Source organism: Salvelinus fontinalis, chromosome 11, assembly GCF_029448725.1.
Source record: "Salvelinus fontinalis isolate EN_2023a chromosome 11, ASM2944872v1, whole genome shotgun sequence".
NCBI classification, from domain to species: domain Eukaryota; kingdom Metazoa; phylum Chordata; class Actinopteri; order Salmoniformes; family Salmonidae; genus Salvelinus; species Salvelinus fontinalis.
Window position 1 is genome coordinate 54,105,557 of NC_074675.1, and position 71,863 is coordinate 54,177,419.

The 71,863-nt window shown below is 42.5% G+C and overlaps 5 protein-coding genes across 6 annotated transcripts in view; 2 read left to right on the forward strand and 3 right to left on the reverse strand.

Annotated features, from left to right (window-relative positions):
• Positions 1–19,410: 19,410 nt before the first annotated feature.
• Positions 19,411–32,445, reverse strand: LOC129865941 (caspase activity and apoptosis inhibitor 1). The gene is made up of 6 exons (XM_055939035.1): positions 32,194–32,445; positions 26,539–26,730; positions 26,021–26,105; positions 25,717–25,774; positions 25,215–25,279; positions 19,411–20,056 (listed from the first exon to the last, which is right to left on the reverse strand). The coding sequence occupies exons 1-6, from the start codon at positions 32,296–32,298 to the stop codon at positions 19,557–19,559; spliced, it is 1,005 nt and encodes a 334-aa protein (XP_055795010.1). The 5' UTR covers positions 32,299–32,445; the 3' UTR covers positions 19,411–19,556.
• A 254-nt stretch (positions 32,446–32,699) lies between these two features.
• Positions 32,700–36,959, forward strand: LOC129865938 (zinc finger protein 37-like). 2 transcript variants are annotated; one of them, XM_055939033.1, is made up of 3 exons: positions 32,700–34,397; positions 34,549–34,881; positions 35,122–36,959. In XM_055939033.1, exons 1-3 carry the CDS (start codon positions 33,812–33,814, stop codon positions 35,706–35,708), a joined length of 1,506 nt encoding a protein of 501 aa, XP_055795008.1. In that variant the 5' UTR covers positions 32,700–33,811; the 3' UTR covers positions 35,709–36,959. The 2 variants fall into 2 exon arrangements, with proteins under 2 accessions (XP_055795008.1, XP_055795007.1); XM_055939032.1 differs by having other exon boundaries at positions 32,889–34,397; positions 34,546–34,881.
• A 66-nt stretch (positions 36,960–37,025) lies between these two features.
• Positions 37,026–42,579, forward strand: LOC129865940 (protein C-ets-1-like). Its single transcript, XM_055939034.1, has 8 exons — positions 37,026–37,109; positions 37,330–37,443; positions 37,629–37,832; positions 37,936–38,010; positions 38,113–38,307; positions 40,064–40,288; positions 40,636–40,754; positions 40,897–42,579. The coding sequence occupies exons 1-8, from the start codon at positions 37,091–37,093 to the stop codon at positions 41,113–41,115; spliced, it is 1,170 nt and encodes a 389-aa protein (XP_055795009.1). The 5' UTR covers positions 37,026–37,090; the 3' UTR covers positions 41,116–42,579.
• A 4,738-nt stretch (positions 42,580–47,317) lies between these two features.
• Positions 47,318–48,782, reverse strand: LOC129865942 (bolA-like protein 2). The gene is made up of 3 exons (XM_055939036.1): positions 48,587–48,782; positions 47,703–47,800; positions 47,318–47,579 (listed from the first exon to the last, which is right to left on the reverse strand). Exons 1-3 carry the CDS (start codon positions 48,647–48,649, stop codon positions 47,480–47,482), a joined length of 261 nt encoding a protein of 86 aa, XP_055795011.1. The 5' UTR covers positions 48,650–48,782; the 3' UTR covers positions 47,318–47,479.
• A 20,656-nt stretch (positions 48,783–69,438) lies between these two features.
• Positions 69,439–71,863, reverse strand: part of cd68 (CD68 molecule) — a 7,837-nt gene continuing 5,412 nt past the window's right edge. The window contains exon 6 of the mRNA XM_055939037.1: positions 69,439–71,785. Within this exon, the coding sequence (XP_055795012.1) occupies positions 71,643–71,785 (143 nt within the window). The 3' untranslated portion in view covers positions 69,439–71,642. The remainder of the gene's footprint in view (positions 71,786–71,863) is intronic.

Consider the following 71,863-nt stretch of genomic DNA (forward strand, 5'->3'; position numbering starts at 1 on the left):
GGTCATCTATCCTGGCTTATGTCTCTCTATATCCGTCAGGAAACATTTTTTGCTTTATTGGCTTGCCAGCCAACGCGCTGGAATATCAATGGATGTTTGATGGCATTATGCAGCATTTGTATGCTAGGCCCTTTACTTGGGGAAAACTCGGGTAGGGCACAGAGGGAATATGTAAGTCAGATGTCAAAGGATGGGAGGGGGGGGGGGATTTCTTAAAATGCTGGTATTAAGCTGGAGTGGCATGTCAAATTTCCACATTGAGGCTTTTTAGGATTTCGGCAATATTGCTGCAAAGACCACTAACTCTGTGTCTGCAAGTGTATCTGAGGTGTGTTAGTTTTGCACACTTCCAAACCAACCACTGTTTGCAAACCAACCACTGATTGCAAACCAACCACTGTTTGCAAACCAACCACTGTTTGCAAACCAACCACTGATTGCAAACCAACCACTGATTGCAAACCAACCACTGATTGCAAACCAACCACTGATTGCAAACCAACCACTGATTGCAAACCAACCACTGATTGCAAACCAACCACTGATTGCAAACCAACCACTGATTTCAAACCAACCACTGATTGCAAACCATCCACTGATTGCAAACCAACCACTGATTGCAAACCAACCACTGATTGCAAACCAACCACTGATTGGAAACTATCCTAAGTAGGCCTATTTCAACTCTTCTCCTTTCTTGGTTCACCAAAAAGTAGCAAATTAGCAACCATGCTATTTTGATAGATGTATTCCCATAATTGTGTAATTCAAATGTCAGCCAAATTACCCAAATATATTACTTTTCTTTTTCATGAAATTCAACATTGATTTATAATCGATGACATAGCCTTCAGAGCAGGAACCTGTAAAAACTAGTAATCATGATTATAAAGGATTTCAACAGCAATTTACTCCATTAAAAATAAGGGCAATTTAATTCAAACAAATTCGAAAAAGATGTCTGGTAATAACATATCTCCTTTGCTTTGATAAAAATATTTGCAGCCTTAACTTGATGAAAATGAAATGTGCACGATGAATCATTGCTCAGGGAAATCAATTTATTTAGTCACTCAAGAGGTGCTAAGTTATTTATTGCTTGTCAGCATGTGCTGTTGGTTCAATTTAATTCCAAGCAAGAACAAAAAGGGAAAAAAGCCACGTAAAGGACTGGAAGAAACATGATGCTGATGTGCACACAAAGAGCTGAGCACTCGTATAGAAGAAGTGTCTCCTTATTTGAATATACAGTGTCTCTCTTCGGAGTCGTCGGAAAGATATGAACACCCGATTATATATGTATAGATTCGACATCAGCAAAGGGGACCTCAACATACAAAATGGCTGGAAAGAGGTATTTTTACAAGAATGGTTTAAGCTATTTAAACATTTTATGGAATAACAAATACACACTGTAGACTAGAGTCCTGCGCTGTAGACTAGAATCCTGTGCTGTAGACTAGAGTCCTGTCCCCTGTGGAGAATCTTGAGTAAACTTTTTTTCTCTCTTTCACTTCAGAACTTTTTTTGATTGATGGATCACAATGGGCACGCCGCCATTTTGGATGTTGAGCTGAGAGATTGATGTGACATTTGACTCGCTAACATATTGAGGGGGAGAAAAAAAAGAATCGCTGGCATCAAAGTATAAACACTTTGGAAGAAATATAGGACCCCTCTGCCATTTAACCAATTTTCATTTTAATCAAATGTCTTACTTAGTTAGATAGCACACTTTGTTTTGTGAATTAGACTTTATGATGGGATCCAGGCAATGTAGAGAAATGTGAAAAGTTGCATTTTGACACTTAATATACAATATTTATATATATTTATAAACTGGGTATTTCGAGCCCTGAATGCTGATTGGCTAACAGCCATGGTATATCAGACCGTATACCACAGGTATGACAAAACATTCATTTTTACTGCTCTAATTACGTTGATAACCAGTTTATAATAGCAGAAGGCACCTCGGGGGTTTGTGATATATGGCCAATATACCACGGCTAAGGTCTGTATTCAGGCACTCCATGTTGCGTCGTGCTAAGAACAGCCCGTAGCGGTGGTATATTGGCCATATACCACACCTCCCCGGGCCTTATTGCTTATGTATGTATGTATGTATATACACACACATATACATGTGTATATGTGTGTGTATGTATATGTGTGTACACACATATATATATATATATATATATATATATACAGTGGGGAGAACAAGTATTTGATTCACTGACGATTTTGCAGGTTTTCCTACTTACAAAGCATGTAGAGGTCTGTCATTTTTATCATAGGTACACTTATATACCTTTAATAAAAATTACAGACCTCTACATGCTTTGTAAGTAGGAAAACCTGCAAAATCGGCAGTGTATTAAATACTTGTTCTCCCCACTGTATATACACTGCTCAAAAAAATAAAGGGAACACTTAAACAACACAATGTAACTCCAAGTCAATCACACTTCTGTGAAATCAAACTGTCCACTTAGGAAGCAACACTGATTGACAATAAATTGCAAATGCTGTTGTGCAAATGGAATAGACAAAAGGTGGAAATTATAGGCAATTAGCAAGACACCCCCCAAAACAGGAGTGATTCTGCTGGTGGTGACCACAGACCACTTCTCAGTTCCTATGCTTCCTGGCTGATGTTTTGGTCACTTTTGAATGCTGGCGGTGCTCTCACTCTAGTGGTAGCATGAGACGGAGTCTACAACCCACACAAGTGGCTCAGGTAGTGCAGTTCATCCAGGATGGCACATCAATGCGAGCTGTGGCAAAAAGTTTTGCTGTGTCTGTCAGCGTAGTGTCCAGAGCATGGAGGCGCTACCAGGAGACAGGTCAGTACATCAGGAGACGTGGAGAAGGCCGTAGGAGGGCAACAATCCAGCAGCAGGACCGCTACCTCGGCCTTTGTGCAAGGAGGTGCACTGCCAGTGCCCTGCAAAATGACCTCCAGCAGGCCACAAATGTGCATGTGTCAGCATATGGTCTCACAAGGGGTCTGAGGATCTCATCTCAGTACCTATTGGCAGTCAGGCTACCTCTGGCGAGCACATGGAGGGCTGTGCGGCCCCACAAAGAAATGCCACCCCACACCATGACTGACCCATCGCCAAACCGGTCATGCTGGAGGATGTTGCAGGCAGCAGAATGTTCTCCACGGCGTCTCAAGACTCTGTCACGTCTGTCACATGTGTTCATGTGCTCAGTGTGAACCTGCTTTCATCTGTGAAGAGCACAGGGCGGCAGTGGCGAATTTGCCAATCTTGGTGTTCTCTGGCAAATGCCAAACGTCCTTCACGGTGTTGGGCTGTAAGCACAACCCCCACCTGTGGACGTCGGGCCCTCATACCACCATCATGGAGTCTGTTTCTGACCGTTTGAGCAGACACATGCACATTTGTGGCCTGCTGGAGGTCATTTTGCAGGGCACTGGCAGTGCACCTCCTTGCACAAAGGCCGAGGTAGCGGTCCTGCTGCTGGGTTGTTGCCCTCCTACGGCCTCCTCCATGTCTCCTGATGTACTGGCCTGTCTCCTGGTAGCGCCTCCATGCTCTGGACACTACGCTGACAGACACAGCAAACCTTTTTGCCACAGCTCGCATTGATGTGCCATCCTGGATGAACTGCACTACCTGAGCCACTTGTGTGGGTTGTAGACTCCGTCTCATGCTACCACTAGAGTGAGAGCACCGCCAGCATTCAGAAGTGACCAAAACATCAGCCAGAAAGCATAGGAAATGAGAAGTGGTCTGTGGTCACCACCTGCAGAACCATTCCTTTTTGGGGGGTGTCTTGCTAATTGCCTATAATTTCCACCTTTTGTCTATTCCATTTGCACAACAGCATGTGAAATTTATTGTCAATCAGTGTTGCTTCCTAAGTGGACAGTTTGATTTCACAGAAGTGTGATTGACTTGGAGTTACATTGTGTTGTTTAAGTGTTCCCTTTATTTTTTTGAGCAGTGTATATATATATACACACATACATACACAGCCTACATGGGAAAGGGATTCAAAACATGTCTGCTGTCATGAAACAATACAGAACCACCGCTTACGTAAAACATGTTTATGTGAGATGACACAACAACTTTGATGTATGCAAATTGGTCTGGACCACAGAGTACAATCATTTACCAGTCACAGTTGATGTATCCTTCTGGCTGTCGTCCCCATGGCAGGCTATAGGGGGGGAAAACTATTCAAATACTTTGTTTCTATTTTCAAAACCGTTGCAACATCCTGTTACAGGGTCCAGTCCAACTGTACCTGGTCTCCTCCCATCCATACCTCTTGACTTGCACCTGTCTATTTCCCTTCATGAGTTTAAAAAAAATTGCCTTAGTAAGAAAGCCCCCCCTACCATCATGACATGTATGACTGTAGTAAGAAAGCCCCCCTACTCTCATGACATGTATGACTGTAGTAAGAAAGCCCCCCCCCTACCATCATGACATGTATGAGTGTAGTAAGAAAGCCCCCCTACTCTCATGACATGCATGACTGTAGTAAGAAAGCCCCCCCTACCATCATGACATGTATGACTGTAGTAAGAAAGCCCCCCCCCCTACCATCATGACATGTATGAGTGTAGTAAGAAAGCCCCCCTTACCATCATGACATGTATGAGTGTAGTAAGAAAGCCCGCCCCAACCATCATGACATGTATGACTGTAGTAAGAAAGCCCCCCCCCCTAACATCATGACATGTATGACTGTAGTAAGAAAGCCCCCCCTACCATCATGACATGTATGACTGTAGTAAGAAAGCCCCCCCCTACCATCATGACATGTATGACTGTAGTAAGAAAGCCCGCCCCCCTACCATCATGACATGTATGACTGTAGTAAGAAAGCCCCCCCTACCATCATGACATGTATGACTGTAGTAAGAAAGCCCGCCCCTACCATCATGACATGTATGACTGTAGTAAGAAAGCCCCCCCCCTACCATCATGACATGTATGACTGTAGTAAGAAAGCCCCCCCTACCATCATGACATGTATGACTGTAGTAAGACAGCCCCCCCTACAATCATGACATGTATGACTGTAGTAAGAAAGCCCCCCCCCCCCCCCCTACCATCATGACATGCATGACTGTAGATCATAGAACTGGACTCTCATGATATGTGTGACTGTAGTAAGAAAGCCCCCCTACCATCATGACATGTATGACTGTAGTAAGAAAGCCCGCCCCTACCATCATGACATGTATGACTGTAGTAAGAAAGCCCCCCTAACGGTCATGACATGTATGACTGTAGTAAGAAAGCCCCCCCTACCATCATGACATGACTGTAGTAAGAAAGCCCCCCCTGCCATCATGACATGTATGACTGTAGTAAGAAAGCCCGCCCCTACCATCATGACATGTATGACTGTAGTAAGAAAGCCCCCCTACTCTCATGACATTTATGACTGTAGTAAGAAAGCCCCCCCTACCATCATGACATGTATGACTGTAGTAAGAAACCCCCCCCCCCCTACCATCATGACATGTATGACTGTAGTAAGAAAGCCCCCCCCTACCATCATGACATGTATGACTGTAGGAAGAAAGCCCCCCCTACCATCATGACATGTATGACTGTAGTAAGAAAGCCCCCCCTACCATCATGACATGTATGACTGTAGTAAGAAAGCCCCCCTACCATCATGACATGCATGACTGTAGTAAGAAAGCCCCCCCTACCATCATGACATGTATGACTGTCGTAAGAAAGCCCCCCCCTACCTTCATGACATGTGTGACTGTAGTAAGAAAGCCCCCCTACCATCATGACATGTATGACTGTAGTAAGAAAGCCCCCCCCTACCATCATGACATGTATGACTGTAGTAAGAAAGCCCCCCCTACCATCATGACATGACTGTAGTAAGAAAGCCCCCCCTGCCATCATGACATGACTGTAGTAAGAAAGCCCCCCCTGCCATCATGACATGTATGACTGTAGTAAGAAAGCCCCCCCCTACCATCATGACATGTATGACTGTAGTAAGAAAGCCCCCCCTACCATCATGACATGTATGACTGTAGTAAGAAAGCCCCCCCTGCCATCATGACATGACTGTAGTAAGAAAGCCTCCCCTGCCATCATGACATGTATGACTGTAGTAAGAAAGCCCCCCCCTACCATCATGACATGTATGACTGTAGTAAGAAAGCCCCCCCTGCCATCATGACATGCATGACTGTCGTAAGAAAGCCCCCCCCCTACCTTCATGACATGTGTGACTGTAGTAAGAAAGCCCCCCTACCATCATGACATGTATGACTGTAGTAAGAAAGCCCCCCCTACCATCATGACATGTATGACTGTAGTAAGAAAGCCCCCCCCCTACCATCATGACATGACTGTAGTAAGAAAGCCCCCCCCCTACCATCATGCCATGTATGACTGTGGTAAGAAAGCCCCCCTACCTTCATGACATGTATGACTGTAGTAAGAAAGCCCCCCTACCATCATGGCATGTATGACTGTAGTAAGAAAGGCCCCCTACCATCATGACATGACTGTAGTAAGAAAGCCCCCCTACCATCATGACATGTATGACTGTAGTAAGAAAGCCCCCCCCCCCCTACCATCATGACATGTATGACTGTAGCAAGAAAGCCCCCCCCCCCACCACCATCATGCCATGTATGACTGTAGTAAGAAAGCCCCCCTACCATCATGACATGTATGACTGTAGTAAGAAAGCCCCCCCCCCTACCTTCATGACATGTATGACTGTAGTAAGAAAGCCCCCCCCCTACCTTCATGACATGTATGACTGTAGTAAGAAAGCCCGCCCCTACCATCATGACATGTATGACTGTAGTAAGAAAGCCCCCCCCTACCTTCATGACATGCATGACTGTAGTAAGAAAGCCCCCCCCTACCTTCATGACATGTATGACTGTAGTAAGAAAGCCCCCCCCTACCATCATGCCATGTATGACTGTAGTAAGAAAGCCCCCCCCTACCATCATGCCATGTATGACTGTAGTAAGAAAGCCCCCCCCCCTAACATCATGCCATGTATGACTGTAGTAAGAAAGCCCCCCTACCATCATGACATGTATGACTGTAGTAAGAAAGCCCCCCCTACCTTCATGACATGTATGACTGTAGTAAGAAAGCCCCCCTACCATCATTACATGTATGACTGTAGTAAGAAAGCCCCCCCCCCTACCACCATGACATGTATGACTGTAGTAAGAAAGCCCCCCCTACCTTCATGACATGTATGACTGTAGTAAGAAAGCCCCCCTACCATCATTACATGTATGACTGTAGTAAGAAAGCCCCCCCCCCTACCACCATGACATGTATGACTGTAGTAAGAAAGCCCCCCCTACCATCATGACATGTATGACTGTAGATCATAGAACTGGATGGGTTTTAGCGTACGGTGTGCATCTCAAAAGTAGTGCACTATATTAGACAATACTAGGGTGCCGTTTCAGACGTCGCTGTGATGTACACTCCACCTTGGTTGGAGTCATTAGCATAGCGCTCACACCTATTCACTCTTTCTAGGTCTACACAGTGATAGTCAGAGCAGTTTATCAGCTCATCCCAGATAATAATTCACATCCTAACGCAGTTAAAATGACACCGGTTTTGAAATAAAACAGTAATCGATCATAGCCACTATGAACACTTCAGTCTTTATATATATTTTTTAAAAGCGGACATTTCCCCCATTGAAATCAGAAATGAATTACGAGAGATACCCGTTGATAAGCGTTGGTGTGGAGAATAGCGATCTGCATTTAGAAAATAAAATAAATATTTTAAATGCAAATACCCAAGAGGCACTGCAATGTTTATTCTGTATTTCATTTGTTCCCGTGAGGGGGGGGGGGGCTGTTTTGGGTCTAAATCTGCATGTAATTGAGCCCCCTAACCTTACAGTTTACCAGAACAAAGCGGCTTCAGACTAAATTACAGCAAAGCGCAAATAACATGTAAAGTGAGAGCATGCTATGTACTCTATTTCCCCGTCGAAGAGGAAAAAGCAGTAGAAATTAATTCAAAAGCTGTTTTAATTGATCAAATGGGTACCTACTTTACTTGATTTCTGTCATTAATGAAACCATGGCCAATTATCTGATTTAAAGTCCATTGTGGGTGGGGTTTTTTTTCTTCCATCTTTGCTTATGGGTGTGCAGGCCAAGTTCAACAACAGTGCAGACCTTTACCAATGGTTAACATATACGCAGGGTGACTTATAGTGACTCCTAGGGTTACTGTGAATATAAAATCAACAGATAAACCCCTGTCTTCACACGGATTGCAGTTATTAAAAGGTTTTGACTTACTCCTCCTGTACATGGACATAGGACCTGAAGATAGATAGCACAGTGCATCGTACTTTATAGAGCTGGACACTGGACAGCAGCATCTACCTACAAGTCCAATACACTGCATGACCAAAAAGTATCGTCCCAACATCTCACTTCAAAATGACGGGCGTTAATATGGAGTTGGTCCGTCTTTTTGCTGCTATAACAGCCTCCTCTCTTCTGAGAAGGGTTTCCACTAGATGTTGGAACATTGCTGCAGATATTGTCATGTTGAAACAGGAAAGGTCCTTCCCCAAACTTTTGCAGCAAATTTGGAAGCACAGAATCGTCTTGAATGTCATTGTATGCTGTAGACTTAAGATGTCCGTTCACTGGAACTAAGGGGCGTAGCCCGAACCATGAAACATTATTCCTCCTCCACCTAACTTTACAGTTGCCACTATGCATTGGGGTAGGTAGCCTTCTCCTGGGATCCACTAAAACCATATTCATCAATCGTACAGCCAGATGGTGAAGCGTGATTCATCACTCCAGAGAACGCATTTCCACTGCTCCAGAGTCCAATCTTTACACCACTCCAGCTGACACTTGGTATTGCGCGTGGTGATCTTAAGCTTGTGTGCCGCTGCTCGGCCACGGAATCCCACTTCATGAAGCTCCCGACAAACAGTTCTTGTGCTGAGGTTGCTTCCAGAGGCAGTTTGGAACTCGGTAGTGAGTGTTGCAACCGAGGACAGACAATTTTTACATGCTATGTGCTTCAGCACTTGGCGGTAATGTTCTGTGAGCTTGTGTGGCCTACCATTTCGCGGCTGAGACGTTGTTGCTCCTAGACGTTTCCACTTTACAATAACAGCACTTACAATTGACCGGGGCAGCTCAAGCAGGGCAAGAATTTTGACAAACTGACTTGTAGGAATATGACGTTGCCAAGTTGAAAGTCACTGAGTAAGGCCATTCTACTGCCAATGTTCATCTATGGAGATTGCATAGTGTGTGCTCAATTTTTATACACCTGTCAGCAACTGATGTGGCTGAAATAGCTGAATCCACTCATTTGAAGGGGTGTCCACATACACTATATATACAAAAGTATCTATATTCTAGTCCACTACACTAATGTTAAGAGTTGACGTCATAAGAAGAATGGCCAAATCGTTAATATGTTGTCCTATAAGCCCTGTTTTCCCTGTACCCTGTAGTATCGTCCGGTTCCAATTCGCCCCCTTCCCTTTAGTCCTAACCCTTCCATGTTTGCCCATTTGAAGGGTCTGGATAGGTATAAGCAGCGTAGGGGTTGAGTTTTCACCGTGCAGATCTGAAAACAACGGAGGGTTAAGGCACCTTAAAGGGACTGATGGTATCAATGTCATCATGATGTCACTTGGCCTACGCACTATTCTTTTCTCCACAGGTAGTTGTTTCGGTGGTAAAATATTAAAAATCGTCTCTTTTCCCTTTCTTACCGTACCTGAAATCAGACTGGATAGGTGAAAGTAGTGTGGTGGATCCTACATAGATCAGGTGCTGATAATGCTGTATCAGTCTCGGCCATGCTACTTTAATGGATAGTTGACAGAAATCAGTGGTCAGGGAATAGGGAAACTTAACAGACTGACACAGCATTAACTTTCTTTCTCAACTAGTCTTTCCTCGATTAATTTCTTCTCGCTTCCTTCTCATAATTCATCGGAGGAGAAGATCTGGTTGTACCTCGCCTTCCCCTCCAAAAAGTTTTAAGGAATCAAGTAGAGAGGACACATGGAATTAAGTAGAGACCACTAACCAAAATCCAAATTTCTGTTCACACATTACATACTAATAGTTCTCTATGAACTAGTGTAATTGTGCCACCTACAGCTCTGGTCATGAATTGCTTATTGAACTGGGAATGTTATGTTTTCAACTATTTCATTTAACTTAACGAGGCAAGTCAGTTAAGAACAAATTCTTATCTACAATGACGGCTTACACCGGCCAAACCCAGAAGTTGCTGGGCCAATTGCACCGCCCAATGGGACTCCCAATCACGGCCGGTTGTGGTACAGCCTGGAACCGAACCAGGGTGTCTGTAGTGACACCTCAAGCACTGAAATGCCACTCGTGAGCCCTAATAGGATCCCTATTTACGATCCCTATTGTATTAAAACAGCCTCGTTTCCCTCTTTATCATTTACCTTTGATGTGCTCAATTCACTTATATTGACATAGTTGGCAACTTAAAACGTGATCGCTGAATATATACAAGTTTGTATTCATCATAAATAAATGGTATTTTAAGGTAAATGCTGCTGGCTTGGCTCTATAATCTGCCTGGACAATGTGCCAGTGTTGAGACCTTCTCATACTGAAACACGTGATGACACCTTGACCTCCCTCTGAATAATAATTTTGTTGACAAGGTTATGTACGTGACAGAAATAGGTTTGAAACTAGGCTTTCACCTACCCAATAACATTCGCAAGGCTCAAGAAGGGGAGGAAGTAAGGAAGTTTTACACATTTGAACAGGAGTGGCTGTTTCTCATTTAAGTCCAAAAATATATACACACACACACACACACACACACACCATCCTGTCCTTCATTGCACTGAACTGATAGAACTGACCAGGGGAAAGCAAAAATTATCATGAGCACTGAGCAGGGGAAAGCCAGCCTGATAATGAGAAACGACCAGGGGAAAGCCGGCCTGATAATGAGAACTGACCAGGCGAAAGACCAGCCTGATAATGAGAAACGACCAGGGGAAAGCCAGCCTGACAATGACAACTGACCAGGGGAAAGCCAGCCTGATAATGAGAAACAACCAGGGGAAAGCCAGCCTGATAAACGACCAGAGAAAAGCCAGCCTGACAATGAGAAATGACCAGCGGAAAGCCAGCCTGATGATGAGAACTGACCAGGGGAAAGCCAGCCTGATAATGAGAAACGACCAGAGAAAAGCCAGCCTGACAATGAGAAACGACCAGGGGAAAGCCAGCCTGATAATGAGAACTGAGCAGAGGAAAGCCAGCCTGATAATGAGAACTGACCAGTGGAAAGCAAGCCTGACAATGAGCCTTTTAATATATCAAGTATGTCCAATCAGTGCAGATAAAGGGTAGGAGGACTGATAACAGCAACTGAGATAGGCTACATGGTGGCTCTATGGAAATGACCATGTATGATAGAGTAAGTATACCATCTAGTGTTATAAAAGGGAAACACATGGAGAATTGTCAACAACACTGCCTTTCTGGTTTCAAAGGGTCCCAAAAACACAACTAAAATACTTAACTTTCATAGTAAACCTCTCCTTTGTGCAGCTGTACCAATCACAAATGTAAATGTCTTAATCTTCTCTTTGGAAACCTTCTGTACCCTCTCAAAATAAACATTCTACTCCAGGCTCTACTGCAGTGTCATATCTGACCACAGAATATATAATAAAATAAGTTTGATTTATCTTCAAGTTTGAAACATTGCATTTGGCATTTGTCCATTACAGTACCTGATGAGTCTTCACACCCCTTGCACAGATGGCACATTTAGATGCCTTGTAGATTTACATCTGAAAAAGGGGATTCAATTGGATTGTTTTCCTACAGATCAAAACAACCATTTCCACATTTTCAAAGTGAAATAACAATTAATCCCATTTTCAAAAAAATGATTCAAAATAAAATACAAAATATGTCTTGATTGTGTGCATGCTGTTCTTGTTTAAATACTTCCTGTATGTATACTGGTGTTTTATGCAATAACAAAGAAGAATTATAACATGATGAGATATCGCTGGTAGATGTGGATGTCGTGTTTGCCCCCACAAACTAAAGTTGTTCATTTAGGCCATAAAAAAAGGTCAATTCTTTACCATGTTGCCTTGAAGTATTACAGGCCTAGTTACAAACAGGAGGGATGAGTTGGAATGGATTTCTTAGAACAGGTTTCATTCTTTTCACTATGTCATAGAGGCCAGTAATGTGGAGTGAATGCAATGTTGTTGATGCATACAGTTCTCTCATCTTTGTCTTCACAGTGATATCCCTGATCAGTTACCATTCTATCCTGCAGCTCAGTTAGGAAGGACGGACAGCTCTTCGGTGTCTGGGTAATATGACACAACATGCACAGAAAAAATTATCATACTCAAAAAGGATATTAAGCAGCTTGGAATTACAATGCTTTCAGAAAATATTCACTCCCCTGGCCTTTTTTTTTCACATTTTGTTTTAGTCTGAATTTAAAATGGATTAAATTTAGATTTTTTTGTGTCACTGGCCTACACACAATACCCCATAATGTCAGTGGAATTTACACAAATTAATACAAAATTAAAAAGCAAAATTAGTAAAAAACATGCTTAAAATCACATAAGTTGCATGGAACACCCATTCAATAAATATCTTTTTTTTATGACAAGGTTGCTACTGAATCTGTTTGATTGTGCCCCAGCAAGGGGCGTGAAGAATTACGCTATCAAGATATTATTTCTCATTTTATTAATTAAAGCAAATTTCTATTTTTTTTAATTATTTTTTACACTTCTATAGTTTATTCAGTTCTGTATTTACAGTTGAAGTCATAAGTTCACATATACTGTGGTTAAAACTCGTTTTTCAACCACTCCGCAAATTTCTTGTTAACAAACTATAGTTTTGACAAGTCGGTTAGGACATCTACAGTCGTGGCCAAAAGTTTTGAGAATGACACAAATATTAATTTTCACAAAGTCTGCTGCCTCAATTTGTCTGATGGCAATTTGCATATACTCCAGAATGTTATGAAGAGTGATCAGATGAATTGCAATTAATTGCAAAGTCCCTCTTTGCCATGCAAATGAGCTGAATCCCAAAAAGAACATTTCCACTGCATTTCAGCCCTGCCACAAAAGAACCAGCTGACATCATGTCAGTGATTCTCTCGTTAACACAGGTGTGAGTGTTGACGAGGACAAGGCTGGAGATCACTCTGTCATACTGATTGAGTTTGAATAACAGACGGGAAGCTTCAAAAGGAGGGTGGTGCTTGGAATCATTGTTCTTCCTCTGTCAAACATGGTTACCTGCAAGGAAACACGTCGTCATCATTGCTTTGCACAAAAAGGGCTTCACAGGCAAGTATATTGCTGCCAGTAAGATTGCACCCAAATCAAACATTTATCGGATCATCAAGAACTTCAAGGAGAGCGGTTCAATTGTTGTAAAGAAGGCTTCAGGGCGCCCAAGAAAGTCCAGCAAGCGCCAGGACCGTCTCCTAAAGTTGATTCAGCTGTGGGATCGGGGCACCAACCAGTACAGAGCTTGCTCAGGAATGGCAGCAGGCAGGTGTGAGTGCATCTGCATGCACAGTGAGGCGAAGACTTTTAGAGGATGGCCTGGTGTCAAGAAGGGCAGCAAAGAAGCCACTTCTCTCCAGGAAAAACATCAGGGACAGACTGATATTCTGCAAAAGGTACAGGGATTGGACTGCTGAGGACTGGGGTAAAGTAATTTTCTCTGATGAATCCCCTTTCCGATTGTTTGGGGCATCTGGAAAAAAGCTTGTCCGGAGAAGACAAGGTGAGCGCTACCATCAGTCCTGTGTCATGCCAACAGTTAAGCATCCTGAGACCATTCATGTGTGGGGTTGCTTCTCAGCTAAGGGAGTGGGCTCACTCACAATTTTGACTAAGAACACAGCCATGAATAAAGAATGGTACCAACACATCCTCTGAGAGCAACTTCTCCCAACCATCCAGGAACAGTTTGGTGATGAACAATGCCTTTTCCAGCATGATGGAGCACCTTGCCATAAGGCAAAAGTGATAACTAAGTGGCTCGGGGAACAAAACATCGATATTTTGGGTCTATGGCCAGGAAACTCCCCAGACCTTAATCCCATTGAGAACTTGTGGTCAATCCTCAAGAGGCGGGTGGACAAACAAAACCCCACAAATTCTGACAAACTCCAAGCATTCATTATGCAAGAATGGGCTGCCATCAGTCAGGATGTGGCCCAGAAGTTAATTGACAGCATGCCAGGGTAGATTGCAGAGGTCTTGAAAAAGAAGGGTCAACACTGCAAATATTGACTCTTTGCATCAACTTCATGTAATTGTCAATAAAAGCCTTTGAAACTTATGAAATGCTTGTAACTATACTTCAGTATTTCATAGTAACATCTGACAAAAATATCTAAAGACACTGAAGCAGCAAACTTTGTGAAAATTAATACTTGTGTCATTCTCAAAACTTTTGGCCACGACTGTACTTTGTGCATGACAAGTAATTTTCCAACAATTGTTTACAGAGATTATTTTACTGTATCACAATTCCAGTGGGTCAGAAGTTAACATGCACTGTGTTGACTGTGCCGTTAAAAAGCTTGAAAAATTATATCATGGCTTTAGAAGCTTCTGTTTGGCTAATTGACATAATTTGAGTCCAATTAGAGGTGTACCTGTGGATGTATTTCAAGGCCTACCTTCAAACTCAGTGCCTCTTTGCTTGACATCATGGTAAAATCTAAAGAAATCAGCCAAGACCTCAGAAAATAAATTGTAGACCTCCACAAGTCTGGTTCATCCTTGGGAGCAATTTCCAAATGCCTGAAGATACCACGTTCATCTGTACAAACAATAGTATGCAAGTATAAACACCATGGAACCACGCAGCCGTCATACCGCTCAGGAAGGAGACACATTCTGTCTCCTAGAGATCAATGTACTTTGGTGCAAAAAGTGCAAATCAATCCCAGAACAACAGCAAAAGACCTTGTGAAGATGCTGGAGGAAACAGGTACAAAAGTATCTATATCCACAGTAAAACAAGTCCTATATCGACATAACCTGAAAGGCCGCTCAGCAAGGAAGACGGTTTGCAACTGCACATCTTACGTTTTGGAGAAATGTCCTCTGGTCTGATGAAACAAAAATAGAACTGTTTGGTCATAATGACCATCATTATGTTTGGAGGAAAAAGGGGGATGCTTGCAAGCCAAAGAACACTCTCCCAACCGTGAAGCACAGGGGTGGCAGCATCATGTTGTGGGGATGCTTTACTGTAGGAGGGACTGGTGCACTTCACAAAATAGATGGCTTCATGAGGAAGGAAATGATGTGGATATATTGAAGCAACATCTCAAGACATCAGTCAAGAAGTTAAAGCTTGGTCGCAAATGGGCCTTCCAAGTGAACAGTGACCCCAAGCATACTTCCAAAGTTGTGGTAAAATGGCTTAAAGACAACAAAGTCAAGGTATTGGAGTGGCCATCACAAAGCCCTGACTTCAATCCTATAGAAAATGTGTGGGCAGAACTGAAAAAGCGTGTGCGAGCAAGGAGGCTTACAAACCTGACTCAGTTACACCAGCTCTGTCGGGAGGAATGGGCCAACATTCACCTAACTTATTGTGGGAAGCTTGTGGAAGGCTACCCAAAATATTTGACCCAGGTTAAACAATTTAAAGGCAATGCTACCAAATACTGAGTGTATGTAAACTTCTGACCCACTGGGAATGTGATGAAATAAATAAATCATTCTCTATTATTCTGACATTTCACATTCTTAAAATAAAGTGGTGATCCTAACTGACCTAAAACAGGGAATTTTTACTAGGATTAAATGTCAGTAAATGGGGAAAACTAAGTTTAAATGTATTTGGTTAAGGTGTATGTAAACTTCAGACTTACGCAGTTTTGTATTTATGTAGATCGCAAAGGAGATGTTTTACATTAAGGAAGCAAAATGTGACAACTGTGCAAGGGGTGTGAAGAGTTTCACTAGGCACTGTATTTCGGGCTCCCGAGTGGCGCAGCGGTCTAAGGCACTGCATCTCAGTGTGAATGGGAGTTCCCATAAGGCGCCCCCCTCAGCAATTTCAACTGCCCCATTGGTCACTTTATCCTGGAGTGTGGGGCCATCATTGTAAAATAAGAATTTGTTCTTAACTGACTTGCCCAGTTAAATAAAGGTTAAATAAATAAATAATTTGCTGGAGATGGTTCTCCTGCGGGCCGGATCTAATGGGCTCACGGGCCTGATCACCTGACTGTCTGAAAATGGGGTTGCAAAAGCTTGGGAGCAGGGGTCTTGACTTTTATTGGCGCCATTGTTTGAAGAGGTCACCATGAAAATGTTTAAAATTACTTGTCAAGCAGACAGACCAGGAGCCAGGATTTATTATTTTACTTAACTAGGCATGTCAGTTAAGAACTAATTCTTATTTACAATGACGGCCTACACTCCAGGATAAAGTGACCAAGGGGGAGGTTGAAATTGCTGAGGGGGAGGGTCACAATTTGGGAGGAGGGGATTCTTGCATTTGATTTATACTGAAAAATATAAAAACGCAACATGTGCCAATTTAAAACAATTTTACAGAGTTACCGTTCATATAAGGAAATCACTTAATTGAAATTAATTAATTAGACCCTAATCTATGTATTTCACATGACTGTGCAGGGGCACAGCCATGGATGGGCATATGCTCACCCATTGGGGAACCAGGCCAAGCCAATCAGAATTAATTTTTCCCCACAAAAGGGCTTTATTACAGACAGAAATACTCCAGCTTCATCAGATGTCCGGGTGGCTGGTCTCAGATGATTCGACAGGTAAAACAGCTGGATATGGAGGTCCTGGGCTGGCGTGGTTACACGTGGTCTGCGGCTGTGAGGCCAGTTGAACTTACTGCCAAATTCTCTAAAACTACATTGGAGGCGGCTTATGGTAGAGAAATTAACATTAAATTCTCTGGCAACAGCTCTGGTGGACATTCCTGCAGTCAGCATGCTAATTGCACATTCCCTCAACTTCAGGCACAAGGTGTACCTCTGTAATGATCATGCTGTTTAATCTGCTTCTTGATATGCCACACCTGTCAGGTGGATGGATTATCTTGGCAAAAGGAGAAATGCTCACGAACAGGGAAGTTAACAAATTTGTGCACAAAATGTGAGAGAATGGTCTCGGCCTTTGAACTTGAACTATATACATTCAACAAAAATATAAGAAACGTAACATGTAACCTTGGTCCCATGTTTCATGAGTTGAAATTAAAAACATCACAAAAAAGTTAATTTGAGTGCTTTTAGTCCATCTCCACAATTGACTGTCCCCCCTTGACACTAAAGCAATGTCTTCTACTCCAGACGTAACATAAGAAATATAAATCCAGGACACTGAAATTAGTATGATACGTTACGGTTGGCATGGCTACATAAAAACAGAGGGTTGCTTAATTCAAAAACAAAAGGGTGGTTGGTTTTGGTGGGTGGGTGAATAACGTGAACGTCCAGCAACTCAAAAGAATGTTAGTTCAAAACTCATCACTGACAACTTTAGTATTTTAGCTAATTAGCTATTTTTCCAACTACTTTTTAGCTACTTAGCATTTTAGCTAACCCTTCCCCTATAACTCCTACATTTAACCCTAAACACCAAATGTAAGAGAGCTAGCTAACATTAGCCATGTAGCTAGAATTCATAGCAATTTTATACATTTTGCTCATTCGTAACATATCATACAAAATGGGTAATGGACATCCACAAATGAATACGTAACATAAGAAACGTAACAAACTAAATGCAATTACAGATTTACGTACAGAATAATACGGAATGCTCCAAACCCAGGTTGATGACAGAACCCACTTACTCAACTCTAGACAGATAAAACATTTAGTATTTTGCTCTATGCCATCCAATCCGGAGCGCAGTTGTTTTTTTAAACGGTGGAACAGACTGGTTGTAGGTTACGTCTGAATACTGTAATTTTGAGTAAACAATATTGCATTTATACAAAATCCATCTTCTCATAAACATTGAAGAACACACTTAACCTTTTCTGGACATGATGGGTTCATATTCCCGAAGTAGCCATAGCCTATAAAATCCCCATGCGCATTTCTCATTTAATTGGGCGTATTAGATACGCTATTATTGTGATTGTTTTTGCTCTATGCGTCAGAAAGGAAAACGTGTTCTGTAGTTTACAGTAGAATTTAACAGGCGAACAGACAGTTGATATTTTGCATTGAAGTCTGTTTGCCTACCACTGTAAGTAGACAAGGTTTCAGAATTTAAGCAGGGCAGCAGCATAATTTAAAGAAAAGATTCATGCAAAGCATAATCCCCTATTCAAATCTAACGGTCTGTTTACAGGTCGTCAGTAATTTTGCAGTTGTCTTTCATAAAACGTTGTCTTGCAGCCTAGGCCGACAGCAAATGTCACTGCATTCTGCCATCACCAAAGACATTTGATTAAGTTCTCTTACTGCTCTTCACTTTAGAATAACTGCCTCAGCCCAATTCGAAAAACCCAGGGTCGTTACAGTATACAGCACATACGGGCGATATTCTCACCATAAATGGACTTCATTCATCTTTTTTTTAGGTGGAGTTTTAACACACGCTTGAGTTTCAGGACGGTTCTGATTTATAACAGAAACATGGGTATGTATGGCGTGAGCCCAAGATGATAACTCTCAATATTTTTGTAAGTGTGCAGTCTTTTCAGAAATGGCCCAAGCAGATATTTAGTGTGACACAGAAGCAATGGTAAGAAATGAGGCCCCAGGTGAAAGCTATGATCCCTTATTGATGTCAGTTGTTAAATCAGTATAGATGAAGGGGAGACAGGTTAAATTAGAATTTGTAAACCTTGAGAGGATTGAGACATGGATTGTGTATGTGTGCCATTCAGAAGGTGAACGGGTAAGACAAAATATTTAAGTGTGAACGTATGGTAGTTAGTGCCAGGCGCAACGGTTTGTGTCAAGAACTGCAACGCTGCTGGGTTTCCACAATCAACAATTTCCCCTGTGTATCAAGAATGGTCCACCACCCAAAGGACTTCCAGCCAACTTGACAACTGTGGGAAGCATTGGAGTCAACATGAGCCAGCATCCCTGTGGAACGCTTTCGACACCTTGTAAAGTCCCATGCCCCAACGAATTTAGGCTGTTCTGAAGGCAAAAGTGGGTGCAACTCAATTTTAGGAAGGTGTTCCTAAGATTTTGTACAGTCGGTGTACATTTGCACTGCTATTTTGAAAGTGGGGGTGCAGCTGCTCCATATGCTCATGGTGATAGAGAATCCACTGAACACGTTTTCTCAAATAAATATGTACAAAGCATGTTAAGTAGAAGGGAAAAAAAACTTTACTCAATTACAATCCTTAAAATTCAAAAGAACAACTGAAACATATGACTCCTTTTATGAAAATGAAATTATTTTATTAACATAAAAAAAAAAAAAGACAAGTCTGAGAGCCTTAGCCTTGTTTACGTCTGTTTCTTCACATCGTTGGCTTTCATTAGGGCCTTAATGGCCCTAGCTCTCATCTCTAACTCCAGGAGCTCCAGCTGCTGGGCTGAGGGCTGGCTTGGAGCTGGAGCTGGGCCAGGGACGGGTGCACTCTGAGCGGGTAGCCTCGTAATCAACAAGGGGGCCTCTGGAGCAGCGGCTAGTGGTGGCGCCATCAGTTTTTTTGCGTCTTCCTGGTCAGGTGTCGATGCTAAAGCTAGGATCTCGCTAACGCTTTTGTCTATGTCCTTCTGGAGTTCTTTCTTCGGTTCGGGGGGTTTGTCCGCAAAGGGTTTCCCGTCGGCAGGTGTTGGGGTCGCGGAGGGGCCGGGGTTAGATATTTCTCCAGCAACTACTTCCAGTGTCCTGGCGGCTTCCTCAGTTTTTTCGGACGGCTCCTCTTTGTGTCCCTCGATGTCACTGTCGTAGGTGTCGGCGTTGATGCTAAGGACGTCGCTCTCCTCCGAGCCACCACCTTCTGCAGATGAAAGTGACAGGAATCAGTTTGGGTCAAAAGGAATCTGTTTGTCATACTCAACCGTCTCAGCAGACATGACAGAACTTTACCGATGTCAACTAGATTGCAGCATTCATTCTATCATGTATGATATTCAGGTAGGCAAAGGCTTATTTAGTCTTGTAGGGCAACAAACGACAGAAGAGAAGCTGCATGTATCTAATTATAGACAAGTTGACTTACAAATAGCTTACCAAAATACAGGAAATTCTAAGCAGAAACGTATCTAAATTTACGCCGAAAAAAAAATATATATCCTTCACCCCCGTAAAAAGGAAAATCTTTCCACCATCTGAGTGTAGCCTAAAGCACATTTTCTATATTTGCGGGTTAGGGTCGGGCCTCAATTTCATACAATAGTTGGGTGGATGAACAAACAGCTGACCCCTGCAGCACTACTGCAGACATCAGGGGTCAGAAAACTCGGTCAATTGTCATAAAAACATTGCTGAGTGACAACACTTAAAAAGTAATACTACACCACAAAAGTAACCTTGAAGTATTTTGTGATTTAAATCCACTGTTTACACTCGTACCCGTATACAGGTTGGAAATGGCAGATTTGGATACTGATAAACGCCTAAATTGGAACACAGTGGCTGTACAGTAACATGCTATACAAGACATCAGACCTCTGGGTCTCTGCTTCACAGCTCTGTATGGGGTTTTGATTGACAGCTGTTCTGAACTTGAGCACCACATGACAGGAAGTCGCCCCCCCTCCTGCTAATTGGGCAAATTTTGCAAATATTTTGTCAGAGAGAGAAATGCTGTAAATTAAAAAGAGGACTCAATGTACACTGCTCAAAAAAATAAAAGGGAACACTTAAACAACACAATGTAACTCCAAGTCAATCACACTTCTGTGAAATCAAACTGTCCACTTAGGAAGCAACACTGATTGACAATAAATTTCACATGCTGTTGTGCAAATGGAATAGACAAAAGGTGGAAATTATAGGCAATTAGTAAGACACCCCCAATAAAGGAATGGTTCTGCAGGTGGTGACCACAGACCACTTAGTTCCTATGCTTCCTGGCTGATGTTTTGGTCACTTTTGAATGCTGGCGGTGCTCTCACTCTAGTGGTAGCATGAGACGGAGTCTACAACCCACACAAGTGGCTCAGGTAGTGCAGCTCATCCATGATGGCACATCAATGCGAGCTGTGGCAAAAAGGTTTGCTGTGTCTGTCAGCGTAGTGTCCAAAGCATGGAGGCGCTACCAGGAGACAGGCCAGTACATCAGGAGACGTGGAGGAGGCCGTAGGAGGGCAACAACCCAGCAGCAGGACCGCTACCTCCGCCTTTGTGCAAGGAGGTGCAATGCCGGAGCCCTGCAAAATGACCTCCAGCAGGCCACAAATGTGCATGTGTCAGCATATGGTCTCACAAGGGCTCTGAGGATCTCATCTCGGTACCTAATGGCAGTCAGGCTACCTCTGGCGAGCACATGGAGGGCTGTGCGGCCCCACAAAAAAATGCCACCCCACACCATGACTGACCCACCGCCAAACCGGTCATGCTGGAGGATGTTGCAGGCAGCAGAACGTTCTCCACGGCGTCTCCAGACTGTCACGTCTGTCACATGTGCTCAGTGTGAACCTGCTTTCATCTGTGAAGAGCACAGGGTGCCAGTGGCGAATTTGCCAATATTGGTGTTCTCTGGCAAGTGCCAAACGTCCTGCACGGTGTTGGGCTGTAAACGCAACCCCCACCTGTGGATGTCGGGCCCTCATACCACCCTCATGGAGTCTGTTTCTGACCGTTTGAGCAGACACATGCACATTTGTGGCCTGTGGGAGGTCATTTTGCAGGGCTCCGGCAGTGCACCTCCTTGCACAAAGGCGGAGGTAGCGGTCCTGCTGCTGGGTTGTTGCCCTCCTACGGCCTCCTCCACGTCTCCTGATGTACTGGCCTGTCTCCTGGTAGCGCCTCCATGCTCTGGACACTACGCTGACAGACACAGCAAACCTTTTTGCCACAGCTCGCATTGATGTGCCATCATGGATGAGCTGCACTACCTGAGCCACTTGTGTGGGTTGTAGACTCCGTCTCATGCTACCACTAGAGTGAGAGCACCGCCAGCATTCAAAAGTGACCAAAACATCAGCCAGGAAGCATAGGAACTAAGTGGTCTGTGGTCACCACCTGCAGAACCATTCCTTTTTTGGGGGTGTCTTACTAATTGCCTATAATTTCCACCTTTTGTCTATTCCATTTGCACAACAGCATGTGAAATTTAGTGTCAATCAGTGTTGCTTCCTAAGTGGACAGTTTGATTTCACAGAAGTGTGATTGACTTGGAGTTACATTGTGTTGTTTAAGTGTTCCCTTTATTTTTTTGAGCAGTGTATTTTGAAAGATGAGTCCCTGATTATAGTAAAATACTGCTTTGATGTCATACAAGCAAGCCAAACCACCCGTGAGTCCAAACATGCACTTCACATGTACGAATGATAAAACTCATGTCACAGTGTCAACATTTATGAAAACGATGTTTAATGTACAATTACAAGGTGACACGGTGTCATAGCCTGGGTTGTTGTGAACACAATGAGCCAGTTTGGTTTTATTGTGAAGAAAATTTGCTGTGGCAAAAGCACCTGAATGCACTCATGACCTCTTTCTATGCTCACCAGAATTACAATCCGTTTCCCTGAATTGTCTCGTGAAAACCTAACAATATTAAGATAGTATTTTATAACTTCGGTAGTCACGTTGGCAATAGAACAAGATTTCAAATCATGCCCACCTAATCTAGATTGTGCTTTAAAAAAAATTGACCATTTTTGGATTGCGCAAACAGTAATTGTGTGACTTCAGGGATCCAGGGGTTGTGTTTTAAATTAAACTACAAGTGTTTGCGCTAGTTCCTCAGACAGACAGGAGAACGCAACAAAAAAAGTACCTTATAGTTGAAGACGCCGAGTCATATTTATTTTTATTAAGTGCATTGAAATGACTTAAGAACTGTGCACACTTGAGATGTGGCCACTTGGAAACACCAGTTAAAACTCACACAAACACTTTTCTTTTTTTGTGTGTGTGTGTCTTATGTTGCACCTACGCCACGTACCAGGAAGTCTTATCATGTTACTGAATGTATCCAGAGTATTTTTAGATCTCCTTATCAACAAATGCAGCAAGAAATACAGTAATTGTAAAATGCACATACAATCAGTGTATTGTCAGGATTCAGTCTTGTCAGGTGAACGGTGGTGTCCTCACTTTTAGTTGAATAATAATGACAATCTCCAAATGGTTTCCTTTTAATTGCTACCATGGTTATGCATTTGCTTTCCATAATTTCTTCTGTAAGAAACATTTCCATACAGGCCAATTCCTACATGTGTAAATGGTTCATGTTATCCCCCCAAAATGAAGCACATCAGCGGTCAAGAAAATGCACTTTATAAGTTGAGCAAAAAATGTTCCTTGATGCATCGTAAGTGCATGCACTTTCCTTTCATCTGACACTAGAGAAGAGTGTGGCCAATGACTTAAAATCTAGACCGGCTATTTCCCAAAATGTGATTCACATTTTCAAACAGTCCATTAAAACCTTCCCTCTCGCGCAGCCATGTAGAAACATATCAATTTGAAAAATAAGCCACGAGAGTTTTTTTGTGCGCGAATTAAGATGACTTTTGAGTAGTAAGACATGTATAAAAGTAACAGGTACCATTAATAAGAAGGGGCTAGAAGTGTCTTATATGGTGAGCTAGTGGATAGGACAGGCAAGACCCATACTATTGTGGAGGACTTCATTCACCCTGCTGCCAAGGATATGGCTGGGACAATGCTGGGGGAAAAGGCCCCAAGAAATATACACAGACAATGTCTTCATCAAACAACCCTGTTTCACGACGCATCAGTGACATGGCATGAGATGTTTTGAAACAATTACTGCTTCGCGTACAAGCCAGTGAATTCTATGCAGCATCCACGAGAGGCTTTGTTAAAGCAAGGCCCCTGAACTCTCGTGTATTTTCTGCATTATGCAATGATATGGGCAGCGACCATGTAACGCTTCTACAACATACAGAAGAGTGCTGGTTATCAAGGGGCAAAGTATTAACACGTTTTTTTTGAATTGAGAGACGAGCTTAAAGTTCTTTATTGACCATCATTTTCACTTGTCTGACCGCTTGACTAATGACGAGTTTTTCACACGACTGGCCTATCTGAGTGGTTTCTTCTCGCCTGAATCTTGTATTACAGGGACTCCGTGCAACTATATTCAATGTGCGGGACAAAATTGAGGCTATGATTAAGAAGTTGGAGCTCTTTTCTGTCTGCATTAACAAGGACAAAGTACAGGTCTATCCATCATTGTATGATTTTTGTGTGCAAATGAACTCAAGCGTACAGACAATGTCAAATGTGATATAGCGAGGCACCCGAGTGAGCTGGGTGCGCAATTACTTTACCAAAATGGACGACACAAACAACTGGATTCGTTATCCCTTTCATGCCTTGCTTCCAGTCCACTTACCGATATCTGAACAAGAGAGCCTCGAAATTGCAACAAGCGGTTCTGTGAAAATTTAATTTAACCAGAAGCCACTGCCAGATTTCTGGATTGGGCTGCGCTCAAGATTATCCTGCCTTGGAAAATTGCGCTGTTAAGACACTGATGCCCTTTGCAACCACGTACCTATGTGAGAGTGGATTCTCGGCCCTCACTAGCATGATTTAATACTGAGACTCCAATAAAAGCCAACATTGCAGCGTTATGTGCATCATTTCAAGCACACCCTTCTCATTAACCTGTGGGTAAGTTATTCACAATTTGATGAACAAATAAGGTTTTATATGTAAGATGGTTAAATAAAAGAGCAAAATTATTTATTATTATTTCTGCCCTGGTCCTATAAGAGCTCGGTCACTTCCCACAAGCCGGGTTGTAACAAAAACTCACTCATTCTTATGTTCAATAAATGTATCGTATAGTGTGTGTGTGGCAGGCTTACAATGATGGCAAAAAAAACAACATTTGAGAGTGCGCTGACCCTGGTGCTAGAGGGGGTACAGCTGGAGGTTGAATGTTTGAAAGGGTTACTGGACTATAGAAAGTTTGGGAACCACTGGTCTCGACCAATATCAGCTACCAGTACCTTGTTTGGTCTCCACTTCAACACTCTCTTTGAGCGACGACGTAGAATCCACATTATTATCCTGCCTTTACAGAAAGACAGAAAACACTTTCAGTTGAATCACTTCCAGACTAACATTGACCAATCAGATACAATAAATAAATACTTCTTTTTTTTTTTTAAATCAGGATGTGATGTATTACTGTAGAGCACTTATGACAAATGTTTACATTTCTACCTGGAACTAGCGCCAAAATGTCAACTAGTCTACACACCAGTAGTAGCAAAGCAATTGAAATCTATAAGAGTAAAACATTCTTTGTAGAAAGCAAAATTAGCTATTTAGAGCAAATAAACAGTTTGGCCTATTGTGTGTACACAACGCCATGTCTTACAATTGGTTCTCGCTACACAGGTTGACAACAGCAAAAACATCAGCGATAACAAGACCTTATCACGTCCTTGCAACGTATAAGGTAAGAAGCAGTAGTACTACGCTCCAATTAAATGCAGTTATACTCACTGGCTATCGGCGGCGCCATTTTCCCTATCCCCTTCAGATGAACCAGTCAGCTCTTCACCTTTGAGAACATCAACCAAACACACCATCAGATTAATAAGGTGAAAATGGATCGTGTTCAGAACGACACAACGTAGCAAAAAAAAATAAAGTGGTTCTTGTTGGGAAAAGTTCAGGTAACAGCCTACTTCCTGGTTTTGTGTCTTCTGAACACCACCCAGCCTATAACAGACCAAGAGAACCGACAAGACAGCAGGGTTAACAGTAGACCACTAACGTGTGATGCTGAATGGACCCATGGGCTTACCCTCCAGTATGTGAAGGAGGTGGCTTTGAGACAGCTGCTCCAGCTGCTCCCTGCACAATGTCTTGATTTCATCCAGACTACAGCTCTGTAAAAAGAACCAAGATGTAATCCAGACTACAGCTCTGTAAAAACAAAACAAGAGAACAAATCTGGAAACAAGAGAGAGGGGAGGAGGGAGAGAAGATACCATAGCCGTCTCTACTGTCAACCTATCAATGTGGTACAAATTAATAAAACTGGCAAATGTCCACAGCACCAAATTAAAACAGAGAAATTACTCAAATGTGACTAGTGGCACCATCTGACTATACTATTAACTGATTGTCCACAATACGTCAAACACACATCCAATCTTTACATTAAGTAGCATGGAACAGATGTGCTGACCAAACACACAAATGGGTTAGGATTAAGTAATTAGGTTAGGTCTAGCCACTTTGCACAGCCAACACCCGTGATGCAGGGACCCTGGTTCCAGTCCGTTTCAGGCTACCCCTGAATTTCACTACACAAATCACCTTGAGTTCATCAGGCAGCATCTTCTGCAGCTTACTCTCTCCCAGCACGTGAAAGCACTGATCTAGCATCTCATGTCTGTCTGCGACATAGGCACTGATGGGTTTAAACAGCACACTCAGGTCCAGTCCTCCCTCCTCGACGTCGCTGCCAGGCTCAATCAGCTCCAGATCTGCCTGCTCGTCCTTGGAGTCCTGTTTCAAGGAGTCATACAGCAGTATGTCTTTCACCAGGATTAACCGAGTGAATGAGGGCCAACATTGTGTCAAAAGGTAGAATGCAAGTAATCACTGAAGTGCAAAATGCATTGGTCTGTTTCCCTAAAAACTCTTACACCCTGAACAGACCGACCACGTTGGAAATTAACTTGGTTTCCAGTGGATTAAAATTGTCAGAGTAAAGACAGACAAAATTTTGTATGAAAATTCTACAAAGAAGCAAAAAAAAAAAAAATGATTTTCAGGTTTTAAAAAAATAACCCACTGTTCATCTCCTAAGACAAACTAGCCATCTAATTTTAAATATACATGACTGCTTCATGTGTGTTTTGACCTTCCCCCAAACTAATATAATTGATTCAGTTGGTTTTGAAATTTAACCTGTGTGTAGGGCTGAGCAATATTGCCTACAAAGCATATCTATATTTTTTTCCCAAACTTATGGGAAATTCAAGAGATATATACACATACAAACACAGTACCAGTCAAAAGTTGGACATACAGTTGAAGACGGAAGTTTACATACACTTAGGTTGGTGTCATTAAAACTCGTTTTTCAACCACTCCACACATTTATTGTTAACAAACTATAGTTTTGTCAAGTTGGTTAGGATATCTACTTTGTGCATGACACAACAATTGTTTACACAGATTATTTCACTGCATCACAATTCCAGTGCTTCAGAAGTTCACATACACTAAGTTGACTGTGCCATTAAACAGCTTGGAAAATTTCAGAAAATGATGTCATGGCTTTAGAAGCTTCTGGTAGCCTAATTGACATCATTTGAGTCAATTGGAGGTGTACCTGTGGATGTATTTCAAGGCCTACCTTTAAACTTAGTGCCTCTTTGCTTGACATCATGGGAAAATCAAAAGAAATCAGCCAATACCTCAGAAAATAAATTGTAGACCTCCACAAGTCTGGAAATTGCTCCCGAGGATGAACCAAACACCTGAAGGTGCCACATTCATCTGTAGAAACAATAGTACGCAAGTATAAACACCATGGGACCACGCAGCCGTCATACCGCTCAGGAAGGAGACACGTTCTGTCTCCTAGAGATGAGCGTATTTTGGTGCGAAAAGTGCAAATCAATCCCAGAACAACAGCAAAGGACCTTGTGAAGATGCTGGAGGAAGCAGGTACAAAAGTATCTACATCCACAGTAAAATGAGTCCTATTTCGACATAACCTGAAAGGCCGCTCAGCAAGGAAGACGCCACTGCTCCTAAACTGCCATTAAAAAGCCAGACTATGGTTTGCAACTGCACATGGGGACAAAGGTCGTACTTTTTGGAGAAATGTCCTCTGGTCTGATGAAACAAAAATAGAACTGTTTGGCCATAATGACCATCTTTATGTTTGGAGTAAAAAGGGGGACGCTTGCAAGCCGAAGAACACCATCCCAACCGTGAAGCATCATGTTGTGGGGGTGCTTTGCTGCAGGAGGGACTGGTACACTTCACAAAATAGATGGCATCATGAGGGAGGAAAATTATGTGGATATATTGAAGCAACATCAAGACATCAGTCAGGAAGCTAAAGCTTGGTCACAAATGGGTCTTCCAAATGGACAATGACCCCAAGCATACTTCCAAAGTTGTGGCAAAATGGCTTAAGGACAACAAAGTCAAGGTATTGGAGTGGCCATCACAAAGCCCTGACCTCAATCACATATAACATTTGTGGGCAGAACTGAAAAAACGTGTGCGAGCAAGGAGGCCTACAAACCTGACTCAGTTACACTAGCTCTGTCAGGAGGAATGGGCCAAAATTCACCCAACTTATTGTGGGAAGCTTGTGGAAGGCTACCTGGAATGTTTAAACCAAGTTAAACAGCTTAAAGGCAATGCTACAAAATTCTAATTGAGTGCATGTAAACTTCTGACCCACTGGGAATGTGATGAAAGAAATAAAAGCTGAAATAAAATCACTCTTTAAAATAATTCGGATATTAAACATTCTTAAAATAAGTGGTGATCCTAACTGACCTAAGACAGGAAATGTTTACTTGGATTAAATGTCAGGAATTGAGAAACTGAGTTTAAATGTATTTGACTAAGGTGTATGTAACCTTCGACCTCAACTGTACCTAATCATTCAAGGGTTTCTTTATTTTTTTGTATTTTCTACATTCTAGAAGTGAAGACAACACTATGAAATAACACATATGCAATCATGTAGTAACCAAAAAATAAGTGCTCAACCAGCTTCATGAGGTAGTCTCTTGGAATGCATTTCAATGAACAGGTGTTAATTAAAATGTGGAACTTCTTTCCTTCTTAATGCGTTTGAGCCAATCAGTTGTTGTGACAAGGTAGGGATGGTATACAGAAGATAGCTTATTTGGTCTTTACCAAATAGGGCTATGAGAAATGACAGTCCATCATTACTTAAAAACATGAAGGTCAGTCAATACGGAAAATGTCAAGAACTTTGAATGATTCTTCATGTGCAGTCGCAAAAACCATGAAGTGCTATGATGAAACTGGCTCTCATGAGGACCGCCACAGGAAAGACCTTGAGTTCTCTGCTGCAGAGGATCAGTTCATTAGAGTTAACCTCAGAAATCGCAGCCCAAATAAATACTTCAGAGCTCAAGTAACAGACATCTCAACATCAACTGTTCAGAGGAGACTGCGTGAATCAGGCCTTCGTGGTCAAATTCCTGCAAAGAAACCACTACTAAAATGACACCAAGAAGAGACTTGCTTGGGCCAAGAAACACGAGCAATGATTTATTTAGAATTCAAAGCATACTTTACCAGCATGGCTACCAAAGCATGCAGTGATACACGATTCCATCTGGTTTGCTCTTAGTGGGACTATCATTTGTTTTTCAACGGGACAATGACCCAACACACCTCCAGGCTGTGTAAGGGCTATTTGACCAAGGAGGAGAGTGATGGAGTGCTGCATCGGATGACCTGGCCTCCACGATCACCAACCTCAACCTAATTGAGATAGTTTGGGGATGAGTTGGACCGCAGAGTAAAGGAAAAGTAACCAAGTCCCCAGCTGTCAGAGCAGCTCACAGATCACTGCACCTGTACATAGCCCATCTGTAAATAGCCCATCCACCTACCACATCCCCATACTGTATTTATTTATCTTGCTCCTTTGCGCCACAGTATCTCTACTTGCACATTCATCTTCTGCACAACTACCATTCCAGTGTTTAATTGCTAAATTGTAATTACTTGTGAACCTGCTTTCATCTGTGAAGAGCACAGGGCGCCAGTGGCGAATTTGCCAATCTTGGTGTTCTCTGGCAAATGCCAAACGTCCTGCACGGTGTTGGGCTGTAAGCACAACCCCCACCTGTGGACGCCGGGCCCTCATGGAGTCTGTTTCTGACCGTTTGAGCAGACACATGCACATTTGTGGCCTGCTGGAGGTCATTTTGCAGGGCTCTGGCAGTGCTCCCCCTGCTCCTCCTTGCACAAAGGCGGAGGTAGCGGTCCTGCTGCTGGGTTGTTGCCCTCCTACGGCCTCCTCCACGTCTCCTGATGTACTGGCCTGTCTCCTGGTAGCGCCTCCATGCTCTGGACACTACGCTGACAGACACAGCAAACCTTCTTGCCACAGCTCGCATTGATGTGCCATCCTGGATGAGCTGCACTACCTGAGCCACTTGTGTGGGTTGTAGACTCCGTCTCATGCTACCACTAGAGTTAAAGCACCGCCAGCATTCAAAAGTGACCAAAACATCAGCCAGGAAGCATAGGAACTGAGAAGTGGTCTGTGGTCACCACCTGCAGAACCACTCCTTTATTGGGGGTGTCTTGCTAATTGCCTATAATTTCCACCTATTGTCTATTCCATTTGCACAACAGCATGTGAAATTTATTGTCAATCAGTGTTGCTTCCTAAGTGGACAGTTTGATTTCACAGAAGTGTGATTGACTTGGAGTTACATTGTGTTGTTTAAGTGTTCCCTTTATTTTTTTGAGCAGTGTATATAGATTATTTTATGTTCTCTAAATATGCGTTGTTATTCAATTATAAGGTCAAAAACACTGCATTTCAAACAGCAATAATCTAATGAATTCAAGGTTTGTGAAATTACACTTTGGCTAAATATAAGCCTTCCACAATAAGACTTTATTTAAATTATTATTATTACTGTATCTAAATAGTTTAACCTACTTTATGTTGTTGCAATAACCCCTGATCAGGCTTTCAAGTCTATGAAAATACCCTTTTTGTTACAAATTTAACCAGAACCATGTATAATGAACATGCGCTGATATTTATTTATTGTAATAGGCATGCAATTTGCGTGCAATTTGAGAGACATAAAAAGGGTATCGTTAGAAAAGTTAACTTGTCTATTACAGTAAAATAAATGTCTTAATGTTTCGGTGCATTCTGGGGCGGCAGGGTAGCCTAGTGGTTAGAGCGTTGGACTAGTAACCGAAAGGTTGCAAGATCGAAAACCCTCAGGGTGGCAAGGTAAAACTCTGTCGTTCTGCCCCTGAACAAGGCAGTTAACCCACTGTTCCTAGCCTGTCACTGAAAATAAGAATCTGTTCTTAACGGACTTGCCTAGTTAAATAAAGGTAAAATAAAATATATATTTTTAATTCTGACCAAGGTAAAGTTGGTTTTATATTCACACATTCAGACAATCGCCAAAAGCAATTTAAAATTGTTAAAAAAAAATCAATAACTAATTCATCATTTGTCACAGAAAAATCAAACTAGAAATGATTTATTCTATAAATGTCTAGCATGCTTTTACGTTTGTTTTGAGGAGAAAAAAAATCAAGTTTTGACTTACTAGAAATACATAAAATGCAATTTAAAACTGTATAAATCAGGAAATGAAGTCTATTCAATTTGTATTTCTATCAAATCCAAACTGGAATTTTTACTCAAACCAAAGATTGTAAAAGTATACTAGACATTTATGGAATACATCATATCTAGTTTGATGATTCTGTGACAAACAGTGAATTAGTTATTGATTTATACAGCTTTAAATTTGTATTTGAAAGATTATGTAAAAGTATGCTAGACATTAATATAATAGATTATATATTAGTTTGATGATTCTGTGAACAACAATTAATTAGTTAATGGTTTTCACCATTTTAAATGGCTTTTGGAGAATGTCTTTTGAACGTCTGAATGTGAATATAAAACCAACATTACCTTGGTCCGATTCTGCTGGACAGAGAGGAGGAAGTGATCTCAACTTTGTTGTTGTGAGTGGAAGGGGGGACTTGGTGTGTGTGTAATGGGAAGGTGCACACAGAACACAAAGAGAAGGTGAGGAGACCAAAAAGACAAAATGAATAAAAAAAATATTTAAACAAATTAAGTGATTGCGATACACACTTGGAATATTAGGTTTTTGTATAAATGAGCAAAGCAGTCAACGTAGCTAGCTAGCTAGCTTTGCCGTGTATGAGTGTTCAATGTTTTCTCACCTCCACGCTAGATTCTGTACACCTGCGTCTTCTGTCGACATGCTGCTCTTCCGTATGTGAACTTTTCCTTTTCTTTTCTCTGCTAGTGGATTTTTTCCTCAGCATTTTTTTTTTTTTACTGGTTAAAATTATGAACAAACAATATAGCTAAGTGTTGTTCCGCAACTTGCTACTCTAGCAAACGGGCTGATTGCTGCGCAGTGTTCGAGCGTAGTGCTGCTCACTGTCTCGACGGCAACCAATTTGAAAGCTTTTCCGGGTCACGGACTTTTATATATTTTTCTAAATTAAAGCCCCTCCCCGTAATAGTAGAAAAGTGTCAATAACCTAAATGTTTTCATGATGTTATACAATAATTGTCAAAACATTCAGTGATTAATATTTGTTTGTATTTAAGTGGCATTTTCAACTTCCAAGGTCAAATAAATAACACAAATTATCGTCATATATCATGAATAAATACAGGTTATTAAAACGTGTCTTCTATTACATGGAGGACTTTTACTTTAGAAATCTTCCAAAAATCCGTGACCCGGACGTGACTCGTTAATGTTGTTTGCATATACAGCCGAGAGGAAGCGGTGAAGTGAGATGGTCGACTCCACCAAAAATCTGTCTTGGCGAATAGCGTTAAGCAGAGGGCGGAGCTTTTGTATGGGCGGCAATGAGCGAGTGGCTAATTTGGTCAATACTGTAACGACCCTGGGTTTATAAGCGCGGAAATCGACTCTGCCGCTTGAGCATGCTTTTGCGGCACAGTCGATAGCGCGCCGGACCTCGGGCTAGGAGGTCGAGGGTTCGAGGCCTGCTCCCTGCCTGTTTCATTACATTGGTGTCGGAAGTGATCGGACCTCGCATCCACGACAGTGCGTGTGCTTGGCCGGTGAGCGCGTTCCTGTAAGACGTAAAGTCGCAAGCTAGCGCGAGGACGCGCTCTTTGAAAGGAGGGAGTAGTGTAACGACCCTGGGTTTATAAGCGCGGAAATCGACTCTGCCGCTGGAGCATGCTTTTGCGGCACAGTCGATAGCGCGCCGGACCTCGGGCTAGGAGGTCGAGGGTTCGAGACCTGCTCCCTGCTGTTTCATTACAATACTATTTTGATATGAGAAGCTTATAATTTAATCAAATATAAGTTTCATAATGATTAGGTTGCTACGAGTGTACTGATATAGCCTAAGTGTAATGCACGTAACATTCCGGCAACTTTGTGCAAAACATTTTTATATGGGAGTTGTCGTTCACAGGCGTATCTGCCCTCTCATTGGCTAGAATGTTCCCACCTGATCGCGCATCCTCCCGCCTGCTTTTAGCCTTTGCGGACATGTATTTCCATCGTTAGAGCGGTCAGTCAACCATCTTGTCAATATAATTGATCCTCTTTGCCTTACAGTCATTGTTTGTAAGACGTTGGGGAAGAAGAGCGCGATACAAATTTCACAGCGCAAATGTAAAACATTCGCCAATAGACATTTAGAAGGTTTTCTATAATATATCATGTCCAGCTGATATATCCAGATGCTGGGTAAGCGAGGAAGATTCAGACGGAGTTACTCCCTTCCTGCTATATTGTAGCCAGTAATATTGTAATCAGACTAGCAGTAAGGTTATTGTAGCAACATGAAGCCTCAGTCAAAAACTAACACAGGGATCAAAAGGGAGACTTCAATGTCAGCCCAAGCTCGCCCCTCGAAAACCGCCGGAGAGGGTGAGGTATCGCTCTCTTTCCAGGACGAACTGGCGGCGACGATACACGGTGCTTTCGAAGTGGCTGTGGAAATTGCCGTATTAGAAGTCACTAAACTGGTAGGTCAAGCGCTCGGGGATGTCCGCGATCAGATGCACGAAACCCTACGGGAAAACAAGTCTCTTAAACAACGCTTGCAAACAACCGAGCAAGAGTTGAATGTTGCGCGTCAATGTGTGGAAACAACGAGAGGTGCAAGTCCGCAGAGACAGTTGTCGACGAGTCCTCTCCACAACAACAACTTAGCAAAGACTCAAAAGCAGTCAAAGGACAACGAATTAAATATAAAGTCCTCATATTCATTGGACGGATATGAAATTGTGGAGGCAGAGATCAGTAGTGAACGACAGAAAGACCATGGATCTTTCAGTGAAATCAGCGAGGATGGTCGGGTGTGTTCCCAAGACTTACATCCAGCTTCAAGAGGACAGTCTATCCCTCATCATGACCTGCTTAAAGGTAGGCCTATTTATCAAGCCAAATGAGATGTCATACATACAATATTAGAGAAGCACAGTGTTCGCTTGACTAGCTAGATAAGAACAAGAAATACAGTCTAAGCCTGACAAGATAAAAACAATTGTTCTGAATGTCTTTTTCTTTTCAGAAGTCAGGGAAGAGACCTCCAGTTTGTGTATGGACCACAAGGCAAGTGTAGAAAGCATCAATCATAGTGGCCTAGAAACAACATTTGGAGATAATGACCCATCACCACTTCACATAGTGGCCCAGAGCCTTGAGATGGAACAGGTCAGAGTGAAGGAGGAGAACGGTTCTGGCTCTGGTTCCAGCTCTGGTTCCAGTTTTGACTCGGTGGTAAAAGAAGACTTTGGTCCTGATAGTCTGTCTCTGGTTCAGTCCAAGATGTTAGAGGAGTGGAAACCAGACCCTTTGGACTTACAGTTCTCTGACTCTCTGCTTCCTGGAACCAGCCATAGTCTGTGTAAGTACCAGATAATAGCAGAGAGCTTCCAAATAGCCACTAACTATACCACCTACAAGATGCCACTAGACTTCATAAGATTGACCACTTACTGAGTAATACTAACCATTATGTGTCAGTATCTCTCAAAATGATTTTATTAGAATGAGTAACACCTTTGCCTGCATGTAGAATGTATGCATATGGAACCTGTGTAATAAAACATGAAATAATAGTTTGATGTATTCTCTCTCTCCACAGCTCACCCTCATATGGGCAACACAGAGGTTCCACAACTGACTGCCCCAACAGCCAGTGCCCTTCCAGCCTTCTCCTCCCAGTTCCCCAACAACCTCTTCCAACCAGGGGAGGCAGCAGCTCCCATCATCCCTGCTGCCCCACCTCAGATCTATGGAGTCCAGATCAGGACCAACCCTAATCCCACCATCCCCAACCCTAATCCCACCATCCCCCACCCCAGCCACATCTGCAAACTCTGTGGCCAGGGCTTCCACCAGCCCAGTGAGCTCCGTAGACACCACACCCAGACCCACCCCAAGCGTCAGGTCTTCCCCCCGGGCCAGAGCCCTTACCACTGCAGCGAGTGTGACCGGGATTTCAACCGTCTGGAGAACCTGAAGACTCACCTGAGAATCCACACTGGAGAGAGACCCTATACCTGCTCGGTGTGCTCCATGCGCTTTCGCCACTCGGGCGCGCTCACCAGGCATTTCCGCATACACACTGGGGAGAAGCCATACGTCTGCGGTCAGTGTGGAAAGACATTCCGGAACTGTGGTGGACTCCGGTTCCACCAGCGTTCCCATAGTAGACAGGGACAGTGCTAGTGTAGCGATTTTAAGGGGGGGGGGGGGGCAGCTTTGTGGATACAGCAGGGCAAGCTCAGCAGGGCACAGGCTGACGGTCTTTACCAAACCCTCCCAGATTTCAAGATTAAAACATATTAAACTTGGCCAGGCCTTAAAGGGGAAATCTGCAGTCACCACAAATGTTTCTTGTTTTATCAATTAAGGATATGTACCCATTGATTCTTGAAGAATATAACTTTTTGAACATAGTTACATTTTCGTACACCTCAAAATATAATCTTGTTTTACTCCGATGTTTGTAAACAAAGTTCATGTAAACAAACAGTGAATACCATTGAAACATGGTTAAACCTTTTAGTTTTGATATAATGGACCATCAGTCCTTGCATCCATAGTTCTATGAATTTGAGAGTGGTTACATTTCTCTAGCTCCATCCCTCAGCTCTTAACGAAACAGTGGCGGGGAGTTCCCTTTGTTATTGTTTTAACTGCTGATTGCTGCTTTAACACCAACCAGGTCTGTCATTTTTTTTCCCCTCTTGTTGTTTTCTACAAATGTCTTATACAATGTGTGACTCATTTTGTGACTAAATTGCACACTGTCATGGATCCCTAACCCCACTTCATGGAAGAACCTCATCGCAGTAAGGCAGCCACAGTGGTCCGGTAATGAGTGTATGGCTCTCCCTGCTGGGCTGGGGAACACACACACACACACACACACACACACACACACACACACACACACACAACGATGTTAACTTACTTACGATACACTACCTGATATAATCCCAGTGTTTCTGTTATATGAATGGGGTTGAAGAAACCCCCTGGACAGATATGCACTTACAGCCCCTCATTGGGTGGTCACTTCACCACATGCCCTGCTGAAATAGAAAGACATGATTCGCTGCTGCTGGTGTAAATATTTCCAATTGAATTGCCATGATCTCAGTGGTTCCTGATGAAATACTGGTGTATTGCCTTAGTTAAACGCTATCAATTTAAAAACACAAAGAGTAGTTCCTTATCTCTATCACAACTACCCTTCTCAGTTGAAATGGCTCTTTTTGTGGCATCGTCTCTCTAGATAACCTCCCTGTATGTCTTTTTGCAGTATCTTTTCCATGTTGCCTAATTGGGAGTTCTCTTCTCCTATTTGGTAGTGTCCCCAATACCCGCCCCTCCATCACTGCCGATTGACACATATCCGTCACCGCCTGTCCCCTCCCTCCTCGTCCCATTGGTCTTATTAAAACCCTTCTCCTCCCTCCTCGTCCCATTGGTCTTATTAAAACCCTTCTCCTCCTTCCTCGTCCCATTTGGTCTTATTAAAAGTCCTCTCCTCCCTCCTCTGGATCACTTTCGTCCACCTGATCCCTCGTTCCAAAGACCTAAGGATGGACTGGAGCGCTTACGGTATTTACCACCATTTTGTCATTCACCCGTAATCCTGTGTTTTATTCTTTTCACTACTTTTATCTACAACTTCATACTGTCATTTATGATGTCATCTTTAGTAGTCTGTTAATTTGTGTATGGTCACCTCTGCTATTGAGCTCTCAACTCTGTCTGTTTTTCCTCTTGATTCGTTATGTCTCTGGGATGACTCCGTGATCTGGCTCCGGTGTGGAGGTAGACTCTCTGGATGTACCTCCTCTCACCCCCACCAGTAAGGAGGTCCTGAGCCAGGCGATAAGGGCCACCTTCGCTGGCTTCGCCCAGGAGAGCAGCCGTATGCACTTCCCACAAGGTACCATGTGGTGTATACATACAATGACATCTGGTATTATATAAATTGTAGTTTTGTTGTATAGCCTACCTGTAATTGCTCTCTCTGTTTCAGCCTAACCTGCACAGTGTCTATGGAAATCAAGATGTAAAGAGAGATACAAATTGTGTTTTTGACTAATCTTCTATTTCCTCTTTTGTGTCCAGACCCTAAACTGTGGTCAGATTGGGAGGTGAACCACTGGTTAGACTGGTGCCAGGCTGAGTTCGGCCTCCAAAGCCTGGGCTCGGATTGGAGAGGGCTGCCTGGGAGTGAGCTCTGTACCCTGGACAGAGAGGCCTTCCTGGACCTGAGCTCTGACTACACAGCGGGAGAGATCCTCTGGGAACATCTGGAAACTATGCGCAGAGGTAAAGGGGTGTGTGATGCTGTATCATACCAACGTATGTCTTTTTTCATGAAACAATAACAGTAGAGATTCCTATTACATGTGTGTATATCTGTGTGTTTCAGATTGTGAATATGATCATGGTTCCTCTCCAGTCCTTTGCACGTTGAATTCTCTCTGCCAGTCGCAAACTAACCAAGGTATTAAAAACACTTCCCTTCACCTGTCAGCGGTGTATTGTCTGTATGTTCCTTATGTCAGTCACATATAATCTATATCAGCTATGCTCTTGTCTTCCTCAGACAGTTACGTGGACCATGTGCAGCTCATGGACAAGCAGAATCACCATGGTCAGTTCTCCCATCTCCCAACAGAACCCCCACAGCTTCTGACCCTTGACACTGTGCGATATCAGGACTACCACCGGGTCATACAGGAAGGACCATACAGAAACCACCTGTCCTCTGTCCCTCTGCTCCGAGACCTTGACAGGACAGGTAGGAAACCAATGAGACCTTGGTAGGAAACCATGGAGACCTTGGTAGGAAACCATGGAGACCTTGGTAGGAAACCATGGAGACCTCGGTAGGAAACCATGGAGACCTCGGTAGGAAACCATGGAGACCTCGGTAGGAAACCATGGAGACCTCGGTAGGAAACCATGGAGACCTCGGTAGGAAACCATGGAGACCTCGGTAGGAAACCAATGAGACCTCGTTAGGAAACCAATGAGACCTCGGTAGGAAACCAATGAGACCTCGGTAGGAAAACCAATGAGACCTCGGTAGGAAACCAATGAGACCTCGGTAGGAAACCAATGAGACCTCGGTAGGAAACCAATGAGACCTCGGTAGGAAACCAATGAGACCTCGGTAGGAAACCAATGAGACCTCGGTAGGAAACCAATGAGACCTCGGTAGGAAACCAATGAGACCTCGGTAGGAAAGCATGGAGACCTCGGTAGGAAAAACAATGAGACCTCGTTAAGAAACCAATGAGACCTCGTTAAGAAACCAATGAGACCTCGGTAGGAAAGCATGGAGACCTCGGTAGGAAAGCATGGAGACCTCGGTAGGAAAGCATGGAGACCTCGGTAGGAAAGCATGGAGACCTCGGTAGGAAAGCATGGAGACCTCGGTAGGAAACCAATGAGACCTCGGTAGGAAAGCAATGAGACCTCGGTAGGAAAGCAATGAGACCTCGGTAGGAAAGCAATGAGACCTCGGTAGGAAAGCAATGAGACCTCGGTAGGAAAGCAATGAGACCTCGGTAGGAAAGCAATGAGACCTCGGTAGGAAAGCAATGAGACCTCGGTAGGAAAGCAATGAGACCTCGGTAGGAAAGCAATGAGACCTCGGTAGGAAAGCAATGAGACCTCGGTAGGAAAGCAATGAGACCTCGGTAGGAAAGCAATGAGACCTCGGTAGGAAAGCAATGAGACCTCGGTAGGAAACCAATGAGACCTCGGTAGGAAACCAATGAGACCTCGGTAGGAAACCAATGAGACCTCGGTAGGAAACCAATGAGACCTCGGTAGGAAAAACAATGAGACGTCGTTAGGAAACCAATGAGACGTCGTTAGGAAACCAATGAGACCTCGGTAGGAAAACATGGAGACCTCGGTAGGAAAGCAATGAGACCTCGGTAGGAAAGCAATGAGACCTCGGTAGGAAAGCAATGAGACCTCGGTAGGAAAGCAATGAGACCTCGGTAGGAAAGCAATGAGACCTCGGTAGGAAAGCAATGAGACCTCGGTAGGAAAGCAATGAGACCTCGGTAGGAAAGCAATGAGACCTCGGTAGGAAACCATGGAGACCTCGGTAGGAAACCATGGAGACCTCGGTAGGAAACCATAGAGACCTCGGTAGGAAACCATAGAGACCTCGGTAGGAAACCATAGAGACCTCGGTAGGAAACCATAGAGACCTCGGTAGGAAACCATAGAGACCTCGGTAGGAAACCATAGAGACCTCGGTAGGAAACCATAGAGACCTCGGTAGGAAACCATATAGATATGCTTTGTGTTTTTTATGTTCTATTTAATTATGTGAAGAAACACTTCTCCTTTGTGTTGGATTACTATTTGATTGAAGGGTAAAAGGTTAACATTCAGAATGTATTTCTAATTAATAAGCCTTTGGAAATGTATTATTGCTTTAGAGCAGGGCTTTGGAGGTGTCTTTTTCTGTTAGAGAGATTCATGGAATAGTTTCCTATCATCAACCAATTTTCTCAATCTCTTATTAACTTCAGATTGTGATTCTGAGTTTGGGACCCTGCATTATGAGGACACGGACATCACCGCTTCCCTGTCCTTGACTAGGCCAATGCAGGATTTAGACAAGGGTGTGGAAGAGTCCATCTCTGAGGACCCCTTCAATTTGCCACCCCCACACAGGAGCTTCAAAGAGTTTATAGGGGACAAGACTGATCTGGGTAGAGCGGTGGTTCCGGCAGGCATTCTGTCTGCTTATACTGGTGAGTGATGTTCTTTATGAAGAAAGTGACCAGTCTCTTTGATTACCTGTTGATCTACAATCTAGGTTTATCTGCTTTAGCCAACTCCTTAGCCTGGATCTTGATCTCCTTAGTCTTGGGGTTTCCTGAGTGGTGCAGCGGTCTAAGGCACTGCATCTTGGTGCTAGAGGCGTCACTACTGACCCTGGTTCGATTTCAGGCTGTATCACAACCAGCCGTGATTGGGAGTCCCAAAGGGCGGCGCACAATTGGCCCAGCGTTGGCCGGGGTAGGCCGTCATTGTAAATAAGAATTTGTTCTTAACTGACTTGCCTAACAGTTTAATCCCTCCCTATATGTCTCAACAGGCAGCGGTCCCATTCAGCTGTGGCAGTTTCTATTGGAGCTCCTCATTGACCGCAGCTGTCAATCATTCATAATTTGGACAGGGGATGGATGGGAGTTTAAACTGACAGATCCTGATGAGGCAAGCGGTGTAGCCTATTATATGAAAACACGTTGTTACAGTGTTCTTATTCTGAAGTAAGGTCAATTAGCCAACTTTAGAGAGGCCTATATACTGTATAATATGTTGACGATAATACTAGTTTAATGGTTTGTTATCCCAGGTGGCCCAGCTATGGGGCCGGAGGAAGAACAAGCCTAAGATGAACTACGAGAAGCTGAGTCGAGGCCTGCGCTACTACTACGACAAGAACATCATCCACAAGAACGCTGGCAAGCGCTACGTCTACCGCTTCGTCTGTGACCTGCAAGGCCTGCTGGGATACGAACCCTGGGAACTGCACGCCATGTTGGATATCACGGCCAAAGACGGACATGAGTGAAAGCGAGGAATTGGGCGTTTCCTTTATTCCTCGACCACTTCTAAAAACGCATTGGAGGAGAAGGTCCGAGGGGAGGAACCGTAGAGAGGAATGGGAGGAGCCTCAGATCTTCTCCTTCAGTGAGTTTTGAGGAGGTTGAAGGATCAAGGAAATACTTTTGAGATTCACCTTATGGTGCAGACGGCGAAGGGTCAAGAGACAGAGACTGTGTTTACAAAAACTTTACCTCTTTATCATTTGGTCATATGGCAATCATTTCTTTGGTCAACTGAATCATGATTGGGGGTAAGCTGTGGGGCTTGTATGTTTATATGTGGTATGTATATATTCAATATAATTATTGAATATATGAGAAGAGAAACATTTTTGTTTAAATTGTTGTTTATACAGTGCCTTCAGGAAGTATTTGTCCCCTTGACTTTTCCCACATTTTGTTAGTTTACAAGGTGGGTTAAAAACATTTTGGTCAATGATTTACACTAAATTACTCTGTAATGTCAAAGTAGAAGAAATGTTCTAACATTTGTACAAAAAAATAATATGAAAAATAAAACCCATATCTTGATTACTTAACTATTCAACCCCTTAAGTTAGAATCACCTTTGGCAGAGATTACAGCTGTAAGTCTCTAAGAGATGTGAGTCTTTCTGGGTAAGTCTCTAAGAGCTGTATGTCTTTCTGGGTAAGTCTCTAAGAGCTGTGAGTCTTTCTGGGTAAGTCTAAGAGCTGTATGTCTTTCTGGGTAAGTCTCTAAGAGCTGTATGTCTTTCTGGGTAAGTCTCTAAGAGCTGTATGTCTTTCTGGGTAAGTCTCTAAGAGTTGTATGTCTTTCTGGGTAAGTCTCTAAGAGCTGTGAGTCTTTCTGGGTAAGTCTCTAAGAGCTGTGAGTCTTTCTGGGTAAGTCTCTAAGAGCTTTGTACCCATCTACCAATAGGTGCCCTTTGCGAGTCTTTGGGGTTGAATCTGTGTTTGAAATTCACTGCTCGACTGAGGGACCTTACAGATAATTGTATGTGTTGGGTACAGAGATTAGGTAGGCATTCAAAAATCATGTAAAACACTATTATTGCACACAGAGTAAGTTCATGCAATTTATTATGTGACTTACGTAGATTTTTACTCCTGAACTAATTACCGCTTGTCATAACAAAAGGGTTGACATTTTATCTTTTCATTTTTTTATTAATTTGTCAAAATGTATTAAAAAACATCGTTCCACTTTGACATTACGTGTTATTGTGTGTAGACCAGTTACAAAAAAAATCCTAATTGAATCCATTTTAAGTTCAGGCTGTAACAATAAAATGTGTAGAAAGTCAAGGGGAGTGAACCCTTTCTGAAGGCATATAGGCGCTGTATATCTCAGAGATGTCTTTTATCAACCATCTTTAGCAACATGGATCTTATTGGTCAAACGTTTGTCAGTTTTACAGGTTTTAGCAAATAAAAAGTGGTTAAAAATCAGATGATCTGTCTGTTTATAAAATTATCTATGCTGTGTTTTGAGACATGGGGGGGGTTGACACAGGCACAAGTTGCACTAATGGAATGGAACCTAAAATGAGAGGTGCACTCTTGCTCACCAAATCAAGTCAAGGGTAGCAGGTGTGTGTTTGTTCTGTGTATGTGTGTGTGTGTGTGTGTGTAATAGCTGGACCCTGTGGAGAAATGACTCAAGCAGTGCTAATAACACTGGCCCTCTCTCTGTTCTATTTTCATCTCTAATGCTCCACCTCCTTATTAATTGGCTGCCTGAGCCCACTAACAGCTGGAGTACTTATTTCCAGTTCTTTTGGCCAAATAGTATCTGTTTATTTTGGCCTACTTCATTTTCTGTCAGGAACTGAATTGCAGATATTAGACCTGGGTGACAGTGTGAGTGGACTCTTCTCCTATTGGTGTAAATCCAGCACGTAAAAGCAAACAGAGTTACGGAAGTTTAGTTCTTATTGTCATGATGCGCCCCTAAAGCCCGACTTCCTCAAAACAAACCAAGCCCAGTGCAGCTGACCACTTGTGTTACATACCGTATAACCAAATGGGAAACGAGGCTTTTCAAGTCATCTTGTCCACCTTCCACAATGAGTATCATGAGCAGGGTTGGCTTTTGTAAAAGATTAACGGTTAACTATAATCTGTTAAATTACCAGCTAAAATATTGTAATCAGACTACAGATACTTTTGAGAAACTAGATGATTACTTCCGAGGATTACTTTTAAATTCAGAAAGGATGTTTGCGAGATTTTTTAAAAATCTTTGACCCTTCTCTGTTTTCACAATGACATTCAATTCAGCTTTGAAAAAAAGGCGCAAATTTAAATTTAATCCACCTGAGGGAGTCTGACCACAAGTCAGAGACCACTATGATGACACACCAAATGTGTTTGATGGATTTCGGGAAAAGAGCAGGAATAGGCTTTTGTAGGCTACAGTCCAAGCTATGTCTTCCAATGGTGCGACTGCTGTCGGTATGCAAAGATTATTCAACTAAAATAAACGCTTGGAGGTAAGGATGACAGTGTAGTCTACGGTGATACGGATATAACTTATTATTGATATCTACGTAGCGCATTGATGTGAATCACACTGCTGCTCTTTCATTTAGCTATCTGCTCCTTACGGATTGTGGTTGTTGCGGATGGCTGTTCACAAATCTAAAGGTGTATTTCAACCCAATAATGGTTGATTTCAAGAAGTTTAAGCTGCCTATCAAATCATTGTTTTTGAAACCAGTGGACAGCCAGTGAAAAATGCACTCTTGCAACAGCTGCATAGTGCGAATCCCAGCCTATGGAATAAAAGTCGGGCTTTTATTGCTCAATCTAATTCATGCTGATATAAAAAGAAAATCCATAGGCCTAATGGACACATGCTCAAACTTGCACACATTTGATAGACTTAAAGGGTAATTCAGTAGTTGCTACATACATTTTTGGACTTATAAATGATATACTGTATATTAATGTAAAGATATAATTTAATCATATTCTTATATGCAGTAGAAAGCAATGGGTTAGAGGAAGCCTACATAACCAACCCATAAAGTAACATTTATCATCCATATATGGCCAGCTATGTAAACTTTAACATTGGTTTATCCTGCAATAGATGTCGTTCAATTGGTAACATATTTTTGTCTTCTTCTAATGCCTCTTAAGGGGAAAGTAATCTAAAAGTAACTGAATGTAATCAGATTACGTTACTGAGTTTAGGTAATCCAAAAGTTACATTACTGATTACAATTTCTGACAGGTAACTGTGACGGATTACATTTAGGAAGTAACCTACCCAACCCTGATCGTGAACATCATATTCCATTTTGAGCCACTAAGTGTAGGGGCTCAAAACATCTCAACCCCCTCAGAAGAAGAGAGTGGTAGTCAGTGAAATGGATACAACGTGAGCCCCCCCCCCCCCCCCCGTCTCCTCCATCTCTCCTTCTCCCATGCTGTTCCTTCCGTTGACCGCATGGGAGCCTGGGCGTGAAGAGAAAAGTGGCGGAAGTAATCCTCACATCCTCAGAGAGGAAGTAATCCTCACATCCTCAGAGAGATGGGATCATGTCTTTGTCTCCGACCGCTTTTGCTTTCTCCCACTCGGCTCTCAGTCAATGACTGTGCAGGTGAGTCACAAATGCAAAGCAGGACGGCAGAATAAAGCTGTTAATTTAATCACGAGTAAAAAAAATAAAAAAATGTCACATTGCACATTTGGGAAACACAGGGGCTGCATTTACACACGGAGCCCAATTATGATCTGTTTTCCACTTATCGGCAAAAGATCTGATCTGATTGGTCAAAAGAGCAATAATTAGGCAAAATATCATAATTTGTCTGCATGTGTAAACGTAGCCAAGGGGCCTATAATTACTATGATTGAACCAAGATACCCAGGGCGTGACTAATCTCACACAGTCAGGGCAAATTCCTCTTCAAGGAATACCTAGGATAAAGCAATCCTTCTGCCCCCCCCCCCCCCCCCCCCCTTAAAAGATTTAGATGCACTATTGTAAAGTGGCTGTTCCACTGGATGTCATTAGGTGAATGCACCAATTTGTAAGTCGCTCTGGATAAGAGCGTCTGCTAAATGACTTAAATGTAAATGTAAATGTAAACCTCAACTGAGTTATGCTACAAACCTCAGCCTGTTAGACATCATTGCTCCTTACCGGACTCCAGATAGAGTCCATACTCCAGATGTTTACCCATTGGGCATTCCTCACCCTTCCTCAAACAGAAGGGTGAGGGTTCCAAAGGGGTTTTCGGCTGTCCCAATAGGTCACAGGCCTGGGCAATTCCAGTCCTCAGGGAGCCTGATTGGTGTTCTAGATAGCGCCTTTGTTTCTAAGAATGTAGCAGAATTAATGATCGCAGGGTGGACACACAAGATGCATTAAAAAAAGGATACTTGCACCCTTCTGCTGTGTGTTTGATGACACAGTAGCACTGGGAACAGGCTGGGAACAGGCATGAAGACCTGGCAGCCCAGAACAGGGTCGGTCACTGTCCCACAGGTCAGCAGGGTGGCTACCAGCCCACAGGACCTGGTACTGGCCTCTGAGATTGACCAGGGGAAAAGGCAGAAACAGCACAAGCAGTGAGATCTGGGGGCGACGTGGCTGGCCAGCAGACGCCTAACAATGTGGGAGCAGGCTGGGCGCTAGAACAGGGAGGGGGATGTTTACAAATAATGACATTGTAATTTATTAATATATTGTGGCAAATTCATGGGGTAGCCCCAACTAGGACTCAAACCCAGGTCCAATGACTGTCAAGCCAATGCCTTAACCGTTACGCCAAGAGGTCTGAACCCCTTTGAATAGGTCGCTAGGTGTTGTGTTAAGGTTGCTGCAATATACACTATTCACTACATCCACTTGATGAGCAAACACACACTGATAATGCAATGCCTCATGCTTAATAGCCTAGTGGTTAGAGCGTTGGGCCAGTAACCGAAAGATTGCTGGATTGAATCCCCGAGCTGATGAGGTAAAAATCTGTCGTTCTGCCCCTGAACAAGGCAGTTAACCCACTGTTCCCTGTTAGGCTGTCATTGTAAATAAGAATTTGTTCATAACTGACTTGCCTAGTTACATTTTCTTTTAATTATAATTAATAACGGGTCTGCCTTGTGAGCATTTTGAAATGCAAACTGTGATCCCTTCCAGTTGGATACGTTTATGGTCAGATACACATTTTGAATACAGACCTTAAAAAGTCATAGCACTGCCTAGACCAGTGTTTCCCCAAATCCGGTCCTCCAGTACTCCCAACAGCACACATTGTTGTTGTAGCGAACACCTGATTCCACTTGCCATGGGCTTGATGATTAGCTGACAAGTAGAATCAGGTTTGTTTGTCTGGGACAACAACAACAATATGTACTATTGGGGATACTGGAGGAGCAGAGTTGGCAGATACTATTTCAATTGGGGGGGGGCGCGACCTGGTAATATTTATTATATTCCCTTTTGGCGAGTCTGACTAATGTTCCAGATCAGAGCAGAACTATAGCTTGTTAATTCGGTGTGAAAAATCAATTGCTGCTCACTCACTACACACGAAGAGCCAGAGTCATATTATTAATATTCAAAGCTGTGCCAGTCCATTTTATTCAGTTACACTTGATCTCACACTTATCGGAAAGCATTTTCATTTGGGCTTTCCAGTCTGAAAAGCAATTTCCTTGAGTCTTGCAACAATTAGATTTTTGACCTGCTCACTTGCTTGTATTTTTCCAAGAAGATCTTGAATTTATTTCACCTTTAAACTAGGCAAGTCCGTTAAGAACAAATTATTATTTTCAATGACAGCCTAGGAACAGTGGGTTAACTCTTTTTCAGGGGCAGAATGATAGATTTGAACCTCATCAGCTCAGGGATTTGATCTTGCAACCTTGCAGTTACTAGTCCAACTCTCTAACCACTAGGCTACCTGCCACCCCAGGCAGAATGATTTGGTCAACCCTGGTATCCAGAGAAGTAGGCTTTCTGTTAGTCCCTTGCTTGTTAGACATTATTTACCATTTACTCTGATTACAACCCTTGACATTTCATGTGACAGTTTTTCGGTCTGCTCCATGCTATGCATTGTCCCATTCATAATGACAACTGTAATGTTGATAGTCACGTACCTCCACAAACAAAACTGAAAATTAATTCTCTTGTGCACTCATTCAACCAATAAGGAAGTCTGACCAGGATTGTTTTATTGTCATCATGTTTACTATTTCATTTCAATTTGTATCATTGACTTCAATGAAATATGTCAGGTGTGTAGGTCAAACTGTTGTGAGCATATGTTTCTTATTTACAAATAATAGTGGGGTGAAGTAACAGAATTTGGAAGTCAAAGTGTGTGTTCATCACTGTGTTTTCTGTTTCTCCCACTGTTCCGGAGTCAGCGTCTTCTGTTCAAATGCGTGGATCTCTTTCAGCTCATCAGCCAAGCAGGTGTTCACCATCCTGACAAAACCAAAAATCAGAAACGAGAGTATGTCAACGACGGGTCTACTTCTTACCCATTCAAAGTTGGCTCATAACCCTTATCAGCTCTGCCTGCCCACCGTGTACTTCACTTTAGCCTACCTGTGTCTCGCCAGCAGTGGTTTCCCCTCGAACTGGGGCGACACTACTAGAACCTTGAAGCTGGCAGCGCATCGGTTAGAGGATGTGTCTTCAACTTCCTGTCAAGAGAAAGCCGGTAGAACAGGTCATTGGTGAGGTCATACATCAGCTCAGGAGTGGCCAAAACCACTGGGGGAAGGGTGCATGTTTTTGCTCCAGTCCTGCACTAACACACGATTCAACTGCATTCTCATAGTCCCGTGTAGCTCAGTTGGTAGAGCATGGCGCTTGCAACACCAGGGTTGTGGGTTCGTTTCCCACAGGGGGCCAGTACAAAAAAGTATGAATGTATGTACTTGTAAGTCGCTCTGGATAAGAGCGTCTGCTAAATGACTTAAATGTAAATGCATTCTAGTGATTGTCTTATTTTTTCATATTCTCTCATATATCCAGTATTTCTTCCTCTCTACATTATTACCTGTATTGTGCATTGTTGGGAAAGACCTCGCAAGTTAAGTATTTCACTGTACTGTTTTACACCTGCTGTATCCTGTGTATGGGACAATAAAACTTGAATGTTCTGATTGTAAATGTATCGACTCGACTCCTAGTGCCCCGCTGGTGTTGCACCACTAGGTGTCGCTAACACACTACACTGATCATGAGCAATTGATTAGTAGAATCAGGCTACTGCTAGGGATGGATAAAAAGTGTGACACCAATCAGGCCCTCAATGATTGGTGTTTCCCACCCCTGAGAGTGTGCAAAAGCTTGAACACCCAGTAGCCGTGTAAATGTTAAATACAAAATGGCCTAAATAGATGTGGCTAACGTAGCCCACTAACGTTATGGGGTGTAGCATACGTGTGCGCATTCTTTGGAGAATGGGGGAAAACGATACATACCACATGTATCGCTCCGATCTCCTTGATTAGTTTGTCACGAATGTGATCTGTTGTTACATCCATACTTTTGGAAACAAGGCGCCCACTGTTGTCCCTTTATGATCCAAAACGTTACGGTGGGTTATTTTGTTCTACAGATAACGAAAGCGGGTCTACTACTGGTGAATGTATTGAGAGGCGGGATTAGATACTCAGGAAATATAAACGTATCCAATCACAACTATTGAATCAGAATTTTTAACCAACCAGAAGCTTGCTTTATATTATACTAGATTATATTATACTGGATTCATATTTTCACACCAATGACCACTAGAATTGGCCAATCTCAGAGTTAACATCAAATGCGATATGTGGGGATGGTTCTTCTGTTACATTTTTTTGCCTGAACAAAATATATATGTATCTCCTCACATGACCCAGATTTCAAAATTGGGCGATTTTTGATATTTTTCGTAAATGCACATTTTGAAATGTGTATTAGGCACCAGGTTAAACACCTATTAATTTGAAACACATAAAACGTTAAGTTTACAACATATTTTTCTCATGTAGGGTTTTCCACCACTTCCGAATTCTTCAGACGAAGGCCCGCCCCCATTCATTTTCAAGGGGCGCAAGGGATTGTGGGAAGGTAAGCTGCTAGGGGAGCGGTAGAAAAAAATTCAGCTCCGCTCTACTTTATGCAAATTGCACGCGGTCATCGGTGAGGAGCAGATGTTTGTTTGAAAATCTTCAGTTTATGAAACGTAGTTCCGCCTGTCATTAGTTCCGGGGAAGCACAGCCCCCCCAAAAATGGACGAAAGCAAATCATCCCTGTCTGGTTTTCAATTCTATATGATTTTGCATCGCTAGAATACAGAGACAAAATCATAAGGTCAAAGGCATGGAGGAGGTTTGCAGAGATGGTCGGTGTTGATGGTGGGTGAAGAAAAATGTGCACCACAATGTTTGCATTTCGCTAACCATGTGTATGTGACCCAATACCATTTGATTTGCTGCTAGCTAGCTATGAACATCAAACAACCTAAACCTCAAAACTGTTCAAAGCCACCATTTGTGAATGTGTTGAGTAAATTCAATTGTGAAATTAGCCCACTAAAGGATATAAATCACCAGTAACATGCATTATAATATTGTAAATGATACAGTACGTATGCATTTCGCATTGTAATATGTTACCAATTGGATAATGGTATTTTCACGTTATGATTCTCATATTAAAGTATATGTCTCTTTCATTATACTGGTGTCATGACATTGATCATTAGCTCACTTCCTGTCAAATACATAGGCCTACATACACATGGGATGGGTACTTTGGGCAAAGTAAATTGTGGTTTTGACTTGCAAACATTGTCGTGCAAATCTGTCTTTACACACCCATCAATCCTCCTCCATGCCATTGTCCTTCTGATTTTGTCTCTGTATTCTAAAATCATTCTCCGCAAATACGCGATGTAGAATTACAACGCTCCCCATGGCACATTATTTTCATTTTTAATTAGCCTACAAATTGCCAGATCCTTATTTTCATGTGCAGTACAAGGATTGGATTTGAACCAAACAATTTCACGTCAGAAAAATAAATGTAGAAAATGTGGTTTATGATTAACAGAGGAAGAGAAAGCGAGTGACCCAACTTGGCAGAAACTCTGTATCCCTCCAGCAGGTGGCGTTGTTTCGCCAACCAAGCATGGAGTTTTTGTATGTGGGTCAATGAGTGTCGAATTTGGTCGACAAAAAAATGAATGGCATGTTTCCTACTTGAGGTTTATTGGATCGAATGGAAGTTTCTTAATGCTTAAGTTGTTACGAGTGTACTTATATAAGTAGGACACGTGACATCCCGGCAACGGAGAAAAATTACTTTGTATCGAGTTGTCACGAGATGACTATGCATATTCATGTAATTTGTATTTACTCTTCTTATGGTCCGGCAGAATTAAGGCAGTTATACAATTTTAAAAACATTACAATACATTCATTACAGAATTCACAACACACTAATTGTGTGCCCTCAGGCCCATACTCCACTACCACATATCTACAACACAAAATCCATGTGTATGTGTGTATAGTGCGTATGATATCGTGTGTGTATGCATGTGTCTGAGCCTATGTTTGCAGTGGTGTAAAGTACTTAAGTAGTATATTTTTTTAAAGTATTTTTTTGGAGTATCTGTACTTCACTATTTCTATTTTTGACTACTTCCTAAATAAAATTATGTACTTTTTACTCCATACATTTTCCCTGACACCCAAAAGTACTAGTTATATTTTGAATGCTTAGCAGGACAGAGAACTGGTCCAATTCACACACTTATCAAGAGAACATCCCTGGTCATCCCTACTGCCTCTGATCTGGTGGACTCACTAAACAGAGAACATCCCTGGTCATCCCTACTGCCTCTGATCTGGTGGACTCACTAAACAGAGAACATCCCTGGTCATCCATACTGTCTCTGATCTGGTGGACTCACTAAACAGAGAACATCCCTGGTCATCCCTACTGCCTCTGATCTGGTGGACTCACTAAACAGAGAACATCCCTGGTCATCCCTACTGCCTCTGATCTGGAGGACTCACTAAACAGAGAACATCCATGGTCATCCCTACTGCCTCTGATCTGGAGGACTCACTAAACAGAGAACACCCCTGGTCATCCCTACTGCCTCTGATCTGGTGGACTCACTAAACAGAGAACATCCCTGGTCATCCCTACTGCCTCTGATCTGGTGGACTCACTAAACAGAGAACATCCCTGGTCATCCCTACTGCCTCTGATCTGGTGGACTCACTAAACAGAGAACATCCCTGGTCATCCCTACTGCCTCTGATCTGGAGGACTCACTAAACAGAGAACATCCCTGGTCATCCCTACTGCCTCTGATCTGGAGGACTCACTAAACAGAGAACATCCCTGGTCATCCCTACTGCCTCTGATCTGGAGGACTCACTAAACAGAGAACATCCCTGGTTATCCCTACTGCCTCTGATCTGGAGGACTCACTAAACAGAGAACACCCCTGGTCATCCCTACTGCCTCTGATCTGGTGGACTCACTAAACAGAGAACATCCCTGGTCATCCCTACTGCCTCTGATCTGGTGGACTCACTCAACAGAGAACATCCCTGGTCATCCCTACTGCCTCTGATCTGGTGGACTCACTAAACAGAGAACATCCCTGGTCATCCATACTGTCTCTGATCTGGTGGACTCACTAAACAGAGAACATCCCTGGTCATCCTTACTGTCTCTGATCTGGTGGACTCACTCAACAGAGAACATCCCTGGTCATCCCTACTGTCTCTGATCTGGAGGACTCACTAAACAGAGAACATCCCTGGTCATCCCTACTGTCTCTGATCTGGAGGACTCACTAAACAGAGAACATCCCTGGTCATCCCTACTGTCTCTGATCTGGAGGACTCACTAAACAGAGAACATCCCTGGTCATCCCTACTGCCTCTGATCTGGAGGACTCACTAAACAGAGAACATCCCTGGTCATCCCTACTGTCTCTGAACTGGAGGACTCACTAAACAGAGAACATCCCTGGTCATCCCTACTGCCTCTGATCTGGAGGACTCACTAAACAGAGAACATCCCTGGTCATCCCTACTGCCTCTGAACTGGAGGACTCACTAAACAGAGAACATCCCTGGTCATCCCTACTGACTCTGATCTGGAGGACTCACTAAACAGAGAACATCCCTGGTCATCCCTACTGCCTCTGATCTGGAGGACTCACTAAACAGAGAACATCCCTGGTCATCCCTACTGCCTCTGATCTGGAGGACTCACTAAACAGAGAACATCCCTGGTCATCCCTACTGCCTCTGATCTGGAGGACTCACTAAACAGAGAACATCCCTGGGCATCCCTACTGCCTCTGATCTGACAGACTCACTAAACAGAGAACACCCCTGGTCATCCCTACTGTCTCTGAACTGGAGGACTCACTAAACAGAGAACATCCCTGGTCATCCCTACTGCCTCTAATCTGGTGGACTCACTAAACAGAGAACATCCCTGGTCATCCCTATTGCCTCTGATCTGAAGGACTCACTAAACAGAGAACATCCCTGGTCATCCATACTGCCTCTGATCTGGTGGACTCACTAAACAGAGAACATCCGGTCATCCCTACTGCCTCTGATCTGAAGGACTCACTAAACAGAGAACATCCCTGGTCATCCCTACTGCCTCTGATCTGAAGGACTCACTAAACAGAGAACATCCCTGGTCATCCCTACTACCTCTGATCTGGAGGACTCACTAAACAGAGAACATCCCTGGTCATCCCTACTGCCTCTGATCTGGAGGACTCACTAAACAGAGAACATCCCTGGTCATCCCTACTGCCTCTGATCTGGTGGACTCACTAAACAGAGAACATCCCTGGTCATCCCTACTGCCTCTGATCTGGTGGACTCACTAAACAGAGAACATCCCTGGGCATCCCTACTGCCTCTGATCTGGTGGACTCACTAAACAGAGAACATCCCTGGTCATCCCTACTGCCTCTGATCTGGTGGACTCACTAAACAGAGAACACCCCTGGTCATCCCTACTGTCTCTGAACTGGAGGACTCACTAAACAGAGAACATCCCTGGTCATCCCTACTGCCTCTAATCTGGTGGACTCACTAAACAGAGAACATCCCTGGTCATCCCTACTGCCTCTGATCTGAAGGACTCACTAAACAGAGAACATCCCTGGTCATCCATACTGCCTCTGATCTGGTGGACTCACTAAACAGAGAACATCCGGTCATCCCTACTGCCTCTGATCTGAAGGACTCACTAAACAGAGAACATCCCTGGTCATCCCTACTGCCTCTGATCTGAAGGACTCACTAAACAGAGAACATCCCTGGTCATCCCTACTACCTCTGATCTGGAGGACTCACTAAACAGAGAACATCCCTGGTCATCCCTACTGCCTCTGATCTGGAGGACTCACTAAACAGAGAACATCCCTGGTCATCCCTACTGCCTCTGATCTGGTGGACTCACTAAACAGAGAACATCCCTGGGCATCCCTACTGCCTCTGATCTGGTGGACTCACTAAACAGAGAACATCCCTGGTCATCCCTACTGCCTCTGATCTGGTGGACTCACTAAACAGAGAACATCCCTGGTCATCCCTACTGCCTCTGATCTGGAGGACTCACTAAACAGAGAACATCCCTGGTCATCCCTACTGCCTCTGATCTGGTGGACTCACTAAACAGAGAACATCCCTGGTCATCCCTACTGCCTCTGATCTGGTGGACTCACTAAACAGAGAACATCCCTGGTCATCCCTACTGCCTCTGATCTGGAGGACTCACTAAACAGAGAACATCCCTGGTCATCTCTACTGCCTCTGATCTGGAGGACTCACTAAACAGAGAACATCCCTGGTCATCCCTACTGCCTCTGATCTGGAGGACTCACTAAACAGAGAACATCCCTGGTCATCTCTACTGCCTCTGATCTGGTGGACTCACTAAACAGAGAACATCCCTGGTCATCCCTACTGCCTCTGATCTGGAGGACTCACTAAACAGAGAACATCCCTGGTCATCCCCACTCCCTCTGATCTGGTGGACTCACTAAACAGAGAACATCCCTGGTCATCCCTACTGTCTCTGATCTGGAGGACTCACTAAACAGAGAACATCCCTGTTCATCCCTACTGTCTCTGATCTGGAGGACTCACTAAACAGAGAACATCCCTGGTCATCCCCACTCCCTCTGATCTGGTGGACTCACTAAACAGAGAACATCCCTGTTCATCCCCTGCCTCTGATCTGGTGGACTCACTAAACACAAATACTTCCTTATCTAAATTGTGTTGAAGTTGCCCCTGGCTGTCAAAAAAAGTACTAAAAAAGGAAATGGTGCCGTCTGGTTTTTGATGTGTAGTATAAAGTATTTGACATGTAGTATTTACTTGTACTCAAGTATGGCATTTGAGTCCTTTTTCCACCACTGTACTTAAGTACATTTTTACTACTTAAGTAGTATTTTACTGGGTTACTTTCCCTTGAGTCATTTTATATTAAGGTATCTTTACTTTTACTCAAGTATGACAATTTAATACTTTTTCCACCTCTGTATGTTTGTGTTACTAGTTATTATTATTTTTTTATTTAACCTTTATTTAACTAGACAAGTCAGTTAAGAACAAATTCTTATTTACAATGATGGCCTACCCCGGCCAAACCCGGATGACGCTGGGCCAATTGTACGCTGCCCTATGGGACTCCCAATCACGTCCGGATGTGATGCAGCCTGGATTCAAACCAGGGACTGCAGTGACACCTCTTGCACTGAGATGCAGTGCCGAGTTGGATCTCTCGCTCTCTCTTATTGAGGCTAGTAGCAAAGATTTTTCTAACTAATCAAAGATAGACCACAACCTGTTGTTTCCATTGGTAACGCATTATTCAAGGTTGGGCAGCAGGGAAGCAACTTTATTTTTAGAAGTGGGCTGGACATAATATATATATTTATATAAATTTGTTTTATCCAGTTGGGTAAATGCTACAAACAGCCTACCCGACCGATCAGAGACGTCTGCAGGGTCCTAAAGCACCCCAGGGCCTCGGTTTTGTATCCCATTCCAATGATAAAACTGGGTGGGACAAAAAATACAATTTCAGAATGTGGGAGGGGGACATGTCCCTCCCGTACTTGTGAAAGTTGCACCCTGGTGGGCAGAACTAGCAAGGAGGGGGGCAGAGCCAAGTACGAGTAAGCGAGATCCTATTGGCACGTTCAAGCATGTATTTTGCATATTTCCCATTAGGGAACGCCTACTATGTGATGTGTGTGATAACTCTATTCGCCCTTGCACTCCTTCTGATCTACTCAAGGATTCAATTAACCAAAGTCCTGATGAACAGTCAATTAGGTAAATTAGATGTTTTGATGCAGGGTTGGAACGAAACCCCGCATCATAATTCCTCTTTTTTTGCCCTGTAGCGATTCAGGCCCAGGGTTGATGGCCACTGCTGTACAGCTTTACTATAAACCGATATTAGATTTAAGAGGCATCTATCTGTCCCCTCCTCCTCCACTTCCTTCTGATTCTGTTTCTTGGCCCTGACGCTGCCAAAGTCTACAGGGACGTACAGCGGCGGCTGAAGGCCTTGCTCAGCCATCCATATTGTACTTCTGCTTCAGCCAGCGGGCGGTGTGGGGGATGTGGCTACACGGCGCCACCCAGAGCATGTTGCACACCGCATGCCAGTGAAGTGGAGGCACCACCCAGAGCATGTTGCACACCGTATGCCAGTGAAGTGGAGGCGCCACCCAGAGCATGTTGCACACCACATGCCAGTGAAGTGGAGGCACCACCCAGAGCATGTTGCACACCGCATGCCAGTGAAGTGGAGGCACCACCCAGAGCATGTTGCACACTACATGCCAGTGAAGTGGAGGCACCACCCAGAGCATGTTGCACACCACATGCCAGTGAAGTGGAGGCACCACCCAGAGCATGTTGCACACTACATGCCAGTGAAGTGGAGGCACCACCCAGAGCATGTTGCACACCACATGCCAGTGAAGTGGAGGCACCACCCAGAGCATGTTGCACACTACATGCCAGTGAAGTGGAGGCACCACCCAGAGCATGTTGCACACCACATGCCAGTGAAGTGGAGGCACCACCCAGAGCATGTTGCACACCGCATGCCAGTGAAGTGGAGGCACCACCCAGAGCATGTTGCACACTACATGCCAGTGAAGTGGAGGCACCACCCAGAGCATGTTGCACACCGCATGCCAGTGAAGTGGAGGCCGGCCACCCAGAGCATGTTGCACACCGCATGCCAGTGAAGTGGAGGCACCACCCAGAGCATGTTGCACACCGCATGCCAGTGAAGTGGAGGCTGGCCACCGGGAAGGTAGTGAGCATGCTGGGAACGTTAACTCTGTGTTAGCTGAAAATCACTCGTTCCATGTTGAAGACACAACAAGGCTAAACTAGAACAAATCTTAGCAATTTTTGCTTTTTCAATAACCTCATGAATTTATTTACCATACTAATAAAACTAATAGTTGTTTTTATTTCCAGGTTAAGGATATGCATATTAGGGTAGCCAACTCACAGACAGGGAGCCTATGGCTCTGCTTATTTTCTTCATTTCTCTTGTCCAATCAGTTATGCGACACTGACTTAAACAGAGTTGAGTACACACACTCCCAGAGTGATCTGAGTGATATGTTGAGAGGAAATATCCACAAGGTCAGAATCCCTATAGGATAGATGCAGAACATTTGAATGGTTCATTTTAAACTTTATTAAATCAAGTCAGTTAATTAATTTACAACCAAGGAGAGGAGGAGAGGAGAGAATGGGAGAGGAGAGGAGAGGATGTGTGGGAACTCCCACTCTATCCTGATTCCGTTGATGAGAAAGACACAGAAAGCTGATGTGGAAAACATTGAGAGCAATCTGAGTTTCAGGTGAGAGAGGACCATATAGATATTATAATCCATTATGTAAGATAACATTTAATGATTTTATCGAATAGACCTACACTTTTCTCAGGATTTCTTCCATGTGCACAACTGGTATTAGTCCTAGGCCACATAATGTACAAATTCTTGATTTAAGTAATGCTTTGTATTGATTAATGAACTATTGATTAGGCGTGTGTACACCCAACCCCAAGGGTTCAGACTCCAGAAACATATTTTTATGGTGAGGGTTCCTCTGAAACGTCACTGCGACAAGGGAACCTTCTGGCCTGTGTGTGGCTAGACGATCTGCCCCTGTCTCCAGGGTTACCCTCTTCCTCTAAAATGTCACTGCGACAAGGGAACCTTCTGGCCTGTGTGTGACTAGACGATCTGCCCCTGTCTCCAGGGTTACCCTCTTCCTCTAAAATGTCACTGCGACAAGGGAACCTTCTGGCCTGTGTGTGACTAGACGATCTGCCCCTGTCTCCAGGGTTACCCTCTTCCTCTAAAACGTCACTGCGACAAGGGAACCTTCTGGCCTGTGTGTGGCTAGACGATCTACCCCTGTCTCCAGGGTTACCCTCTTCCTCTGAAAATAGCATTTGAAGTTAAAGGGACAATATGCAGTTGCTACATCAATTTTTTGACTTTTAAATAAATTATATATACCCATATATTCTTGAAAAATATAACTTATAAATATAAATTATCTTCATTGTAAACTGCCAAAGTGCTGTATTGTGGGACATGTATTTGTGTAAATCAAACCATATGAATATGAGAGTAAATACAGACAAATATATTGATAAAATCCACCTTGTCCACGAGAGATTTACATGTTTATCAAAACGTCAGGCCAGGGTAAGCCTACATGAAACACAGCCCTTATTATAAGTGTTTCTAAAATCCCCTTTGGGAAAATTGAATTGTGTAAAAACGATTGGAACCATTTCCCTGTTTAACAGCCAGGTTTTATGGGTATTATGACACCTCCACTGTGGGCTCTATACATCAAGGACTTCTCTGACAGACTGCATAAGAAGAGAGCGGAGGTGCTCTTTGCTCATGACGGAGGATAGGGCACGGGGTGAATACGCTGTCGTCAGCTATGATCGACTTGTTGTGAGGCCCAGGAATGATGAGGAATCACAGAGATTGGAGAGATCATGAGTCCATCTCAACAGTGATCATTAAAACATGACTGTGTATTCTGACGGGCTATCTACATTCTCAGTGAATGTATCAGTCACTTCATTTCATCATGACTGATGTCCACAGCATGAACTATTTATCCCGTCTGACAAATCGCTGCCTATCTCTTCCCAGTAATGATATGATTGATCGTTCATTTTTATACAATCTATGTGTATTGAGCCATTTTCCATTTAATCATCTCAGTGACGAAGAGCTTGGTACAGCACTGTCTGAAACATCTAGCTGGACTATAATACTTAATGCTACACATTCCAATTGACCAATTTGAGAGTGATTTGATAAGAGGGAAATGTGATCCTGACATAAATTAGCTTTTCTGGTATAAAGCAAAGTATTTTGTCTAACTGTAAGTATTATCTCAAGAAAGATTTCATTTCTGACGTCAACCAGAAAAATAAATGTAGACATGCTGCCTTATCTGTCTTGCATATATATACATGTTTGATCATCTTATCCTTGGATTATCTGTCATTAATTTAAAAAAATATATATATATTCTTGGAGTTACAGAGACATGGTTGCATAAAGATAATGTAGAGCTCTACCATATTGAAAACGATAATCACGTTTGCAGCTGTAGAGAAGGCCGAACTGGTGGATGTCTCTTTGATGACGACATAAGAATACTCTCAAAGGAATGATATTGAAGATTGGTTTTTTTTGTTGTCTGGAGAATCTATGTTTGTGTAAAACCAGTGATAACCAAAATCATTGGGTGAATTTACAGACCTAACTATAGCAGAAAACAATTCAACCTCCGCTTGGCAGACACACTTGCTATAGGAACTAGGGAGGGAAAGAACTGTTATATCATGGGAGACTTCAATATTTATATCATAAACTCTGCCAATCATAATATTACTCATGTGTTTTTGGATATCATGTGTGTTCACATTGTTTTTATCCTGTAATTTTCAAACCAGCTGGAATGACAGAAAACTCAGCAACTTTGATTTATAAACATATTTACAAGTTTGAAATGACCTTCTGGAATCCTTTGCATCAATATTTCTGATCTTCTTCCCATATTCCTAATGACATTGATGTCAGAGAGGAGTTTAATGACTGTTACAAGTTTTGATTTTTTTTATTTATATTTTGAGGTTGGACATTAGCACGCTAGCACGTTGGCCTCCACCGATTGGTGTCACTTCGTTAGTCAGAATGTGTAACACCTGGGATGGTTTGTCACCTCATTAGTCAGAATGTGTAACACCTGGGATGGTTTGTCATCTCGTTAGTCAGAATGTGTAACACCTGGGATGGTTTGTCATCTCGTTAGTCAGAAGGCGTTTCACCTGTGTTGGCCCGGGTGATATTTAAGTGTGGCTGGCCCAGTGCTCCAGTTAGTTTGAGAGATGTGGAGGGTTAAGACCTTAAATTGGCCCTCCCTATTTGTTAAAACAAACAAAAAACACAATCCTTTATCTGATCGTTTTTGTTTTGTTCCACCTTTTGGGTTGCTTCCCGTCTAAGTTTGGTGTGGGGTTTTCTTTAGTTTGCCTCTTCTTGGGCAAATTTAGTGGGCGCTCATGGTGGGTCTCTTTCAGGTTCCAGGTGTTGTTGCTAGGCAACTTTCTGTGGACACCCCCAGTGTCAACTTTCAGTGGACACCCCCAGTGTCAACTTTCAGTGGACACCCCCAGTGTCAACTTTCAGTGGACACCCCCAGTGTCAACTTTCAGTGGACACCCCCAGTGTCAACTTTCAGTGGACACCCCCAGTGTCAACTTTCAGTGGACACCCCCAGTGTCAACTTTCAGTGGACACCCCCAGTGTCAACTTTCAGTGGACACCCCCAGTGTCAACTTTCAGTGGACACCCCCAGTGTCAACTTTCAGTGGACACCCCCAGTGTCAACTTTCAGTGGACACCCCCAGTGTCTTTTAGAACCCCTCATAGAACTCATCCTGTCTCGTTTTGGTTGTTGTCAGTGACTCTTTGTTACCTCCCCCTTCTGTTTAAGCAAAAATTTTGGTTTTCTTGCTGGGGAACGTAACAATGACATCAGTCAACAAAGTTATAGGATAGTCAACCAGCATACAATCAATCATTTTTAGAATATGCAACGATACTTCAGCAGTGGTGTAAAATACTTAAGTAAAAATACTTTCAAGTACTACTTAAGTAGGTTTTTTTTTGTATCTGTACTTTACTATTCTTGACAACTTTTACTTTTACTCCACTACATTCCTAAAGAAAATAATGTACTTCTTACTCCATACATTTTCCCTGACACCCAAAAGTACTCGTTACATTTTGAATGCTTAGCAGGACAGGAAAACGGTCCAATTCACGAGCTTATCAAGAGAACATCTCTGGTCATCCCTACTGCCTTTGATCTGGTGGACTCACTAAACACAAATGCATTGTTTGTAAATGATGTCTGACTGTTGGAGTGCGCCCCTGGCTATCCATAAATACACAAAAACAGGAACATGTTGCCGTCTGGTTTGTTTAATATAAGGAATTTGAAATGATTTATACTTTTACTTTTGATACTTAAGTATATTTAAAACCAAATACTTTTAGACTTTTACTCAAGTAGTATTTTACTGGGTGACTTTCACTTTAACTTGAGTCATTTTCTATTAACGTATCTTTACTTTTGCACAAGTATGACAATTGGGTTACTTTTTCCACCACTGTACTTTAGATCAGAGATGTAAAACTGGCTGCCCGTGGGCGTGCCCCCCTTTTGAAGGCCCTCGGATCAATTTCCCCCCAAAGTTGTGGTCTCAACTTACTGTTGCAAGTTTGAATAGTAGAAAACAAAAGATGTAATTATCGAAACGTGGTTTTGCATCAGCAGTTTTTAATCTTATGTCAGTCACTGATAGTCAGTCAATTAGCCCATGTCATCAAAACATTTTTAGATTGCTAAGTTCATTTAGCGGCCAGCTATCTAAACTTCTTATCATGGTCGAATTACCAGCTGGGTGGCCCCCATTGATTTTGTTAGTCAGTCTCACTCAGATATCATATTAAAACTGCAAGCATTTCTCCCCCCCCCCCCCCCCCCTATGGCAAAAATGTGTAGAATTTCAGGAAATTAGCTATAAAACAGCTCATTTACCTCTCCACCCCATGGCAAAATGTGTGGAATTGAAGCAAACTTTCTTTAAAATGGCAACATTTTATCTACACCCCATGGCAAAATGTGTAGAATTGCATGAAATGAACTCTAAAACTTAAAAATGTGTCTTCGCTTTCAAGAAAATGAAAACAAAACCAAATGTTCTGCTCTCAATGTGGGGTGGGGGGTCACGAGCCACTGTGGCCCCTCTTGATGAGGTCAGATTCTTTGTGGCCCCCACCCCTTCAAAGTTGCCCATCCCAGCTTTAGATAGTTGGTTATCCTCAGCAAGCCTACAGAGCCTTCGGAAAGTATTCAGACCCCTTGACTTTTTCCACATTTTGTTACGTCACAGCCTTATTCTAAAATTGATTTAATAGTTTTTTCCCCCTCATCAATCTACACACAATACCCCATAATGACAAGTTTTTATAAATGTTTGCTAATTTATATTTAAAAAGAAAGAAACAGAAATATCACATTTACATTTACATAAGTATTCAGACCCTTTACTCAGTACTTTGTTGAAGCACCTTTTACAGTGATTACAGCCTAGAGTCTTCTTGGGTATGAGGATACAAGCTTGGGAACACCTGTATTTGGGGAGTTTCTTTCGTTCTTCTCTGCAGATTTAAACTAGTAAAGCACAGTCTAAAGAAGTGAAAGGCTGATCAAGTACATTAGAGTATTCTTAAATCCCTTTCTTTCAATAACAAATGATTCAAAAAGTATCTCTCAAAACCCATTCCATATAACCATGAGAGATTCAAAACATACAGAAACAAACTCTAGCAGATATGGTTTGCTGATGGTACAAGTGTGTTGTACTCTCACAGAGATCTCATTTACCTTATTAATGTTGTTAATGATGAACTGTGTCCTTTCTCAAAGTGGTTTAAAATCAACAAATTGTCACTGAATCAAAAAACAAAAAAATGTTTAATTACTTGGTCCAAAGTACATAAAATACAGACTATATAGCCAGGGGTCCATATTGATGATATACATGGACGACCCGCTTTCTTGGTGTTTTGATTGAGGATGAATTGTCATGGAAACCACACATAAAGACATTAACCTCGAAGATGGCCAAAAATATAGAGATACTTGGCAGAGGCACTGTTCTCAGTCTCTACTACACAGTGGCCTTCTCATTCATCAGTTACTTGTAACATTATACGGACCAGCACACAACATGCCAAAACTACTATCAATCTATCACCTGCAGAAACGTTCTGTAAGGGTCTCTAAAATCGACCGGTTTTAGAGGCCATTCAACACCACTTTTCAAACAATTAGGACTTCTGAATATTTATCCAATTAATTATCTAATATCTGAAATTATAATCTAGACAGGGTTTATCATGGGCCTTTTTTATATATGCCACTCAGTTAACCAAAGGGAATGTTTCAGGTTTTAAATGTAACATTTTGTAAAAGGGAGGCATACTTTTGAATGTAAACGTCAATTTGTGTTTTCAATTTCTTGTCTTTTTGTCTCAAGTCTTTTGTTAACCATTATTTGATGTTACACACTGTTGATGCGACTCTGGGATGCAGGCCTTCTAGGCAGAGTTCCTCTGTCCAGTGTCTGTGTTCTTTTGCCCATTTTAATCTTTTATTTTTATTGGCCAGTCTGAGATATGGCTTTTCTTTGCAACTCTGCCTAGAAGTCCAGCATCCAGGAGTCGCCTCTTCACTGTTGATGTTAAGACTGGTGTTTGGCGGGTACTATTTAATGAAGCTGCCAGTTGAGGACTTGTGAGGCATCTGTTTCTCAAACTAGACACTCTAATGTACTTGTCCTCTTGCTCAGTTGTGCACGGGGGCCTCCGACTCTTCTTTCTATTCTGGTTAGAGACAGTTTGTGCTGTTCTGTGAAGGGAGTAGTACACAGCGCTGTACGAGATCTTCAGTTTCTTGGTAATTTCTCACATGGATTAGACGTAATTTTTCAGAACAAGAATGGACTGACAAGTTTCAGAAGAAAGTTAGTTTCTGGTCATTTTGAGCCTGTAATCAAACCAACAAATGCTGATGCTCCAGATACTCAACTAGTCTAAAGAAGGCCAGTTTTATTGCTTCTTTAATCAGCAAAACAGTTTTCAGCTGTGCTAACATAATTGCAAAAGGGTTTTCTAATGATCAATTAACCTTTTAAAAATGATCAACTTGGATTAGCTAACACAACGTGCCATTGGAATACAGGAGTGATGGTTGCTGATAATGGGCCTCTGTACGCCGACGGAGATATTCCATTAAAAATCAGCCGTTTCCAGCTACAATAGTCATTTACAACATTAACAATGTCTACACTGTATTTCTGATCTATTCGATTATATTGTTACTTAAATGGACTACAAATGTGCTTTTCTTTCAAAAACAAGGACATTTCTAAGTGACCCCAAATTTTTGAACGGTAGTGTAGAATCAGAGGACCTGCCAATCATAAGGAGGAAAAAGGGAATACAAATATATGACTCTTGGGCAAATTGCATTATAAGGGATTACATTTGGGATCAGAAAGCACATTGAACAAGTTCTGACTCATCTAAACATGAGGTAACGTTACTGTTCTATGTTGCCACAGTTACAGGTTCCAAATGTTGATTATGGCCTATATTACTATTCTTTAAGTTTAATTTAGGAAAAATTTATTTTGATTTGTTTACATGTTGTTATGTGCCATGTATCATCTTGAAAAAAGGTTGAAAATGAAAATAAAGTTTTATTAATTTGTAAATGTGGTTTTGGAGTTTATTTGGAGTATTGAATCTGGCAAAACACTAAAGATATAGGAGTTTTTAATTCAGGCATACTAGTTATTTGGAATACATTAATTGTGGGAATGTCTTATTGTATAAACACTGATATAGTTATTGATGTTCATCGTATTCTCCCATAATGTAGATCAGGGATGGACCACTGGCTGCCTGCGACCCCCCCCCCCCCCTTTTGAAGGCCCTCGGATCAATTTCCACTCTTTTTTAACGAACTCAGCAAGGGTCTCAACCTATTGTTTCGAGTTTGAATAGTAGAATACACAAAACTAAATTTCGAAATTCAGTTGTGCATCAGCAGTTTTTCTCTTGTGATGTCAGTCACTGATAGTCAGTCAATTAGCCCATGTCAGCTAACATTTTTCAGATTTGCAAAGTTAGTTTAGCGGCCAGCTATCTAAACTTGTTATCAACTGCGTCCCCTCATGATGAGTTTAGATTTGTTGTTGCCCATCCCAGCTTGTAGCCTATGACACAACACACAGATCAATATCATAGGGCAACCTGGTCTCAGCAAAACAAAACGTATTATATTTTTTACAACAAATCCAGAACACTCCATTTGGTATGATATGTTACTTTATGTTATGGTTACATTACATTGGTCTACTGCACAGACAGTGCGTTCCAGATGTCAATCGTCTGTGAAGGGTACAGTTAGTTAGTTGATGTGTGAGGGGTATAGTTAGTTAGTTGAGGTGTGAGGGGTATAGTTAGTTAGTTGATGTGTGAGGGGTATAGTTAGTTAGTTGATGTGTGAGGGGTATAGTTAGTTAGTTGAGGTGTGAGGGGTATAGTTAGTTAGTTGAGGTGTGAGGGGTATAGTTAGTTGATGTGTGAGGGGTATAGTTAGTCATCAACTAGTTAGTTTACTGTAATATGGGGAGGGGAATAGTCAGGGTATTTACTGTAATATGGGGAAGGGGAATGGTCAGGGTATTTACTGTAATATGGGGGAGGGGAATGGTCAGGGTATTTACTGTAATATGGGGAGGGGAATGGTCAGGGTATTTACTGTAATATGGGGAGGGGAATGGTCAGGGTATTTACTGTAATATGGGGAGGGGAATGGTCAGGGTATTTACTGTGATATATCGGAGGGGAATGGTCAGGGTATTTACTGTAATATGGGGAGGGGAATGGTCAGGGTATTTACTGTAATATGGGGAGGGGAATGGTCAGGGTATTTACTGTAATATGGGGAGGGGAATGGTCAGGGTATTTACTGTAATATGGGGAGGGGAATGGTCAGGGTATTTACTGTAATATGGGGAGGGGAATGGTCATGGTATTTACTGTAATATGGGGAGGGGAATGGTCATGGTATTTACTGTAATATGGGGAGGGGAATGGTCAGGGTATATACTCCCGAGTGGTGCAGTGGTCTAAGGCACTGCATCTCAGTGTAAGCGGCGTCACTACAGTCCCTGGTTTGAATCCAGGCTTTATCACATCCAGCTGTGATTGGGAGTCCCGTAGGGCGGCACACAATTGGCCCAGAGTCGTCCGGGGTAAGCCGTCATTGTAAATAAGAATTTGTTCTTAACTGACTTGCCTAGTTAAATAAAGGCTAAATAAATACAAAAAAGTATACAAATTGAATTCTGTGGTATTTACTATACTTTAAAAACTGTTGTGATTTTGCAGACTTTACTGCAGTATTTACTACCGTGTTGCTTTTTTCTCCAGATAGTATTTAAAGGTAGGCTACTGTGTGTATGTGTGATTGCGACATAAGTGAGATAACGTGTATTCCATTCCTATCATCACTATGTCGTCGCCCAGCATTGATCTGAGGAGGACTATGTTACCTTAAGAGAAACCCTTGACCAACAAAATATTTTCTATGAAGAAATGCTAAACATACAATAGACCAACTTCTGATCTTTCTGCAAACAACTGGATTGATTCGCTAGTCATGGAAATACCTAAAGACCCGTTTGCACAGCATGGTCTCAGCGCAAAACGTATTATATTTGACGGCAAATCCACACCACTCCATTTAGTATGATGTGTTACTTCACATAAGGTTACATTACTAGACATAACATAGTAGATGTATATCTGGGACACTCAAATTAGTATGATATGTTACGTTTAGGATGGTTACATAAGACAATAGGTTACTTAACATCAAAATGAAAGGAGGGTGGTTGGTTGGGTTGGATGGCTGGGCCTATGACACGAATCTCACCCCTGACAACTTTAGCATTTTACCAAATTAGCAACTTCACAAACTACTTATTAACTCGAACATCTAGCAACCCAAAAGTTCCGTGCAGGGGGGAAAGTAGAATTGATTTATTTCCTGGTACGGGACCTATGTGTGCAAGTGCTTGTCAAACAATCGCTTCAAAGGGCTCCTTTCCTAGGCTACCCGCACACGTTCATCCACTCACAACCCGTTTCCAGCCTCCAAACAGTGGAAAGAGACACCCGTTCAAACAAAAGTCTAATTTGTCGATTGTCATTAGGCCAGAATATATGCGTCCACTGGTGTCCCCGCTCGTCTCGGGCTACACATCTTGACAAAATGGCTATGTTCTCGTTGAACCACAGCGCATTTTGGAGCGTAGGCTGTACCAGCCGATTTGTTCATGCCTCTGACATGCGGTAATGAGTAATAGTGGTATAATAGCCTACAGTTCTCTGGACATTTTGTTTGAATTATTGCGAAAGCCTCATGTTTTACCTGTACAGCGTACCCCTGCTATTTATTTTGTCGTACCGCCTTACTTTCACCCCTGGTTGCAGTGTTTTAATCTCATCATGGACAACTTAAAGCTACTTCGCAACTATTTAACATGTTAGGTAAATCCTTCCCCCTAACTTTAGAACTCTTAATTAAGGATCCGCCCCTTTTTTTTCAATTTTCGTCAAAAATTACATACCCAAATATAACTGCCTGTAACTCAGGACCTTGAAGCAAGGATATGCAAATTCTTGATACCATTTGAAAGGAAACACTTTGACGTTTGTGGAAATGTGAAAATAATGTAGGAGAATACAACACATAAGATATGGTAAAAGATAATACAATGAAAAAAACATGTTTGTTTTTGTTTTTTTAATTCATCATCTTTGAAATGCAAGAGAAAGGCCATAATGTATTATTCTAGCCCAGGTGCAATTTAGACTAGGTGCAATTTAGCAGTTTATGTATGAAGTTTTAGACTGATCCAATGAACGATTGCATATCTGTTCAAAATATTGTATCAAGACTGCCCAAATGTAACTAATTAGTTTATTAATACATTTTCAAGTCCGTAATTGTGCACTCTCCTCAAACATTAGCGTTGTATTCTTTCACTGTAATAGCTACTGTAAATTGGACAGTGCAGTTAGATTAACAAGAATGTAAGCTTTCTGCCCATATCAGAGATGTCTATGTCCTGGGAAATGTTCATGTTACTCACAACCTCATGCTAATCACATTAGCCTACGTTAGCTTAACTGTCCTGTGGGGGTAACACCGATCCTGTAGATGTTAACTGACTTGCCAAGTTAAATAAAGGTTAAACATTTGTTTTCAATATGTCTTAATCGCACCAGTTTGCTTTAATCCATTTAGTATGATACATTACTTTCGCCTGCTTTAGTACGATATGCTACATTAGGTTAGGTTACATTGCATAAGGGTTAGGGTTAAGGTTTAGAACAAATTCTTATTTACAATGACAGCCTAGGAACAGTGGGTTAACTGCCTTGTTCAGGGGCAGAAAGACAGATTTGTACCTTGTCAGCTCGGGGATTCAATCTAGCAACCTTTTAGTTACTGGTGTAACAGTATAACTTTAAACCGTCCCCTCGCCCCGACCCGGGCGCGAACCAGGGACCCTCTGCACACATCAACAACTGACACCCACGAAGCGTCGTTACCCATCGCTCCACAAAAGCCACGGCCCTTGCAGAGCAAGGGGCAACACTACATCTAGGTTTCAGAGCAAGTGACGTAACTGATTGAAACGCTACTAGCGCGTACCCGCTAACTAGCTAGCCATTTCACATCCGTTACACTGGCCCAACACTCTGACCACTAGGCTTCCTGTCGTCCCAGAGGATAATAGGATGATATATATGTCCTACAATTAGTTTTACATTGTATGACTGCTATTATATCGTTAGGCCAATGTAATGTAACCATAACTTAAAGTAACATATCATACCAAATGGAGTGTTGTGGAATTTTGTAAAAAATATAATAGGTTTTTCGCTGGAACCAGGTTGCCCTATGATATTGATCTGTATGTTGTGTCATAGGCTACAAGCTGGGATGGGCAACAACAAATCTGAACTCATCATGAGGGGACGCAGTTGATAACAAGTTTAGATAGCTGGCCGCTAAACTACCTTTGCAAATCTGAAAAATGTTAGCTGACATGGGCTAATTGACTGACTATCAGTGACTGACATCACAAGAGAGAAACTGCTGATGCCAAACTGAATTTCGAAATTGCGTTTTGTGTATTCTACTATTCAAACTCGAAACAATAGGTTGAGACCCTTGCTGAGTTCGTTAAAAAAAGGGTGGAAATTGATCCGATGGCCTTCAAAAGGGGGGGTCGCAGGCAGCCAGTGGTCCATCCCTGATCTACATTATGGGAGAATACGATGAACATCAATAACTATATCAGTGTTTATACAATAAGACATTCCCACAATTAATGTATTCCAAATAACTTGGCTCAATTTAAAGCCCCTACAGTATATCTTTGGCAGGGTTGGGTAGGTTACTTCCTAAATGTAATCCGTTAGAGTTACTGTCCAAAATTGTAATCAGTAACGTAACTTTTGGATTACCTGAACTCAGTAACGTAATCTGATTACATTCCGTTACTTTTAGATTACTTTCCCCTTGAGAGACATTAGAAGAAGACAAAAATATATGTTACCAATTGAGCGACATCTATTGCAGGATAAATCAATGTTAAAGTTTACATAGCTGGACATATATGGATGATAAATGTTACTTTATGGGTTGGTTATGTAGGCTTCCTCAGGTGGAACAATTTTTAAACTTGCGCCTTTTTTCAATGCTGATTTGAATGTCATTGTGAAAACAGACAAGGATCAAAGATTATTTTTTTCCCGCAAACATCCTTTCTGAATTTAAAAGTAATTCTCAAAGCAATCATCTAGTTTTTCAAAAGTATCTGTAGTCCGATTACAATATTTTAGCTGGTAATTTAACGGATTACAGGTACCGTTTTTTGTAATCCCTTACATTTAACAGATTACATGTAATCCGTTACTCCCCAACCCTGATCTTTAGTGTTTTGCCAGATTCAATACTCCAAATAAACTCCAAAACCACATTTACAAATTAATACAACTTTATTTGGGATGTTTACATTTTCAATTTTTTTTTCAAGATGATATATGGCACATAACATGTAAACAAATCAAAATAAATTTTTCCTAAATTAAACTTAAAGAATAGTAATATAGGCCATAATCAACATTAGGAACCTGTAACTGTGGCAACATAGAACAGTAACGTTACCTCATGTTTACATGAGTCAGAACTTGTTCAATGTGCTTTCTGATCCCAAATGTAATCCCTTATAATGCAATTTGCCCCAGAGTCAAATATCTGTATTCCTTTTTTCCTCCTTATGATTGGCAGGTTTAGGTCATCTGATTCTATATCTGTGGTTAAAGGCAACTTCTACCTCAAGCTATTTGACCACTGTCAAAGTTGACAAGATAAACAATCAGTGGTCCTGCAATTACTTATGGTTGTCACATTCGACTAATAAAATGTTCTCAAACATGTTCACATACCAAATTATTACCACATCATAAGGGAAAGAGTGTGTAATAGCAAATAATGGTTAACAAAACACTTGAGACAAATAAGACAAAAGAAATTGAAAACACAAATTGCGGTTTACATTCAAAAGTATGCCTCCCTTTTACAAAACTTTACATTTACAACCTGAAACAATCCCTTTAATTAACTGAGTGGAATACATAAAAAAAAGGCCCATGATAACATCACCTAGATTACGATTCAGAAATCAAACAGCCTAATAGGCCGTTCTAAAGGGTAGAGGGCAGTGGTACAAACACAAAGAAATTAATAAGAAGAAATCAAAACAGCATAGATTCAAAATTCAGCTATAGTAGAAAGCACATTGTGAAATACTGCACTGAAAGTTTCTGCAATAGAAGGTAACACAAATACAGACACAATAGTTCATGGTTTGTCGAGCACTGGATGTCACAGTAGCACTGGATGTCACAGTAGCACTGGATGTCACAGTAGCACTGGATGTCACAGTAGCACTGGATGTCACAGTAGCACTGGATGTCACAGTAGCACTGGATGTCACAGTAGCACTGGATGTCACAGTAGCACTGGATGTCACAGTAGCACTGGATGTCACAGTAGCACTGGATGTCACAGTAGCACTAGATGTCACAGTAGCACTAGATGTCACAGTAGCACTAGATGTCACAGTAGCACTAGATGTCACAGTAGCACTGGATGTCACAGTAGCACTGGATGTCACAGTAGCACTGGATGTCACAGTAGCACTGGATGTCACAGTAGCACTAGATGTCACAGTAGCACTGGATGTCACAGTAGCACTGGATGTCACAGTAGCACTGGATGTCACAGTAGCACTGGATGTCACAGTAGCACTGGATGTCACAGTAGCACTGGATGTCACAGTAGCACTAGATGTCACAGTAGCACTAGATGTCACAGTAGCACTGGATGTCACAGTAGCACTGGATGTCACAGTAGCACTAGATGTCACAGTAGCACTAGATGTCACAGTAGCACTAGATGTCACAGTAGCACTGGATGTCACAGTAGCACTGGATGTCACAGTAGCACTGGATGTCACAGTAGCACTGGATGTCACAGTAGCACTGGATGTCACAGTAGCACTGGATGTCACAGTAGCACTGGATGTCACAGTAGCACTGGATGTCACAGTAGCACTGGATGTCACAGTAGCACTGGATGTCACAGTAGCACTGGATGTCACAGTAGCACTAGATGTCACAGTAGCACTGGATGTCACAGTAGCACTGGATGTCACAGTAGCACTAGATGTCACAGTAGCACTGGATGTCACAGTAGCACTGGATGTCACAGTAGCACTGGATGTCACAGTAGCACTAGATGTCACAGTAGCACAAACAACACAATCTAAAATGTTCAGCAGCCAAAGAGTTCAGAGTGAGTCAATTCAAAGTCAGTATATTTTAATCCTAGTATCTGATCCAATACATTTTATCCACCTCAATTAATAAATGTACAAATCAACTGAAATGGAACTGCCGGTCTACAACGCTGAAATATTCCCTCATCTTATCCATATAGTTAGTTGGTGTGTGAGCGGTACAGTTAGTTAGTTGGTGTGTGAGCGGTACAGTTAGTTAGTTGGTGAGCAGTTGGGGTTACAGCAGTGTTAACAGTTAACAGCAAGTGATAAAAACACAATGGTGGGTGGATTGAGACTGTGAGTTGATACATTGTGCCCTTTGACACCTGAGTGGCTCTTTAGAGGGACTGGTAGCCATCTGATCTTTTTCGCCTGCTCAGGAGATAGGCCACCACCACGATGATGATGAGGATAAGGAGGACAATCCCCACAGCAATGGCCACGCGGTAGTCGGCAGGTCTGTCGGCTGAGCAGGGGTCAGCTGGAACACAGACAAATGGGTTTAGGGTCAGAGCTAAGGCTGGATGGAATCTGCAGGGGGACATTTTCCGCATTCACT

What these genes read in the sequence shown, in the direction of transcription:
- LOC129865938 (XM_055939032.1), top strand. Translation starts at nt 33,812, where the DNA reads ATGAAGCCTCAGTCAAAAACTAACACAGGGATCAAAAGGGAGACTTCA. An exon ending in TCATCATGACCTGCTTAAAG is followed by an intron (nt 34,398 to 34,545) that starts GTAGGCCTATTT and finishes TTTTCTTTTCAG; the next exon opens with AAGTCAGGGAAGAGACCTCC. An exon ending in TGGAACCAGCCATAGTCTGT is followed by an intron (nt 34,882 to 35,121) that starts GTAAGTACCAGA and finishes CTCTCTCCACAG; the next exon opens with CTCACCCTCATATGGGCAAC.
- LOC129865940 (XM_055939034.1), top strand. An exon ending in TCTGGAAACTATGCGCAGAG is followed by an intron (nt 37,833 to 37,935) that starts GTAAAGGGGTGT and finishes TGTGTGTTTCAG; the next exon opens with ATTGTGAATATGATCATGGT. An exon ending in AACTGACAGATCCTGATGAG is followed by an intron (nt 40,755 to 40,896) that starts GCAAGCGGTGTA and finishes TTGTTATCCCAG; the next exon opens with GTGGCCCAGCTATGGGGCCG.
- LOC129865941 (XM_055939035.1), bottom strand. Translation starts at nt 32,298, where the DNA reads ATGCTGAGGAAAAAATCCACTAGCAGAGAAAAGAAAAGGAAAAGTTCA. An exon ending in GTACAGAATCTAGCGTGGAG is followed by an intron (nt 26,731 to 32,193) that starts GTGAGAAAACAT and finishes TCCTTGAAACAG; the next exon opens with GACTCCAAGGACGAGCAGGC. An exon ending in AATGGCGCCGCCGATAGCCA is followed by an intron (nt 25,280 to 25,716) that starts GTGAGTATAACT and finishes CTTTCTGTAAAG; the next exon opens with GCAGGATAATAATGTGGATT.
- LOC129865942 (XM_055939036.1), bottom strand. Translation starts at nt 48,649, where the DNA reads ATGGATGTAACAACAGATCACATTCGTGACAAACTAATCAAGGAGATC. An exon ending in AGATCGGAGCGATACATGTG is followed by an intron (nt 47,801 to 48,586) that starts GTATGTATCGTT and finishes TTCTCTTGACAG; the next exon opens with GAAGTTGAAGACACATCCTC. An exon ending in CCACTGCTGGCGAGACACAG is followed by an intron (nt 47,580 to 47,702) that starts GTAGGCTAAAGT and finishes TGGTTTTGTCAG; the next exon opens with GATGGTGAACACCTGCTTGG.